At 44.2% G+C, this 72,089-nt stretch overlaps 2 protein-coding genes across 3 annotated transcripts; both read right to left on the bottom strand.

Annotated features, from left to right (window-relative positions):
• Window positions 1-28,767: 28,767 nt before the first annotated feature.
• LOC140064283 (uncharacterized) lies at window positions 28,768-32,316 on the bottom strand. Of its 2 annotated transcripts, XM_072111030.1 has the most exons (3): window positions 30,991-32,316; window positions 29,072-30,171; window positions 28,768-28,829 (listed from the first exon to the last, which is right to left on the bottom strand). In XM_072111030.1, exons 1-2 carry the CDS (start codon window positions 31,949-31,951, stop codon window positions 29,084-29,086), a joined length of 2,049 nt encoding a protein of 682 aa, XP_071967131.1. In that variant the 5' UTR covers window positions 31,952-32,316; the 3' UTR covers window positions 28,768-28,829; window positions 29,072-29,083. The 2 variants fall into 2 exon arrangements, with proteins under 2 accessions (XP_071967131.1, XP_071967122.1); XM_072111021.1 differs by lacking the exon at window positions 28,768-28,829 and having other exon boundaries at window positions 29,061-30,171.
• A 3,865-nt stretch (window positions 32,317-36,181) lies between these two features.
• On the bottom strand, window positions 36,182-53,662 carry BSG (basigin (Ok blood group)). The gene is made up of 9 exons (XM_072111009.1): window positions 53,522-53,662; window positions 43,445-43,792; window positions 42,538-42,694; window positions 41,327-41,415; window positions 40,608-40,747; window positions 39,166-39,442; window positions 38,680-38,704; window positions 38,530-38,591; window positions 36,182-36,719 (listed from the first exon to the last, which is right to left on the bottom strand). Exons 1-8 carry the CDS (start codon window positions 53,589-53,591, stop codon window positions 38,537-38,539), a joined length of 1,161 nt encoding a protein of 386 aa, XP_071967110.1. The 5' UTR covers window positions 53,592-53,662; the 3' UTR covers window positions 36,182-36,719; window positions 38,530-38,536.
• Window positions 53,663-72,089: the final 18,427 nt, after the last annotated feature.

Genomic DNA, 72,089 nt, shown 5'->3' with positions numbered 1-72,089 from the left:
GGGACTGCCTGTATACAGGCAGTTCCCGGGTTACCTTACAGCTGATTACAGACACCTTACAGCTGATTATTGCAATCTGGGACCAAGGCCGGTACTAGACAAAGTGAGGCCCCAAAATAAAACTATTTTATGACCAGTCACAGTCAGCAAGAGGCTCCCTTTAGTATGGTAAAACAAACTGTAATATGGGTGAATTTTATAGGAGTTAAATAGATGATAGGGAAATTGATGTGCAGCACGGTGGCTCAGTGGTTAGCACTACAGCCTTGCAGCGCTGGTCAAAATCTGCAAAAAGTTTGTATGTTCTCTCCATGTTTGCATGGGTTTCCTCTAGGTCCTCCAGTTTCCTCCCACTCTCCAAAAAATTACTGGTATGTTGAATAGATTGTGAGCCCCATTGGGACAGGGACTGACCTGGCAAGCTCTGTGCAGCGCTGTGTAATCTGTGTGCACTATATAAATAAAGGAATTATTATTATTATTATTATGATAGAAGATAAATATGAAATATGATAGAGATTTCTAGATGCAGAACTATAAAGTAGATGATATATACAGTAGAAAGATATGAGAGATAAATACAGTAAAAGAGAGATAGAAGATTGATTAGTAAATAGATAGAGAAAAAGCAACATATATAAATGGTCAGATTATAGGATATAGATAACTAGACAGATAGATGAGAAGCATCTTCACCCGGGAATTCAACCAAGGGGTATTAACCCTTTCACCACCAGGCATTTCTGTATATTTTGTCGCGTTATTCACCAGAACAATTTCTACAATTTTGACATTTAAAATTTAAATCGAAATAACAGCAAAAATAATTAAAGTAAACCCAACAAACCTATGCATATTTTCTGAAAGAAGACACTTGCCCCATTTTCAAAATTGCATTTAAGAGTTTATAGACCTAGGCGCCTTCATGCAATTTTTATTCAAACTGAAACATAACAAATATTTGCCTATCCATCTCCTAAATGTGTAGAGTTCACATAAACAAATTCACATAATATCACTAAAACTGTAATAACTAGATATCTGCTTTTCAGGTAGAAATTTTAAGACAGTCACAACCTGCAAAATATAGCAATAAAACAGAATAAAAAGTAAAGGCGCCATAAAACCTATAGAATTTTGAAAGCAACAACCAGGCGATGCATTTGGCAATTAACATTAAAATTTCCTCTAAAATATGTACAAATCCAGAATACTCATATAGAGAAAATATACTTTCCTAAAACAGGTGTGAGGAGAACAAAAAAAACAAAAACAAAAACAATGTGAGGAGATCATACAGACCTCACATGTGTATATTCACCAAAATATGCAGCAAAGGGAACCCGTCACCACTATTTTCACAAATACAGGTAGTGGCAGGTTCTTATAGAGCTCACACGTACCGCTAGGCGTCCATTCATAACGCGACACTAGGGGGGAGGTCCTTGGCCGATCGCATGCATTTCTCTGGAAACGCATGTGCGTTCGGTGCAAGGACTGCCCCCTGTGCGCTAGCATCGCGTTATGAACGGACGCCTAGTGGTACGTGTGACCGCGGCCTCAAAGTAGTTTCCCTCAGATCCCCATAAAAAATGAAATAAAAAATGAAATAAAAAATGATCAAAATGTCGCACAGACCTCAAAATGGTAGTAATGAAAACGTCGCCTCATTTCGCAAAAAATGACCCCTCACACATCTCCATGCGCCAAAGTATGAAAAAGTTATTAGCGTCAGAAGATGGCAAAAATTTTTTTTTCTTTTTTGTACACAATAAAACCTATATAAATTTGGTATCACCGCGATCGCACCGAACCAAAGAATAAAGTAGGCGTGTTATTTGGAGCGAAGAGTGAAAGTCGTAAAAACTGAGCCCACAAGAACGTGCGTTTTTTTTTAAATTTTTCCACATTTGGAATTTTTTTTCAGCTTCGCAGTACACGGCATGTTAAAACAAATAACATCACAGGAAAGTAAAATTTGTTACACACAAAATAAGCCCTCACACAGGTCTGTACACGTAAAAATGAAAAAGTTATGTTTTTTTGAAGTTGGAGAGCGAGAAATGAGCCGAAAAACCCAGTGTCCTTAAGGGGTTAATTACCAGGTAAAACTATAAAGTTCAATATATGGGAATCTCAGGGGAATAATTTTTAGCTACAAGCAGGGTGTCAGATAGTTTCTAGAGCTCTATAGGAACCTATCACTGCCTTTATTTGTGAAAATAGTGGTGACGGGTTCTCTTTAAATCCACAGGGGACACCAAACAATTTTTGAAGAAAATTGCACTGAGCATCACATAGATCTATCACTGAATCCTCCTTACACAATGGTAACCCAAATAATAACTATATATCCATAACCCAAGCTAATGAGATAATAAAAGTCACGTTTAGATGTGCGCCATTGTATTAGCCGCATAATAACAGATCCCTCCGCGCTTTATAGGAATCTGAGTGAGAGCGTCATAACATTGGTGGTGTGGTGAGGATGGTGTGATATAAAAACTTCTTACCGGAACATGTGTTTGTTTTTGGTGTTACATATAACTTTATGGACATGTTCTGGGTCGCGGTGTTAATGTATAATGGTGTCATTAGGCGAAGAAGATCGAATGTTCATCGTATCAGTCAATTTTCGCAAGAAAATTTTCACAAAATAAAAGGCAATAAGAGAGAAATTGTGTTCTTAGATAGTTCTGGATAGAGAAGTGTTAAAAACATGGATATTAATTGATACAATCCTTCATCAGAATGTAGTAACATATAGAGTGAATATTTCCATTATCTGTGAGGTACAGCAGCTCCTGTGTGCAGCAAACTCTCCCTGCAGCCTGATGGCTAAGAATCTGGAGGGGGGACACTTCAGGGGGCTGTATCTCTGGCTCAGTGACACATAGAACCCCACTTCCTGTTTCCTGTGAAAGAAGAGAGTCTCCTCTTTTATTTGAATCTAAACTTGTTTTTCTAAGTGTCAGGAAAACTGAGACATTAACTGTTAAACTGCCGTCGGGAGTGATTTTTTTTTTTTTAATATAAAAATGCCACCTGAAATTCTCACTTTAAACCTGAATATCTCTGGATCCCTGGCACCTAGAAACAAAATTCAAGATTTATTTGAAAGAAGAGATTCCCCCCTTTCAAGGGTCCCTGGGAAATTCCCCACTTTGCCTACCCATAGCGCCGGCCCTGTCTGGGACTATTGTAAAGCATTCAGAAAGCTTCACCAGAGGTCAGAGGGGTCTGTCTGTAACTATGGGTTGTCTGTAAGTCGGATGTCCTTAAGTAGGGGACCGCCTGTACATCTTTTTAGGGACAAATGGGTCTACTTAGCATGTAATTTTTTTAAGCAAGATTTTTTTATATATAAAGTAAATAAACATAATCTTACCTATTCTGTCACACTAGGGAAAGTAATAATAATAAATCTTTATTTATAAAATTCTATCATATTACATAGTGCTTTACAGATCACGGGGTACATATACAAAGAAAATAAGACATTACATAGTAGTAACATAGCCATATGAATAAATAGGAATGAAGGCCCTGTTTGCAGGAGCTTACCGCCAGTTGATATCTCTTGTACAAAGTGATTGTTTCCTTAACATCTTAATGGCTTGTGAGGTACCTGCAGTACAGACCAAAAGTTTGAATACACCTAATTCAAAGAGTTTTCTGTATTTTCTTGACTATAAACATTGTAGATTCACACTGAAGGAATTAAACTATTGTCAGGATCAGTGGATCCTCTGGACCACCGCGGGAGATGGAACTAGCCGACACCTGGGACCGTAATCCAAGTGGCACCTGGTTTACACCAAAGCCCGCCGCAAAGCAGGTTGGACTTGCTGCGGCAGGATACCACCAGGTCGTTCCCAGGCGTGACCAGCCCGCGGTGGCAGCCGAGGTCGAGGTACCTTAGCAGAAGACAGTCTCTTAGTCAGGTCCAGGATCGGGGTCAGGGTAGGCGGCAGAGTTGCGAGGTCAAATCCAAATCCGGGGTCAGCAACGGGAGGTCCAGGCAGGTGGGAACAGGAACACCAGCACACGGAACACAGCAACACGGTGGAACTCGGGAAACACAGGACTCGGGAGCAGAGACACACAGAAACGCAGGAATACACAGGAACGCAGGAATACACAGGAACGCAGGAATACACAGGAACGCAGGAATACACAGGATCTCTTAGGCTGTGAGGCACAAAGATCCGGCAGGGAACACAGGAAGAGGCAGGATTCTTAAAGGTGAGGTGTTCAGCCAGTGCACCAATTAGCGGTGCGCTGGCCCTTAAAATTTTCGGAAGGAGCCTAAGAGGTGGGGACGCGCGCGCACGGCAGTCCGGGCAAGAGCAGGAGCCGGGAGAGGTGAGTGAGACCGTGCAGCAGCGGGGGCACACGGAGGAGCACCCGTGACAGTACCCCCCCCCCCCCTTCGGCCTCCCTCTCTTCTTGGGCCCGAGAAAACATTGGAGCAGGCTCTTGTCCAGGATGTTATCCTCTGGCTCCCAAGATCTCTCTGCAGGACCAAATCCTTTCCAGTCTACCAGAAACAACCGCCTACCTCTCATTGTCTTAGTATCCAGGATCTCCTTCACCTCGAAGACATCGGTGGAATCAGATAGTGTGTCCAGAGGAGGAGTAATTTGTCGGTTGAAGCAGTTGAAGATGACTGGCTTAATGAGAGAAACGTGAAAAGAATTAGGAATGCGGATGCCGGGAGGCAGACGCAACTTGTAAGCCACCGGGTTGATGCGGCTGAGAATTTCAAATGGACCCAAGAACCGTGGTCCCAATTTGTAGCTCGGGACCTTCAGCCGAACATACTTGGCGGACAGCCAGACCCTGTCACCAGGAGCTAAAACAGGAAATGGTCGGCGTCTTTTGTCTGCTTGACGCTTGGTCTGAGCTGTAGCTTGGAGCAATGAGGTGTGGACTTGCTCCCAGATGGCTTTCAGATCACGTACCAGGTCCTCCACCGCAGGAACATCTGCAGACATGGGTAACGGAAGAGGAGGCCGAGGATGCAGTCCGTAGTAAATAAAAAAGGGAGCAGAACCGGCAGAAGTGGAGTCCAGGGAATTGTAAGAGAACTCCGCCCATGGTAGAAGAGAGGCCCAGTCGTCCTGACGGGCAGAGACGAATAGCAACCTAAAGTCTGATTCACCCTCTCCACTTGGCCGTTAGTCTGTGGGAGAATTCCAAGTTCACCTGCAACTGGATGCACAGAGATCTCCAGAATCTGGACACAAACTATCTCAATCCGAGACAATGTGCCGAGGGAGACCATGAAGCCGGAAAATATGCTGGAAGAAGAGGCTGGCGAGACGTGGTGCAGAAGGCAAACCTGGTAGAGGGACAAAGTGAGCCATCTTCGAAAAGCGGTCAGTCACCACCCAGATAACGGTGTGCCAGAAGATGGCGGCAGATCCGTAACAAAGTCCATAGCCACATGAGACCATGGGCTGGTAGGCACGGGTAATGGCAACAGAAGACCAGCAGGTTTTAGTCGTGAGGGCTTGCTGCGGACACAAGAGGCACAGGAACCCACAAAATCCTGAACGTCCTTGACCAAATCAGGCCACCAGTAGAATCGGGAAATTAAGGCCACAGAGCGCTGCACCCCAGGGTGCCCAGCCACACGAGAAGAATGTCCCCAGGTCAGGATCTTCTTTCGGAGACCATTTCGCACATAAGTCTTGCCGGGAGGCAGCTGCCGGAGGTCCACCGGCGCGGCAAGCGTCCTCCCCCATAACATCATAAGCACGGGACAAGGCGTCAGCCTTGATGTTTTTCTCTGCAGGACGAAAATGGATTCGGAAGTCAAAGCGAGAAAAGAAGAGGGACCACCGGGCTTGACGTGGATTCAAACGCTGAGCCGTCTGTAGATACTGAAGGTTTTTGTGGTCCGTGAAAATGCTGACTGGAAATCGGGCTCCCTCCAGCAGATGACGCCACTCCTCCAAAGCCAGCTTGATGGCTAGAAGCTCCCAATCTCCAATGAAATAATTTCTCTCCGCGGAGGAGAAGGTTTTGGAGAAGAAACCACAAGTGAGTGTTCGTCCCCTGGGACCCTTCTGGGTAAGGACTGCCCCAGCGCCTACGGAGGAGGCATCAACCTCCACCAGGAACGGCTTTTCAGTATCCGGTCAGGTAAGGACTGAAGCGGAGGAAAAGGCAGTTTTTAATTTCGTGAAGGCTTCTTCTGCCGGGGATTAGCACCCTTTTTCGTAAGCGTCACCATCGGCGCTACCAGAGATGAGAAATGTGGGATAAATTGTCTATAATAATTAGCAAAGCCCAGAAATCTTTGTATAGCTCGTAGTCCCACTGGGCGTGGCCACTGAAGAACCGCAGATAACTTGGTAGGATCCATCTGCAAACCTTTATCAGAAATTATGTAGCCGAGGAATGGAAGGCTCTTCTGATGAAACTGGCACTTCTCCAGCTTGGCATAGAGGTGGTTCATCCTGAGGCAACTGAGAACTTGCCGTACATGAGACTGGTGGGACTCCAAATCGGCAGAATACACAAGGATGTTATCCAGATAAACCACAACACAACTGTACAATAAGTCCCGGAAAATATCATTCACAAAGTCCTGAAAAACGGCTGGCGCATTACAAAGTCCAAAGGGCATAACTAGATATTCAAAATGCCCATCACGGGTGTTAAAGGCGGTCTTCCACTCGTCACCCTTCCTGATGCGGATGAGGTTGTAGGCCCCACGAAGATCCAATTCCATTCCAGAACAGGGGCATGATGCTGCAACCAGGGGAGACCCAGCAGGAGAGTGGAAGTGCACTGTGGCAGCACAAAAAAGAGAGTCTCTCTTTATGTAATGCACCAACTTGAAGGAGCAGGGGTTCAGTGCGAAACCAGATGGGCACGGAGAGAATCTGGCCACTGACTGAGGCAATGGACAAGGGCTTCTCAAGGCGAACCACCGGGAAGTGATGCAGGGCGACCAGTGCAGCATCTACAAAGTTCGCTGTGGAGCCCGAATCCAGGAAAGCGGAAACCTGGACCGGAGTACCGGTGCCAATGCTGAGGAGCACGGGGAGAATCAAGCGTGGAGAAGCTTTATTCACACCTAGGGACGCTTCTCCTGAGAAGCCTAGGTGCTGACGTTTCCCGGGCTTTGAGGACGTACAGGGCAAGTCCCGACGAAGTGCTGTGGGCTGGCACAATACATGCACAAGTTCTCCTGACGTCGTCTGGAACGCTCTTGTAGAGTGAGCCGGGTTCGGTCAACCTGCATGGGTTCCTCAGCAGAAGATTCAGGCGGGAGCTGGAGCGGCCTTTGGAAGACTGGTGCCAGACTCCTTAAAGGAAACCTACCACTTGTAGTGGCAGGTTTCCGATGGCAATACCGGGCACCAGCTCAGGGTGAGCTGGTGCCGGAGCTTATTTTAGTTAGTGTTTTAAACCGCGGTATCGCGGTTTAAAACACTTTTTAAACGTTATATCCGGCGCAGGCAGGTACGCGCTCGGCGCTTACCGTGCACGCGGCTCTCATTCACTTCCTATGTAGCCGTGTGCACGGTAAGCGCCGAGCGCGTACCTGCCTGCGCCGGCTATAAAGTTTAAAAAGTGTTTTAAACCGCGATACCGCGGTTTAAAACACTAACTAAAATAAGCTCCGGCACCAGCTCACCCTGAGCTGGTGCCCGGTATTTCCATCGGAAACCTGCCACTACAAGTGGTAGGTTTCCTTTAAACCGAACGTCAATTCGAGTAGCCAAGGTGATGAGGCCACTCAGGGTAGATGGAAGGTCCCGAGCTGCCAGTGCGTCCTTGACCTGCACAGAGAGCCCTTTCTTAAATGTAGCGATGAGGGCTGCATCGTTCCAAGCAAGTTCGGAAGCCAGGGTGCGGAACTGAACTGCGTACTCTCCCACAGATGAGTTGCCCTGACGCAGGTTCAACAATGCAGACTCCGCAGAGGAGGCTCGTGCTGGTTCCTCGAAGACTGACCGGAACTCTGACAGAAACGCGGTGAGGCTAGACATAACCGGGTCCTCTCTGTCCCAAAGCGGAGTAGCCCAGGCCAGGGCTTTCCCGGAAAGAAGGCTGAGGACAAATGCCACCTTGGACTGCTCTGTGGCAAATTGCGACGGCATGAGTTCTATGTGCAAGGAGCACTGGGTTATGAAGCCCCTGCACATCTTGGGATCTCGATCATACTTGCCGGGCAACGAGAGGCGTAGCCTGGGTTCAGCAGCAGGAAGATAAGCCGGGGTAGCAGGAGTCGCAGCGGCCGCTTCAGGAGACTGTTACTGATGCTGGGTAGCTAGTAGCTGTTGTAGCATGGCGGTGACTTGCTCTAGCTGGTTCCGCTGTGCTGCAATCTACCGGGACTGGTGGATCACGATGGTGGCGAGATCAGGCTGACTGGGAGGAGGAGCCTTGGCGGGATCCACGGCCGGATCTTACTGTCAGGATCAGTGGATCCTCTGGACCACCGCGGGAGATGGAACTAGCCGACACCTGGGACCGGAATCCAAGTGGCACCTGGTTTTCACCAGAGCCCGCCGCAAAGCAGGTTGGACTTGCTGCGGCAGGATACCACCAGGTCGTTCCCAGGCGTGACCAGCCCGCGGTGGCAGCCGAGGTCGAGGTACCTTAGCAGAAGACAGTCAGGTCCAGGTTCGGGGTCAGGGCAGGCGGCAGAGATGCGAGGTCAAATCCAAATCCGGGGTCAGCAGCGGGAGGTCCAGGCGGGTGCGAACGGGAACACAGGCACACGGAACACAGCAACACGGAGGAACTCGGGTAACACGGGAACACGTTTATCTCCTAGTGTAACCCCACCTGTCTGTCTTGTGTCGGTTTCTGTTACCAGTGTGAACACTGACCTATATCTGAATTCCAGTTACCTGTCCGCTCCACCGTCCAGCAGCTGCCAGACGAAGTAGGTTTTCCTGTCACTTGTAGGGTCGCTCAGGGACCGTCAGTTAGGTTCCTGATAGTGGGTTCGCCCTTATCAGGGCGGTTTATCTGCTTCAGGCAGGGCCTTAGCCTGCAGGGACGTCGCAGGGTGAGTTAGCCACCACTTACCTAGTCTAACAGCTAGCGCCAAGCCTGGTTGTGGTTGCGCGGTTGCTGGACAGGTACTTACAATGGTCCAACTAAGCGCAAACTGGATGGAATACTGCAGCAAGATGCTTTGGCAACCATGCTGGTTCAGTCCCGCGGCAGCATTTCCGTCAGATTTTCCGACTTCTCAGGGATCACACCACCAGGACAGTGATTTAGAAGGGCATTGTGTCGCACTCGGATTTTGGCACAATTGTGTGCCACAAATTGGGGGGGGGCGGTCTCTCGGACAATCCGACGGATTCGGACAAACGGCAGGATTTAACTTTAAAATTGTGTTGCAAGCCAAGCACTTACATGCACCAGGAAGAAGAACTCCAGCGGACCTGAGCGGGGGAGTAACACATGCAGGATATCGGGCGCAGGGTCCGACAGTGCATCATTGTCGGACATTGCTGTCGGGTCCGACAGTGCATCATTGTCGGACATTGCAGATCGCGACTCGGACGGGTAAGTAAATATGCCCCTATATGTCACATATAGGTTAAGTATGTATGTAGAGGGCTCTTTATGCAGCTAACCCCTTAAGGGGTCTTAACCTCTTAAGTGCCGTCACCATCTTTGATCAGGCCAGCTTCCCCTTGACATCATCAGAAGGCATCGACCGGTTGCTATGACAGCCAGGACCCTAACCGAGGGTTCCATTGATGTCATAGCAGAATCTGTAAAGGAGCATGTCATAAGCAGGCTCTTTTACAGATCAATTAATTTTACAATATACTGCAATAGCTAATGGAAACCTAAGGTTAATGTTCCCTAGGGGGTCTAGAAATATAGTAAAAAATTTAAATATATTTAAAAAAGTTTTAAACTACCTCCTTGTCTTCCTTACTGCCGGACGGGCTCCCCCTGCTGCCGGACGGGCTCCGGCGCTGGCATCGGAGCCAGAACAATCTGTAAACTGCCCTGCGGGCAGGAGGGGAGGCTCGGAGACACACACCGGATCGGGCGAGCACGTGGCACCTACCTCGGTAAGCCACGTGGGGAAGATGGCGGCCGCACAGGAGATTTCCAGCGGGGGCGGACACGAAGCGCCGGAGCGTGTGCCTGCACGTCCTGCTCTGCAGCAAGTGGTTGCGGAGGTACATGCTGCTCACGGAGGAGCACAGCGGGGATTGGAAGCTCCCATTATCCAGCCTGAAGCCGGTCCCATATGTGAAGAGGAGGTTGTGCCGGCCTCCCAACAGGTACTGTTACCTCTTCCCTCTGCCCCTGCAGATCCTGCAGCCGGGCATAGAGGGGATCAGAAGCTTCCTGCCTCCCTAGACCCACAGTGCAGAGATCCCTCTCTTAGCTCCCCGAAACCGGGCCCTTCCTGGGCTGATGAAGTGGAGACCCAGCAGCGGGGGTACGGGGAACCGGGGACCTGGCCCAGGGAGTACATGTTGGAATCTCCGAGCGGTGCTCAGGGGCAGGAGATGACATCAGCTCCCCAATCCCCCTTGTTGTGGCCTGAGAAAGGAGATAACTGGCCAGTCACACCAATGCATAATTCTCCAGCTCCGTATCCTATGACCCCGAGTCCCTCCCAGCCCCCAGAAATGGATTCTAGCCTTAATGTTCACAATGGGCGACAGTTATCCCATGCAGCTTTCTCTCCGGGGGGCACTCCTGCTTCTCAGCGTATGTTGCTTTCACAAGAACGGGGCGCTCTTGCTGAGCTGCGCGCTCTGATCTCTTATCTCCGCACTATACCTACTAGAGACGATATGGAGAGCTATATGGCTAGATTGGAGCAATCGTATACTATTGAACTTAATGGCGTGCGAGAAGAGGTCCGGCAGCTGGATGGCCGAATATCAGGGGCAGAAATGGCCCATCAGGTTGTCAACGAACGCCTGGATTCCCATGATGCCACCTTATCTGCCCATACTTACCAATTGCAATATCTGTCGGATCAGATGGATGATGCAGAGAACAGGGGGCGCCGTAACAACATCAGAGTTCGCGGCCTCCCGGAGACAGTGGAAAACTCTCAGCTTCACGAGACTCTGTGCCAAATCTTTAACTCCATACTAGAAGTTCCGGCTGATTCGCCTTTGGAATTGGACAGTGCTCATCGTTCGCTACAGGCACGGCCCCAACCTCTGGAACAACCTAGGGATGTAATCTGCAGGGTCCACCGTTATCAGCTAAAAGACGCCATTATGTCTTAAGCTCGATTGGCAGGCAACATCGTGTATGAAGGGACTCAATTACATCTTCTTCCTGACCTATCTCGCCTGACCCTTCTTTTTTTTTAAAAGTATTTATTTTTGCAATTTTGAAATTTTATACAATTAAAATAAACAAAATCGAACAAAATCGAAGAACAAGATTGTCTGTCACATATTTCTTTCCCCCCATTACAGGATTATTAAGCAACAGCCATGGTTCGTCTGACCCTTCTTAAGAGAAAAGCTCTTAAACCTTTGCTGAACGAGTTACAACGAAGGAATATTGTTTATTCATGGGGATTCCCATTTCGCCTGCAGATAAGGAGAGCAGATCAAAGATTTGTTATCCGCCATCCTAGTGAGATCCCAGCTGTGGCCGAGGCGCTGGAAATTCCTATTCCGGTCATAACGGAGTGGCCGGGCCTTCCTACAGTAGCACAGAGGGGAGCTCCTCCCCTCCCTGAGAGGGCACCCAGACGTCGCGCCCGAGGGGGTGTCGGACGTGGGAGAGCTCCTGCCAATCGGGGCCCGGATCCTCGGCCTCCCCCTCTAGAATAGGCTAAGCCGTATAATGCGTGCTAATTTTGCTGGTTCTTTTTTTTTTTGTGCTAAGATTAACGCCTCTACCTAAGTTTAATGAGCCTACTATATTATGCCCCTAGGGGCCTGTGATATAGATGCTGTTTAATTGCGGAGGCTTACACTATTCTTACACTGATCTTGCATTGGTGGACACAGAGCTCTGTGCATATGCTGGGGCATATATTCTCTCTCTTCTTCTTTCTCATCTTTTTCCTTCTTTTTCCTTCTTTTTCCCTATTTTTTCCTTCCTCCTCTTCCCTCTGACTCCTTCCTTTCTTTTCGCTGGATACCTTAAGAATTCTCTTTTTCGTGATGTGTAATTAACGGGTTTGGTGGGGTGGGTGGGGATCTGTTCCACAGCTAGTCTACTACCCACCGGGGAATCCGTGGCCAGCAGGCTGCTCACGGTATTGTTACTGTTGTTTCCCCAATATATATATATATATATATATATATATATATATATATATATATATATATATATATTTGTTTGTCGTCCTTTTTTGTTTAGTGTGGTCTACTGTTTGTTACCCCCTTGTCCTCGTTGACTTCTGTTTGTCAAAAAGAAAAGCTTTAGAGCGCCTAGAACCTTACTAGGTTGGTCCTAGTCCGTTGTCTACCCCCTAGTTGCCTTACCTCTTGTGTTTCCCCCTGGCCGGTGGTTTCTGAACCTCAATATGGACATTCTCAAGATAGGGTCCCTTAATGCGAGGGGAATAAATGTCCCACAGAAACAATCTCAGATTTTGTACGATATGCACAAGCAGAGGGTTAACATTCTCTTTTTGCAGGAGACACATTTCAAGTCTACCAACGTGCCAAGCATACGTGACCGATACTACACGCACTGGTTCCACAGCGCTAATCCAGAAGCAAAGTCAAAAGGGGTATCTATTGCCTTTCATAAATCGCTACCGCATGAAGTGATAGACTCATGCGAAGACAACGAAGGTCGGTATGTTTTTGTGAAGGTTAAAATATGGGGACAAATGCTCACTTTGGCTACCTGTTACCTCCCTAATAACAACCCAGTCCCTTGCTGCAGAGCGATACTAGAGTGGTTATCAGACCTTGCCGAAGGCCATTTAATAGTAGGAGGGGATTTTAACTTTACCCTAGACCCATCTGTAGACACCTCAATGGGACGTAGTAGCACTCCTCTTCACCATATCCGCGCGCTGAGAAAGGACATGCAGGCTATGCAATTGTTAGATGTATGGAGAGTCCTTCATCCCCAGGACCGCGACTACTCTTATTTTTCCCCTGCACACGGCTCATACAGCAGGATCGACTTTTTCCTGTTAAGCCTCGACGCGCTGTCATGGGAACCTACGGCCTCAATTGGAAATATAATTCACTCTGACCATGCTCCTATTTACCTGACTCTCACTCTTTCTCGGAGACCTTGCAATCCGTGGACCTGGAGACTGAATGACAACCTTCTTAGGGACTCCTTATGCACCGCAGACATTACAGAGCACATAACTTCCTACATACAGTCATTAGGGGCTGAGGATTCATCAGGTTTACCAGAGCGGTGGGAATCGCTTAAGGGCGACTTGCAAGGCATCTTTATCAGACATGGCGCCCGACTCAAGAGAGATAATTTAGCTCGGATAAATGATTTGACTACATGTATTCAGACGCTGGAGACGCGACATAAGTCCTCTTTAACCCCGACAGACCTGGCCGACTTATCAGTGGCTAGGGAGTCCCTGAGATCATTACTCGACCAGAAATACCTCCAACAGACACGCTTTCAGGGTTACCTATATGATCATGCCGATAAGTGTGGTAGACCCCTGTCTCGCCTCCTTCACCCACGGAGTCAGGCATCCTATATACCCAAAATTAGGGGACCAGGAGGGGCAGAAGTATATCACCCTGATGAGATGTGTAAGAGCTTCACTTCCTTCTATTCCTCATTATATGCAATAGATAGGCCCACTCAGCCTCGAGACATTCCCCCCCTCGCGGCCCAGATTGAATCTTACATAGCAGACACTCGCCTGCCGACTTTAGATGAGGAGGTAGCTAATAATATGGAAAAGGAGATTGAGGGAGATGAAGTTCTTAATGTCATAAAAAACACACCAACAGGGAAGAGCCCAGGTCCAGACGGCTTTACTCCTGCATTCTACAAGCAATTTAAAGACGCTCTCGCCCCGTTATTAGCCAGGATATTCAACGCTGTCTCCGTGGACTCTGGGTTTCCGGAATCCTCTCTGGAAGCACATATTAGTGTCCTGCCAAAGCCAGGGAAGGATTTGTCTCTCCCAGCCAGTTATAGGCCTATTTCCTTAATCAATATTGATGTCAAACTTTACTCTAAAATTCTGGCGGACAGGCTAGCCCCTCATCTGCCTTCGATAATACACACAGATCAAGTCGGTTTTGTCCAAGGCAGAGAGGCTCGTGACAACTTTAACAAAACACTTATTCTCATGTCTCACGCTCATGCCCGGTCGATTCCCTCTTGCTTGACCGGGTCCACTGGGGGTTTATGGAGGCAGCGTTGAAGCAAATTGGACTGGGCCCGAAGTTTCTGGGTAAAATAATGGCACTGTACTCCGCACCTACGGCTAGGGTGAGGGTCAATGGTCACCTGTCCGTGCCTTTCCCTATAAAGAACGGCACAAGACAGGGGTGCCCATTGTCTCCATTACTGTATGTGCTCGTAATGGAGCGGAGCACCAGGCGGTTGCTATTCGGAAAAATTCTAGCATTCACGGCATCCAGATAGGTTCTCGTCATTGTAAGACAGCACTATATGCAGATGACTTACTGCTATACGTGTCTCAGCCCAGGATCACTTTCCCTTCCATTATCCAGGAATTTAAAAGGTACAGTGTAGTTAGCAACTTTAAAATTAATTATTCCAAATCTGAGGCCCTTAATATCTCACTCCCTCAGGACGAGGTGCAAGGTATCAGAGACAACTTCCCGTTCCAATGGCAACCAACCTCTATAAGGTACTTGGGGGTCTCAATACCACACGACTTGTCTAAACTGTATACGCTGAACTATACACCACTCATGGATCGTACCGTGAGTGACCTGCAATCGTATGACAAGCGGAAACTGTCCTGGTTCGGTAGAATCAATGTCTTAAAGATGGATGTACTCCCTAGGTTTCTGTATATGTTCCAGGGTGTGCCAATAACTCCACCAGCGAGTTTTTTCCGCACCCTGCGCAGCGCTATGATGCGTTTCATTTGGGGGACGTCTCGTCCTAGAGTGGCGTGGAAAGTGCTGATTAGATCAAAAGCTATGGGGGGAGCGGGTCTTCCGGATCTTAAACTGTATCATCAAGCAACAATCCTTTTGCGTATTATAGACTGGAAACATCATACTGTAGATAAGCAGTGGGTTGCACTGGAACAGGCCCTATCTCCGGTCCTCCTCAAAATATTGCCATGGATCCCTATAGGATTGGACATTCATATCCCCCCTCAGGCAACTCTGTTAAAAGAGGCACTACGGCTTTGGAGGAGTCTGATCTCTAGAAGTATCCTGTCCCGCCAGTTTAGCCCGCTTATCCCGATATTTAGGAATCCAGCCTTCCCCCCAGGTATGGCGAGACTGTCTTTTCTGGGCTGGAAACTCCAAGATGACCCGTGTATGTACGACATTCTTAAGGGTCATCCTCTACCGCCACTGGGGGACTTTCATCCAGGGCAGGACAATGTTGCTGTCTCTTGGTTTGAATACTCTCAGTTAAGGTCTTTCATACTCAGCGCGGGTTCTAATGCGACATATGCAGACTCTTTGACGTCATTTGAGGGACTTCTCTATTCTAAGACAGCTCCAACACACACTATCTCGCAAATATATTCGCTTCTCTCGCAGAGATCAGATGTTTCAGGGATCCCATTTGTTAGGAGTTGGAACAGAGAACTAGAGACCCCATTGGACCAAGACGAATGGGAACGCTCCTTTCTCTATACACACAAGATGTCCTCGGCATGCGCAGCGCAGGAGAAGGGGTATAAAGTAGTTTCCAGGTGGTACCGGGTGCCGACAGTGATGCATAGGGCCTTTCCTTCCGTACCAGATTCTTGTTGGCGTCGTGGAACGGGTGTGGGCAACATGCTGCATATATGGTGGACTTGCACGAAACTTAAACCATTTTGGGATCGAGTATTCGAGGCATACAAACAAATGTCCGGAAAGCAAGTTAATCCCTCTCCTGAAATTGCGCTTCTCTCAGCCCTTCCTGGGCCGATAGGTACTCAAAAAAAGGATATTCTAAGATTCTGTTTGGTGGCTGCCAGAGCGGTGATACCGCGCCATTGGCGCTCCTCCGTTTGTCCATCCTCCTCAGAATGGGCCCGAGAAATGTCTCATCTTTTTCGCATGGAGGAGCTGGCGGCGGTGTCTCCGGATGCACATGAGCGATTTTTGAAGGTATGGGAGCCCTGGATACGCTTTAGGGAATCCGGGGAATTTAAGACCCTCTTTGGGGACTAGCTCCACTGACCGCCCCCCCCCCTCTCATTCTCCATTGTTTCCCATTGTCTTCCACTATGGCCTCTTTTGCCCCTTCTGCTCCTCCTGCCCACTCTTCTCCTGCTTCCCTTCCCCCCTCCCCCCCTGTTGTGTGACCCCATGTGATGTGTGATATGTTCGCGGAATATTCCGTATATCGTTCTGGTCTGTGTTATTGCAAGTTGGCATGAGGTTTAAAGAACAGACATCAGAATACAGCCAATGGAGTTTTGCATCCCCTTTGGGGTTGCCTTTCTAACTGGGGCGGAAGCAGGGTGCGAGATTATCAAATATGCTATGAGTAATGTGCGCCTAGTTCTTTGTTTCTTTGTTCACCTCTCTCTCTATTGTTCATTCTCCATGTTGCGCATGTTAAACGTACCTCAATTTGTGGACTACCCTGCATATATTTATCTAGGCTTTGTACTGCATACCGATACCTTGCCATTTGTTTTGTTTTGTCTTACCTTAACATACTGTTCATTGTACAACTCATCTTGGAATTATGTTAAATTCCCGGTATGCTGCAATATTTTGTATTGTATCATATATAGTATCATAATTTGTGTCTTTCCTTTCCTATGTTCTTGTTTTGTACTGTTTATATTGTTTACTATTTGTTGTACACTTTTGTCTCTTGACAATAACGAGATTCAACATAATCAACCTACTGATGCCGTTTGAGAGAATTGAGGTGACTAGGACAGACACCTTCTCACTGTTTGAAGGGATCTGGAGCCCGTGGATCGCTTCACAAGGCCCCCACACCCTTGAGAGAGCTCTATCCCTGTCACCCTAACAGTCCAGCAGTGGCGTGACAACTCCCATAGCAGTCAAAGCAGCTCCTAAGGGGCCCGGGCGGCACAGGGACCTGGGATGAGCAGCCGAGACAAAATTTATAAATGCTATTTTCTCATGCCAATCCCTCCCTACGTACTGGGGCGATGGGACCGCCCTTGTACAGTAATACCGGCCCCTGTGCCGTCCCTCTGTGTCTTTCCGCACACCTCATCTGTGGCCGCCCGACACGGCTTCATCATTTGTGGCCACGCAGCCCGCCCACTTCATTTGGCATTGACTGCCCTGACTGCTCCAAGAATATGATGTATGTATGCTATATGTATGTATGATAAAGGTATGTATGTAACTTTGATGCATTTATACTGTATGTACATTCAGTATGAGTTTGTATATACTGTAGAAACCTGCTATGGGGCACTGAATCTCCTAGTTACGCCAGCACCTCTCCACATGTAGTCTTGGTCTATCCATATTCTACACTACACTATGTTTCAAGAAAATTCTGTTTTCATTACTAATCCCCATGCATCGGGTCCATGTTGCGTCACCTATTGTAAGACATTTTCCGATGTTTTTTCAAACTATAAAACCTTGTTGAAACTAAAAAAAAGTTTGAAAACATTTTTTAAAAATGAAAAAACCTGAATGTCACCAACACTTTACCTAGAACATAAATTATAACAATATAATGAACATTTTATTGAATTATGAGGAAAATCCCCATATACTGCCATAAAAGTATAGTCTTGTCTTGTATTACCTTCAAATTCTTGAGAAAGATTTATTCAACCTTCTCTAGTTGCTCAGGTAGGTAACTGGTTGTTCCTCATCATTTACCCCATGAGACAGGACAGCTCCCAGCCCTACATCTGACGCATCCATATGCACAATAAAGTCAGTCTGAAGTTTGGCGTAATGAGGACGGGAGATCCACACAAAGCAGACTTCAATACCTGAAAAGCGCCTTCCGCTTGCACCATGACAGATCTTTTACCCTTCAGCAAGTCTGTCAGGGGAGCGGATAATGTGGCAAAGTTGAGTATAAACCATCTTTAATACTCAACAATGCCTAGGAATGCCCTGACTGTTTTGGTACTTAAATCCCATTAACCGCATTGCTGAAGTTGTCACGGGTTACCTCCAAATCTGACAACTGCGGTCCAGTCACTACCTCCTCAGCTTCTTCTGCCATCACATCTAGGGGAAATATTAAACTACTATCTTCTTCTATGGTGGTCATTCCGTACAGCAGGAACCCCAGAGTCTGAGTCATTGGCCTCAGGTTCTGAGACCTGACCAGGCGATACAGGAATTACTTGTGGAGATGACCTCTGGATCACCAGCGCTTGCTATCATTGCCATAGAGTCCAAAACATGGGGAAATCCTGTTCCAAGATCAGATCATGGGGCAAGTTCAAGGCAACCCCTACCTTATGTAGTGTTTCTAAGCAAGAGGTCTGGAAGTTAACAATTTTGGTAGTGTAATATTTAATGTCCTCATGCATGCACAGGACTCCCATTGTGCGCCCTGTGACAGTCTTGGGGTCTATGAGGAACCAAGGTGACATGACTGCCAGAGTCCAGCACACCCTCCTACAATCACCTTGCATAGATGGTGCTCATTGCCAGAATAGGGGCTAGTTCCCATGTAAGCCAGGGCAACATAGAGCGACACCCTGCAGTCCATGGGCTCTGAAAAATGGGACCAATGGGCCACAATGTAACCTAACTCTGGGCAGATCCAACAGGTGGAAGACTCCCCCTCCTCCTGCCCTGGGGTACCTCCCTGATATGGGGAGTTGTAATGGGCTGGGGTTGATGTATCCAGTTGGAGCCATTTGTGGTCCAGTTGGACAAGTTGATGCATCTGTGCCATTGGTCGTACTGCCTCCTTGTAACTCCATCTATGCACTCTTTGAGCGCGTAGATGCAGATCCAATTGTAGTTGTGCCAAGATCTCTGCCTTTACGATGGAGAAGTACCAGGCAACCTGCTAGCTCTGGTTGAAGTATGCCTGCTGGGATTCAGCGACGAGGAAGGATGCCAACACCTCAAGTATCCCATCAAGTATCATGCAGATGAGAATGCTTTTGAAGAAACAAGTGGGAGCTGATACACTTCTAGATTTTGTGTACAGATAGTCTGAAACATAGTAACAGATATAAACACAAGCCAATAGTCTACGTAAATTCTGAAAGGGTGGTATTGTACTGAAGGGATCAGCTATACAGTATATATGTTTTTTTATTTAGCCGAGATGATAGTTGTCCTAAATATCACTTTCTGGTGTGATGTTTAACAAATGAAAATTAGCACATTGTGTGCTTATGCAAAACGCGTTTCATAGATAGAAGAGACAGAAAAATCTGTTTTGTCTTAGCTTTTTTTATTTCTTAAATGTATTTACGGTACATATTTACAGATAACCTGTTATATTAGCCAATAGATTTTGGCTAAATGTGAGCTCTTCACTAATGATAGTCAACAAGTAGCATGCATACCAAAAGGACAGTATTAAATAAATTCCAGCATACACCACCTGTCTCTAAAGCAGTAGTTCTCAACCTTTCTAATGCTGTGACCCCGCAATACAGTCCCTCATGTTGTGGTGACCCCAAACCCTGAGATTCCCAGTTAAAATGTAATAAAATTGCGGCTCTGATGGCTTTAGGCGACCCCCGGTTTTGGTCGCTCGACCCCTGCTGGGGTCACGACCCACAGGTTGAGAACCACTGCTCTAAAGCATTATGGACCATTATTACTTTAATTTGCTACACCAATTTCTAGAGTTCTTATTAACAGTCTATATGCTTTCTACTTGTACAGATTCTTATACCGGCCTGTCTGGACAACAAACCAGGTACATGTATTGTTTCCTCTCCTGGCTCCAACCTATCAGATATGCCAAAATGCCAAATTCTGCTAACACAGAGTAAATAGTGGACAGAGAGTGCACAGCCGTACCTAAAGGGTGGTGGAAACTACGGCATGTGCCCATGGTAATGACTGTCGGGATGTGGGAAAGTCTAACACTGCTGGGGTACACAGTGGATTACAGTGGCAATTTAGTGCCTTTAGTACTGCAGTTCCCTATTACAGAACAAACAACCTTTAAATGTCCTCTCTACCTTTTACCTTCTGCTGTGGCTGAACTTTAATCTACTTTCCAGGAGACTTATGCTGCCCTCTTCTGTCTGCAACGGGTAAAACTAGTAGTTTAGAGAAATTGTTTGCTCAAATAAATCTGTGCACCACACTGTGCCCTGCAAAAAATTCCTAGCTGATTACTGTATATTCACTTTTTGAGACCATCCACTTGTAGCTATCTGCCTGTTGAAATCCACAAATGGTACAGTGACATCATCATGCAATATTTAAGGCACCTAGGGGAAGATTTATCATACACTGTTGCTCCTTGGCGTAGTTTTGCGTAAAAGCTAGGAAATAAAATCTGGCAGGTTTTTCAAAACCGCCACACCACTCCCTTAATAGCAAATCCTTGCAATGCACAACAATTAGCATTTCTTTCACTGCTAAGCAGTGATAAATCTCCCCCCTAGTTGATGGCAATCAGCAGCAATGTGGTGGCGCCCATGTGAATCTGCTGTTTAATCCCTTAAGGATGCAGCCATTTTGTAGCTTAAGGCTCAGCCCGATTTTTTGGATTCTGACATGCGTCGCTTTATATGGTTATAACTTTTGAACACTGTTACTTATCAAGGCAAGACTGTTTTTCCCCCACATGTTGTACCTCATTTTAGTGGAAATTTTTAGCTGATAAGTTTTGTGTTAATTTACAAAAAAAAGAAGAAATGTAGAATTTTTTGAAAAATTAGCTATTTTCGAAATTCCAAATCATTGTGTTTTACCACCTAAATAAGTTGCTGAATAACATTTCCCATATGTCTACTTTACATTTTCATAATTTTTGAAATGTCTGGATAATTTATTTAGATGTCGCGCGGCTTACAAATTGAATATCGGTTTTCCGGATTTTCAGAATTGACTATTTTGGGGATAAATACTGTTTTGAATGAAATTATACATATTTAGCATCAAAACCCCCCTATATAACCAACCCATTTTCAAATCTACACCCCTCAAACTATCAGAAACAGCTTTTAGGAAGATTGTTAACTCCTTGAGATCTTCATAGTAATTGAATCAAAATGGAGGTGAAATTTAGAATGGTCAGATTGTGCCGGTTATACGTTCATTTAGCCCTAAAATTGACACATTTCCAAAAGATAAAAAGAGAAAACCCACCATACAATTTGTTCTGCAATTTCTCCCGAGTACAGAGACCCCCCACATGTGGCCCTGACTTGTTTTATGGGCGCACAGCGAGGTGCAGAAGGGAAGGAGGGCCCTGCAGCTGCCAGGATTTTAGTTTTCCCATTGGCCCCTTTTGTAGGCTATAAAAGTTTAGCTTTTCCGTTATTTGGGCCATGTGACCAGGGGTGTACCAAGCCTGTCTGCTGCCTGAGGCGAGCCATAGACAGACGCCCCCCCCCCCCCCATATATATAATATATCAGGGAATGTCAGGACCAGATCCATCATATTGGTTTGATGTAAAATTAAAGAAATGCAAAATGCATACAGTGTGCCACCGTGTAGAATAAGATAGATACAGCGTACCACCAAGTAATATAAAATGCATACAGCGAACCACCATGTAGTATAAAATGCATACAGTGTGCCGCCATGTAGTATAAAATGCATACAGCATGCCACCATGTAGAATAAAATGCATACAGCATATCGCCATGTAGTATAAAATGCATACAGCGTATCGCCATGTAGTATAAAATGCATACAGCGTACCACCATGTAGTATAAAATGCATACAGCGTATCGCCATGTAGTATAAAATGCATACAGCGTATCGCCATGTAGTATAAAATGCATACAGAATACCGTCATGTAGTATAAAATGCATACAGCGTATCGCCATGTAGTATAAAATGCATACAGCGTATCGCCATGTAGTATAAAATGCATACAGCGTATCGCCATGTAGTATAAAATGCATACAGCGTATCGCCATGTAGTATAAAATGCATACAGCCTGCCGCCATGTAGAATAAGATAGATGCAGCGAACCACCAAGTAGTATAAAATGCATACAGCGTGCCACCATGAAGTATAAAATGCATACAGCACGCCGCCATGTAGAATAAAATGCATACAGAGTACCACCATGTTGAATAAAATGCATACAGCGTGCTGCCATGTAGAATAAGATAGATACAGCATACCGTCATGTAGTATAAAATGCATACAGTGCCCCCACCATTTAGTATAAAATGCATACAATGTGCTGCCATGTAGTGCAAAATATAAGTTCTATAAATATTACAAACACAGCATATACATATAGCATATATACACATATACAGTCGATACAGCAAATACACACACTGCACATACATATAGCAAATATACACACATATTCATATATGCACACACACGCATATACATATATACACACTCACTCGCATACACACAGACAAGCATATATACATATATCCACACAAGCATATTCACATATACACACACATATATACACATATATACATATACACACATATATACATATACACACACATATATATATAATACATTTACCTTTCTTTTATGGTCTTGGTAAGTTCTGCCTTGTCCTGCGGCGGCGGTGGATGGTTTCAGGCCGGGAGCGAGGATAGGAAGGAGGGAGAGTCGGGACCGCGGGAGCGAAGGGGAAGGGGGGTCGGAGCCAGGAGCCAGCAGCCCAGCAGCGAGGGTTTGGGAAGGGGGGTTTGAGAGTCGGGACCGCGGGAGAAGGGTCGAAGCCGGGAGCTTAGTTTGGGGGGAGTGGAGCTGGGACCGCGGGAGCGGGGTCGGGAGCTTGGGCTGGGGGAGTGCAGCCAGGACCGCGGGGTCAGAGCCGGGAGCTTTCGTTGGGGGGACCGCGGGAGCGGAGTCGGGGTCCGGAGCTTGGGCTGGGGGGAGGGTAGCAGGGACTGTGGGAGTGAGAGCAGTGGGGGTAGCGGCGAAGTGTGGAGGGCGGAAGCGGAGGCATGCTGGGAGCAGAGGTATGCGGGGGCAGGTGTGTGGGCCAGCGGCCGGAAGCACGGAGCTGGAGAGAGCACTGGAGTGCCGGAACCACGGCGCACAGTGCCAGCGGGGAGCATGGTCCCGGACGGAGGGCAGCAACGCGGTCCTGTACGGCGACAGCGGGGGTCAGGGACACGGTACCAGCGGCGGCGGGGAACTCGATGCCGGCTGACGGGGAGTGGAAGCACGGTGCCGCCCCCTCGTCGGGCAGGAGGCGCGCCGCCTGAGGCGAGATGCTCAACTCGCCTCATGGCAGGTGCGCCCCTGCATGTGACGGCATTTTTTTTGCGGGATGAGATGCTTTTTCCAGTGTTACCATTTTGGGGTTGGTATCCCCTATTGTTGGTATCCCCTATTTAGGAACTTTGTTTTGAGGGCAGGAGTAGAAAAGCATCAATTCTGTACTGAATTTTTGACTTTTCTTTTTTGGTGTTCACCATATAGCCTAATAATCATGTTATCTTTATTCTATGGGTTGATACGATTACCAGACATGAATATTTTTTCTTACATTTTACTAAATTTGTCAAATAAAACCATAATGTGGGGAAAAAATCTATCATTTTTGCATTGCCGTCTTCCAAGTAGAATAACATTGTTATTTTTTTGGCTACGGAGCTGGTTGATGGCTTGTTTTTTTTGCGGGAGATGTTGTACTCTGCACCAGTATTATTCTGGAGTACATATGTTTTTTGATCACTTTTTATAGCATTTTTTATGGGATTGAATAGGTAAAAATCATAATTTTTGGAGTTTTTTATGGTGTATATCGTGCGGGTTCAATAATTATTTACTGTTATTCTACGGGTTGTTACGGACGCGGTGATACTATATATGTGGGGTTTGTTTTATAATTTAGACTTTTTTTTGCGTTATATGTCTCTTTATATGTTTTAGGGCTTTTGGGCATTTTTATTGATTTTTTCTTTCTTTTTTTTTTTTTACTTTTCCACTTTTTCTAGCATGGGACAAATGTATTGCAGGATATTAGCAGTGTCAGCCTATACAGTAAGATGACGTCATAGACGCCATCTTGCCGGCAGTTCTTGCAGGCAACACTGGGGTCCAGATCGGACCCCAGTGATGCCACAGCAATGATCGGCGCCCCCCGAAAACCAATTTGTGGGAGAAAGAACCCCCCCTCCCCCAGCGGTATTTAACGGGTTAAGCTCCTCCGATCACGGGTGTTACACTGGGGTATATATCGGACACAGAGCAGGAAGGGGTTAAGCAGTATGGCTGGCTTTGACCACTGCACCTAACAGGTTAACTGCTGCATTTGCTGCAAGTACCAATCACAGAAGTTAGTGGGAGATGTGGCAGAGCACAGCTTATGTGCCTTCACCATATAGCCTTTAAGGGGTTGTTCACTTTAAACACATTCCAGCAAATAATTGATATTGTTTGTGTAATGAAGTATGAATTATACAATTTTCCAATTTACTTTCTCTATCACTTCTTTACAGTTTTTCTAAATCTTTGCTTGCTCTCATGCAACTAGAAGCTTCATTCTTTACTTCCTAGATAATCACCGGTCCAAGGTCATGTGATGATACATAGGTGCATGCCTCGTTATATTACAGAATGTAATCAAAGATTGTTTGACGCTAACGACCCTTGCGCCGGTGTGACATCACATGACCATGGACCAGTGTTTATCTACAGGATGTAAACAATAAAGTTTCCTGTTGCATGACAGCAAGCAGAGATCTAGAAAACTGTAAAGATTTGATACAGAAAGTATATTGGAAATTTGTCTAACTTTTCTTTAGAAAAAAATAACAATTATTTGCTAGAATAAAGGGACAACCCCTTTAACCTCGTTAGGACTTAAATGTACTATGGGGATTCCTCAAATGGTTAAAGTTGTGGCCCTCCTTGCCTAATTGCCTTTTGCAGCTATTAGCTTAAACTATGTTTTATCACCCATTGAGAAGCAGCTCATAAATGAACCAGGAGCCAGTCAGCTAGTGCGATCGATCCTCCGAATAAGACCTAATAAAAGGAGGGCTGTATGATAGTGTGCATTTATAGTTAGTTGATTGTGCCGTAATGCAGATCAGAATTGATCACTACAAGTAGCCCAGCTATTCGAAGACAAGTAAGGCCCTGTGAAAAATCAGATTGGCACTGTCCACTGAGTATAGTGGACATACGTTCATACCCTCTATTGGGGGACTCATTAGCTGCATAATACAGTATATAAAGATTTTGGTGGCTGGGATTTTATACTATATGTTATGGAGTGATCCGACTTCCCTGTAGGAAAAAGAGTTCTGACCCATATTTGACCTTCGCAAATTTCAAAACCGTATCCCTTTTCCCACTGATAGCACTGTCCTTAAATGTTCATAGTGGAAGTTCAGTGGAGGCCGGGGATGGATGCCATACATCCCCCATAGAGTTTTATGGCCCTCACTAAGCATATATATCAGTGGTGGCGAACCTATGGCCCGGGTGCCAGAGGTGGCACTCAAAGCCCTTTCTGTGGGCACTAAGGCCATCACCAGAGAGGACTCCAGGTATCTTCTTGCAGTCACAGACAGCCCAGGACTTGCCGTGCACAGAGATATTTTAAAGTGGGACTATCATTGTAGCCCCTGCTCTGGCCCTGACAATTCTTCCTGTTTATGGGACACCGGAGAGAAGCTACAATGATCATCCAAATTTCTTCTATTTTCTGCTTTATTGGTGTCCTCAGGGTGCTGTTATGAATGAAAGCTGTGACAAAGCGGGAGTATAAATCACAAATAAAATTTCTGTGTTGGCACTTTGTGATAAATAAGTGGGTCTTGGTTGTAGTGTGGGAACTCGATCTCTAGTGTTCGCCATCACTGATATATATGCTGCTTGCTGCTTCTTTACATCCAGTGTTTCCTGCTGGTTGGTTCATACACTGCAAAAAGTTTGCCTCCATCTGCTGCATTCTTATAATGAATCTATCTAAAATATTAGATTTGAATGTCGCCTAGGCCTGCTAGCACCAGTGATAGGCTGCAGTAGTCACATGCCACTGACATGAGGTCACCACTTTAAATACTGTGTACAAATAGTGAAATCCCTTTAATACTACAAACAGATGTTTTTGAATAAATTTGAAACATATAACTGGATGGGACAACGTTTTAAGAAGCATATTACAGTACAGTCTTGTCTTGTATTACTGTCAAATTCTTGAGAAAGATTTATTCAACCTTCTCTAGTTAAAGGGGTATTCTCGTCTGGGCATTCACATTCAGTTTCACTAATCTTCCATATATAAACATTTCTTCAATTGGATGTTATTAAAAAAAATGTTCCTGTGTGAAGATAATTTCCCATAAACATAGCCATGTTGTTACTTAGAAATGAGATAGCTTCCTCGGATACGACCGCCTCACACTCTGGCAGTAATGGCCAGACATGAGCTACTGAGTCCTGCCTGACCTCCTGGATTCAGCGATCATTACTACAGGACGGCTGTGGGACCTGCAGTAACTCCGGGACATTTCATATATAAAAACTTTTTGTTTATTTGTGCAATCACTCCAGCAGAGGTGGCCGTATCCATGGAAGCCATCTCGTTTCTAATGGACCATATGACATTTATGAGAAATTATCTTCACACAGGAACATTTTTTTTTAATAACATCTAATTGAAGAAATGTTCATATATGGCAGATTTATCAAACTGAATGTGAGTGCCCAGACGAGAATACCCCTTTAATGAATATTCTGGCTCTATTGTTTCTTGTGACACAAATGTTAATCATCTTCTAGACGCTAGTATATGCCTGGTGTAAACTGATCAGGCAATAGTTTTTTTGCATTCAGGAGTGAAGCCATGTCCAAGCAGCATGTAGCCACTGTCTTTGTTTTGTACCAACATTTTGTTTTTTAATAAACATATGCAAATGAGTAGCTAAACCCGTCTCCCACCGTGCATGAAAGAAAAGCTCTACAGTAAAGGGCACGTAAAGGCCACTGGCAGAGTCGCTTCTTAGAAGCTTTGCAGCCATTTATGTAATTAGAAACTGTTTCCAACCCAATTTAGATAGAAAAAACAAGAGTGACATTGACTAAAAATAGTAAAATCACTGAATATTATTTATTGCCTCCACTGTGGACCTCTGCCTTCTTTTCAAGGATGCCAGTCCTGACCAAATCAAAGAATATAAAGAACTCCGATGTCCAAGGATGACTGCATCCCCAATGCGCGTTTCGGCTCATGCTGAGCCTACGTCTGGGGGCGAAGGCTCAGCATGAGCCGAAACACGTGTCGGGGACCCAGTCACCCCCAGACATAGGAGTTCTTTATATTCTTTGATTTGGTCAGGACTGGCATACCCGGACATCGGAGTTCTTTATATTCTCTGATTTGGTAAGGACTGGCATTTTATCACATGGGCTTCCCTGCAACTCTTTATGTGGCACAAGCTTTTGCTGTGCTGAAACGTACTGCTAGTCCATTGCAGTTTGTGGGTTTGATGTTTGTTCCCAAACCAGTCCTTTTACATATCGATTACTGCATATCTCCTTCCATGTCCGGGCATGACTGCCTTTTGTCTCTATACCACCGCTGTAACTCTGCATCAATTTAATGTTTCTTAACTATGTACCTATCTTGTAATTTGTGGTAAAGGTTTGTACTATATCAGTGATGGGCAACCTTTTGAGCTTAGTGTGTCAAAATTCGCCAAAAAACCGAGCAAAACTCGGGTGCTGTGTCACCTTTAGAAAAAAAACTAATTTTGTAATAACATGTCCAGCAGCGGCCTCCCCTTATTAATAACATGTCCAGCAGCGGCCTCCCTTTACTATTAAAATGGCCCTAGCGGCCTTCCTTCCCTAATAAAATGCCCCAGCGGCCTCCCTTTACTACTAAATTACCCCTAATGGCCTCCCTTTACTAAAATACCCCTAGCCGCCTCCTTTTACTACTAAAATACCCCTAGTGGCCTCCCTTTACTACAAAAAATACCCCTAGCCGCCTCCCTTTAAATATAATTTAATAATAAACTTATATACTTACCCAGTGATGTCTTCTTCCCTGAAGCTTTACTGCAGACGGCTCCGCACCTCCAGGTTGCACCACGCGCCTCAGGTCACGTGACTGAAGTGACCTGACGTCAGGTCGCCTCAGTCACCTGACGAGCAGCGCACATTGCAGCCTGGAGGAGTTGCAGACGGTGGGCGGACCAACGCGGCGCCGGACAGGTAAGCAGGGGGCAGAAACACAGGGACGGGGCATTTACACAGTGACAGCACATTACACAGGGAGGGGGGGCAGACCGCGGGCACTGGGCGGCCCCGTGTCACCAAAAATGGCTATGCGTGTCATAGGTTCGCCATCACTGTACTATATCTTACTTTATTTGGACCTCTAAGTCTTGCCTTTCTTCTCTTTATAAGAAGTACAATAGGTTGCTCAACTATGGCGCCAGCGCACCCAGTGTATTGTGTCATGTGGCCAATGGGATCGGTCCCGCCCACCGATCTCTGCGATTGGACATTCAAATCTGACTGGCCAATGCAATGTTTTGGGGCAGAAATATGGAATTAGACTTACCGGTAATTCGGTTTCCACTAGTGACCATGACGGCCCCCACCTGGAGGATGCTCCTATATCCTGTAGGGACAGGAAGCGCAAGAGATTAAAAGCTCCTCCCTAGCACCCAACACCAGTGTCTACCAAAGTACCACCCGGAAGGATGCAAGTGCAAGGAATTTCACATAGAACCATCTCCAAGAAGGAAGAAAGGGAGGGAAATAATGGGGGGCCGTCATGGTCACTAGTGGAAACCGAATTACCGGTAAGTCTAATTCCATATTTCCACCACGTTCCATGACGGCTCCCACCTGGAGACTTACCAGATTACCCCATTATTTGGGAGGGACCACCGCCTGCAGGATTTTCCTGCCGAATGCCAGGTCCTCCTGGGAGGCAATATCCAACCGATAGTGCTTTGCAAATGTCGAGGAACTTGACCACGTTGCTGCTCGGCATATTTGGTCCAGAGATGCACCCCTTTTTTCGGCCCAGGATGTCGCCATGGCCCTAGTGGAATGGGCTTTAATATCCCCCGGAAGGGAAGTGTTTGTGGTCTTGTAGCAGAGAGATATAGTGGATTTTATCCATCTGGCTAAGGTTGCCTTTGAGGCTTTCAACCCTCTATTCTTTCCCCCAAAGTTAACTAGTAAACTGGAATCTTTACACCACTCTTTTGTTGCTTCTAAGTAAAAGAGAACACATCTCCTAACATCTAAGGTTTGCCACTTCCTTTCCCGTTCAGATTTAGGATTAGCACAGAAGGAGGGAAGAATAATTTCCTGTTTACGGTGGAATTCGGACACAACTTTAGGAAGGAAGAGGGGATCTAGTTTGAGAATTATTTTGTCATCTAAGATATTTAAAAAGGGTTCTCTGCGAGAGAGGGCCTGGATTTCACCCAATCTACGTGCTGTGGTAATTGCTATCAGGAAGATAGTTTTAAATGTGAGGATTTTTATGTTTGCAGAATCCAGAGGCTCAAAGGGGGGCTCTGTGAGAATATTCAGGACCAGAGAGAGATCCCAAGAAGGGACTGGGTTGTGTATACGTGGTTTAATACGGGAACAGCCCTTAATGAATCTCCTGATCCATCTGTGATCTGCTAAGGGAAAGTCAAAATATATACTTAAAGCCGAAATCTGGACCTTAAGGGTGCTTGGTTTAAGACCTAGAGAAAACCCAGCCTGTAAGAAATCTAAAATTTGGCCTAAGTTTGGATTTTCTGGAGAAGGAGGATAATCCCCACACCAAGTACAGAATTTTTTCCAGATCTTGGCATAAATAGCGTTAGTCACTGGTTTCCTGCTTGCTTGAATAGTGTCGATCACTCCGGTAGAAAGGCCTTTGGTCATTAGGTATGCCCTCTCAGGATCCAGGCCGTAAGCTTTAGATGTCGCACGTCCTGATGAAACAGTGGACCCTGTAGAAGAAGATCCTGACGATAAGGAAGATGAACAGGATTATCTATAGCTAGTTCCTGAATAACCGGGAACCAACTTCTTTTTGGCCAGAATGGAGCAATAAGGATTAATAATGCCCGTTCTGATCTTAGTTTCTGCAGGATTTTGGGAATTAGGGGTATGGGAGGGAAGGCATAGACTAACCCCGACCCCCATGTATGACTGAAGGCATCTAACCCCGTAGGAGAGCCCCTATGGTCTAAAGAAAAGTATTTAGGGGATTTATTATTTAGATAGGTTGCGAAAAGATCTAAGGTTGGGGTCCCCCAGATATGACAGATTTCCCCGAAAGTTTGTGGGTTTAAAGACCATTCATGAGGATCTAATGTAACCCGGCTTAAGAAGTCTGCTTCTATATTTTCTGTACCTTTGAGATGGATAGCTGAGAGGGATAGAAAGTGTGTTTCTGCCCACCTAAAAATTTGATGTGATAACTCAGACAAAGATTTAGACTTTGTGCCCCCTTGCCTGCGCAAATAAGCTACTGTAGTAGTGTTATCAGAGAGGATTCTTATGTGTTGATTTTTTATATGCAAGTGGCCCTTTTTGAATGTTTCTAGGACTGCCTTTAACTCCCGAAAGTTTGAGGACCTAGAACAAGTCTGGCTGTCCCACTGACCCTGAAAATAGTGGCCTGCCAACGCAGCTCCCCAACCTGACAGGCTTGCGTCTGTTTGAATTGTTAAGATTGGGTTTGGATTCCACCAAACTCCCTTCTTTAAGTTTATGGGACTCTTCCACCAGGATAGTGAATGTTTGACTAAAAGGGGAATCTTTACCTTGTGGTCTAGATGTAGAGGGTTTTTGTCCCACACCCGGATAGTCCAAGCCTGCATAGTCCTTGTGTGGTTTTGAGCCCAAGACACGCACTGGATACAGGACGTCAGAAGGCCCAGAAGACTCAGAGCTGCTCGAATGCTGCACGACTCTTTCCTCTGGAAGAGACTTATGTTTTCCTTTATTTTTTGGATCTTTTCTAACGGTAGAAAAGAACTCTGCTTCACGGAATCTAGTTTTACCCCTAGAAATTTTTTCACCATCTCTGGTTTTAAATCTGATTTTTTCCTGTTTATGACCCAACCTAAGTCCTGGAGGAGACCTATGACTAACTGAAGGTGGGTCTTTAGGTCTGATTTGGTCTTTGCAACTAGAAGAAGGTCGTCTAGGTAAGGAACTATAATTATGCCCTTCAATCTTAGGTGGGCCACTACCTCTGCCATAATTTTTGTAAAGATACGGGGTGCCGAAGAGATCCCGAATGGTAGGGCTTTGAACTGAAAATGAAGTATTTTTCCCCCCGGGGAACGAACTGTGAATCTTAGGTATTTTTGGTGATCCTGGCAAATAGGGACGTGATAGTACGCGTCTTTTAGATCGATCGTACAAAGAAAATAATTTTTTCCTATCAAGGGGGTCGCTGACTTTATCGACTCCATCTTGAAGTGTTTGTACTTTATAAATTTGTTTAGTTTTTTTAGATTTATAATTAGACGGTAAGACCCATTGGGTTTTTTTATCAAAAAAAGAGGGGAATAAAATCCTTCCCCTTTTTCTATCTCCTGGACTGGAACAATCACATCCATCTGAAGCAATTGTTGGATGTTGGTCCAGAGATGGAGAGTTTGACTTTCTGGCAGATTTGGGTTCTGAAAATGTTGTGGGGGAATATGGAGAAATTCTACCCTGTAACCTGACTGGATGGTCTGGAGAATCCAAGGGTTTTGGCAGATTTTTTCCCATTCGGGCCTGAAATGGGAAAGTCTCCCCCCCACCTGTTCGTCATTGTTTCCTCTGCTTGTGGTCGGGGTTAGAGAAAAACCCTCGACCTGCGCCTCCTTTTGTGTAGCTCCATCTACCTGTCTTTCCTTTGCCCCTAAAGGGAGGTTTCTCTTCCCTGGAGGAACGAAAGGGAAAGGGAAAGGAAGGTTTTTTAGGGGGAATTCTATTAATCGGAAACCCCTTTTTTCTGTCTGCAGCATTTTCTAGTATAGAGTCTAATTCGCTGCCAAACAAAAATTCACCTTGGAATGGGATACCGCAGAGCATAGACTTAGATTTCGTATCCCCACCCCACTGTTTTAGCCAGAGAGATCTCCGGACAGAATTGGTCAAGGCCGCCTCTTTGGCCGAAAACCTTAAAGCCTCAGCAGAAGCATCTGCTAAAAAGGCTGTGGCAGATTTGAGGAGGGGTAAAGACTCTATAATGGAATCCCTAGAGGTTTTATTTACCAGGTGTGATTCCAATTCTGACAACCAGAAATATAAAGTCCTGGCGACAGAAGTGGAGGCAATGTTGGTCTTAATATTTAAAGAAGACGTCTCCCAAGCCCTTTTAAGTAAAGCATCAGATTTACGGTCAAGGGGGTCTTTTAATTGGGCACTATCTTCAAATGGGAGATCCGTCTTTTTTACTACTTTAGCCACCTGAATGTCGACTTTAGGTATTTCCTCCCATAAAGTATTGTCCTCAAATTGTAATCTATTTCGGAATTCTTTGGGGATAGAAATTCTTTTTTCTGGCTCCTTCCATTCTGATAACACTAAGTCTTTTAGTGTGTCAATTACAGGAAAGAAACTTTTCTTTCTGTATTTGAGTCCCCCAAAGAGATCACTCTGTACAGAGGTTGGTTCAGACACATCCTCTATTTCTAGTGTGTTTCTCAAGGCTTTTAATAAGCTGTCTAGATCCTCGGACGCAAACAAATACTTTGTGTGCCCCTGATCTTTTGAATGTCCCCCCTCTAGACTTTCTTCCGGTCTATCATCTAAAGAACAGGAAGGGAAATCTGAGTCTTGATCAGAAGAGGAAGACTGAACGTATCTAGGTTTTTTCCTAGGTGGTTCGGGTAAATGAGCAGCAATAGAGGAAGAAACTTCTTCCTTTATTGCGGACCTTATTTCGTCCATTAATGACGACCTTTCCTCTTTTAAAATTTTGGTCAGACAATCTGAACACAGGCTTTTCCTATAGTCCTCTGGTAATTTAGAACTACATAAGCCACATCTTTTAGAGGGTTTTTTAAGGGGTTTATCTCTCTCTCTCTGTTCTTTCTCTTTAGGTTCTTTCTGCTCTTTCCCCTAAGAGAAGCATACATGATAACAGTTAATAACAGGTATGAAATGTATGGTGAGAGAGAAGAGGACAGCCCAGGGCTTGTACTTACGGGTACCAGGACCTGGAACAGGTTGGATGCGTCATCAGCCATTTTGCTGGAAGCACCAGAGCCACCGACTAGGTTTTACCTCCAGGAACGCTTAAATTTGATTTTTTCCCGCGTTCTGGAGAGGCTCGTCCCTCCTCCCCCTTCCGGTTCAAACCGGAAGCGATCGGGCTCCTGGACTGCGCATGCGTCCACGGAGCCGACTTTCGGGTCCGCCCCTAATGACGCGACCCTGTCGCTCTGACGTGTACACCGGAAGTCGCGTCTGCGGCCGACTTCCGGTACGCGGCCATTCCGGACCACGCACACCAGCAGCACGTGCGCGCGCGCACGAAAACACCTACCGGAGCCGGAATCCCTCACCGCCGAGGACCGATGCCCCTCACACACCGGTCCTCCAGCAGAGAAAAGGGCCCCGGCACAGGTACCGCTGCATGTCCCCCCCGCAACCACCCAGCATTGGTCTCCCGGGACCGTTGGTTGGGCTGGCAGAACGGGGGGCGGGGAGGAGGTATATTTTGGCGTTCCCCCCACTCGGTTGTGAGGCGGAACCCATTAAAGTAAAAAAGTAAAAAAGTAAAAGTAAAAAGAAACTCGTGTCTCCCTAGGGAGACTCTCTTGCATCCTATATCCCGAAGGGACAGGAAGACACTGGTGTTGGGTGCTAGGGAGGAGCTTTTAATCTCTTGCGCTTCCTGTCCCTACAGGATATAGGAGCATCCTCCAGGTGGGGGCCGTCATGGAACGTGGTGGAAAAACAAGTTTTTAGCTCCTTCCTCCGGTGGCACAATTTTGGTTTGGTATCGCTGGAGAGAGGAGCTGAGCATTACGGTCACACCAAAAAGCACTATACACTATCTGATCACTCCTGCATCCTGTATATTCCCTGTGTGATCACCTTGCGTGATCAAACTTGTCCTCCATTTTTCCCATCTCCTGTCTGTCCCTTGTGATACCAAATGCACTTTTCAGTGCGCTGTGTGAATAGCGCTGCACAGTATCTTTAGCGCTAGTAAGGGAGTCTTCGGGAAAGCTAGGTGTATTTGTAGATCCTTTTGCGTGGTGCACATGGGTTTTTTTTGTGTCTAGTATTTTTTTCCAGCACACCCATAGGTGTACCCACAGTTTGATCCATCTGTGTGGCTTACCGTGTAGTTTGGTGTGCATTCTCCCTTTTTTTTTCTGTGTGCCGGCTGTGCGGTTTATCTGTGTAGTTGGGTGCAGTAATTATTCTGGTGTACAATGTCTCAGAAGACATACACCATGTTGGAGGCATACAACATGCTGCCTTCTCTTCCTTATCTTCCAGTGACCTGGAACAACGGAGAAGGTGCCATAGGGTTTATGCTGGAGAAGTGTCTGGCGCTTCCACTGACCCCACATGGGTAGCCTCAGATCATTATACCCCTCAGGTCCCAGACGGTTTGGGCCAACCTGTAATTAAACTTGACACGACAGGGTTCTGAGCTGTCGACTAAGTATTTTTATTGATGAGGAGCTATTGAATAGAGATTTGTCTGGACTACAATTACAAACTGCACAGCATATTGCCCAAAACCCCAATTCATTTTATGCACAACCCCAAAGGTGGACACTTGTCACTGCAGCAGAGATTAAGTATTGGGGTATAATAGTTCCTATTGGGATTGTAAAGAAACCATCAATCAGGGACTTCGCATGTTGAGGAGCAGGATGCGCTTTGAAGCCATACATAAGTTTTTGCGTTACACTGACAAAACACAGTGCCCACCCAGAGATGACCCTGGTTATGATTGTTTATTTAAGGTAAGGCCCATATTAGACCATTTTAGTGCCAAGTTCGCCCAGCCATATAGGCCCGTGAAACATGGTTATAGACGAGTCCCTGGTACATTTTAAAGGGAGACTTCAATTCCACCAGTAACTGCCCAGTAAGAGGGCAAGGTATGACGTGAAGATGTATAAGCTGTGCGAAAGTACATCAGGATAGACCTACAAGTTCAGGGTATATGAAGGGAGGGACTCCACTATAGTGCCCCCAGAATGTCCCCCCCTTCCTGGGTGTTACAGGGAAGATAGTGTGGGATTTGGTGCACCTGAACAATTGAGGCACTTGAACAGGTTAGTGCTGGTGTCACTTCCAGAAATACTGCAGCATTGTATGCATACATTCATATAGCACTATATAATTCCTGTGTTATATTGATGTGCAGGCCAGAGGGAAACTTTACTGGAATTTCAAGAGGTGGTTATAAAGTATTTTCTTTTTGGAGACCAGGAAAGAGGGGTTGGGGAGGAGAACAGGACCTGGGCACAAAAAGACATGATGGATATTTTTTTACTATGCACTATCCATTAAGATTGTTATTTGGGGTCCACCTGTGGAGTTAAAATACTAACTTTACCACTAGATTAGTTCATGGAGGGGTGTAGTTTCCAAAATAGGGTCGTTCTTTCTACTGGACTGGTCCCTATTGGCATCTATAAATGCTTAATTATGCCAAATATATTGTATTACATTTGGGCCAGCGTTGCAGAGGTTAAAATGCTCACACAACCCTAGATACATTCTTTAAGGGGTGCCCTTTCCAAAATGGTCACTTCATATCCAGACATTTGTTAGGTTATGTGGCCAACATCTTCATAGTCTGTGAAAGGTCCCAGGACAAGTTCTTGGCCCGCCCACCGCGTGGGGTGGAGGATATGGCCCGCCAAAAGTGGAGGATAAAGCCAGCATGCCGCCACCCCCTTCCCCCTGTGTGGAGTATATAGCCAGCCAGCATGTTTATCCTACTAAGAAACCTATGGGTAATACCAATTAAAGAACATATTAAAAGGTGGGACATCTTTATTGGTGTGGTTTCACTTCAGACACAATTTACAATCCAGTGTCAAACTTTGAAAAACACAGATACATCAGGCTGTGGACCACATGATACCATTTTCTTCATTCTCCTTTCCCATGTAAATGGAAAAATAAAGTCCTTCCAACAGACAAGCACATTTACAAAAAGTATAAAGCACAGAAGAAAATCATAGGTCAGGATAAAATAAACATACAATTGGAATTGATAAGGCTTATCCTACTGAATCTGACATATACTGGCTGCTCATAGTACAGCAGCTGCATCTCTAAAACAAGTGGCTCCAATCAGCAGAACTAGAACCACATGTACATCCCGCAAAAAATATGGTTTCTGTTTAAAGCAAAAAAAAAAAAAAAACCCACACATTTCTACACGTTATATTAAAAAATTATAAGAATCAGGATTGGTTGTTGTGGTGTAGAATATAGAAGAGACAGGGAATTCTTCATTCTGAGTGTGAAATACCAGAACTTGTTCAATATAGTTTTATCTTCCATCCATCTACAAAGAACAAAACAAAATTCACGCTAGTGAAAACAGTCATTGACACGTATACAGAGTTATGTTAACCACTTCCAGCAGAGCTCCCAACATCATAGCAGTATGAATTCACCAAACATTTATACATATTAAAGTCATTTTTGAACCAATTGCAGGTTTTTAAATTGTATTAACCCCTCAACAACTTTGGCCTTTTGTTGTAGCACGTTTATTTTTCACTGCACAAATTAAAAATGTAACTATTTTTCCACGTACAGAGCTTTGTGTGGCATGGTTTTCTGTTTCACAAATTGTACTTTGCAATTAATATTCCATGTTCTGGGAAGTGGAAAAGTAATTCCAAATGAAATAGGTGAAAAAAACAACATTTTGTAGTGGGCTTTGTTTTTTGCAACTTTCACTGGTGGATAATAAAAGAGGTGTCCTTTATTGTTTGGGTTGGTGCGCTCACAAGGATATCTAATTTGTAAAGGTTTCATTGTGTCTTAATACATTTTAAAACCTTCTGTATGAAAATAAATTTTAGTTTTGCTTTCTGACACTTCAGTGTACAGAGCTGTGGAAGGAGAGATGAGATTACTTTTTCACTGCAAACATTTTGGGGACTATATGACCTTTGATACTGTTACAGATATTACTCAATGACAGGTCCTGGAATCTTTTTAAAGCAACGGATCATCACGGCAACTGAAAAGGAACCCGTCACCAGGGACCTCATTTTCAATAAAGACATGTTGCAGAAGCCCACGACACCTGCAGTGCAAAAATGACTGCCTTTTCTAAGCATTTGCATTGCAGTATAATTGTGTGTTCTAACTAACCTTGCACCCTGATAAAATCCTGGGGTAGTCACAGGGGTTGGGCTTTGGTTTGGATGCATTTCAAAAAACAACGTGACTTGTCTGTTACCCACTCCTCATATCTTAGCCCCCACATTTGTGCTCATGTACAGCTCCTCCTGCCCCCACTGATGTCAGCTCACCAGGCTGTGACCTCTGAAGGAGCAGGAGGGAGGAGCCTTACAAAAGCACAAAGGTGTGGGCCAAGATCTGAGGCATGAGTAACAGACAAGTCAAATTTTTTTTTTTTTTTTTAATGAAACACCTGTGACTACCCCAGGATTTGTGCAAGGTAAGTTAGAAGACTATTTTGTAATGCAAATGCTTATAGAAGGCAGAGTCGCATTTTTGCACTGCAGCTGTGATGGGCTTCTGCAACCCGTCTTAAGTGAAAATTAGGTCCCTGGTGACAGGTTCCCTTGAAGCACCGATGAAGTCATGGAAAGCGACGACAAGAGCCAATATGTCAGCACCTATGAGTTTTAACTGCCACTAGTAGCTTTGTCAGCGGCAAAGTATTTACACCTGCAATCGGTGCCACGTATTACCGTGAGAGTTAGCTGTAATATACACAGCTTGAATGGAGATGGATCAGCTTGTGAGCCCTCTTCATTCTCCCTTAATATACTTGGACGCACCAATATGTCACTAGTTGTTACGGGGTTAGGTTGTTGTGTTATGCCACAGGATCTCCTTATTCATATCACAATAGGCAATACTGTATTGGGGCATTTCATTAACAATTGTTGTTTTAACTCAGCATTGCCTAGCGGGCACAGGTGCCACAGCCATCATGAGAACTAATCACTGTCTAAGGACTACATTTGTCATGGCATGCAAAGGGGGGGGAAGAGGATGCACCCAATCCCTAGTTGCAGATGTGTGGCTGTATCATAATGTAGGTGGTGGACAAAGTCTATGACAGTTTTAAATTGTGCACATCTTCCTGCAGTCATTGTAAGAAACCTTACCTATGGCTCAGCTTGAATTTCTTTGCCGCACAGTCTCATGGTTTGCTGCAGCATTGCTTTTCCTAAAAAAAAGAGGCCATTAGAAACTAACAAAAGAAACAAAACAACCTCTTCATGCTTTAACAAACATGCATAGAGCAAAGTACTTACAGAGGTGCAGATCCACCATCTTCATCTGTTGGAAGAAAATACATTTTGTAAATAAATATTGTAAATCCTTTAACAAGACCAACGTCTTTATGATGCTACAGATGCTACAAAAGAGGGCAGAAACTAGTATGGCATAGTATCCCATAGTCTTGTTCTAGATGCAAAAAGCAAAGCCAAGCAACAAAATCCATTAATTCTTACAAAACGAATTTCCCCTTCCTGTTGCTCAGGAGTAGGAGGGAAGAATTGCTATAAGGATGCAGTGTCAAAAACCTTCCAAACTCAAATTCTTTATCACGTACAAACCCCAACATCTAAGTAAACAACACTGCAAGTCTACTAACATGAATCTGGTCTTTCATTTTAAGAAAGGGAGAGGGGGTGTATTACACAATGCAATAAAAAAATGCATTGTTGGCTGTAGCTGCATTTAAGCAGATGCATAGCGCAAGCCATTGCCCAAGAATGGATGTTTATTAGCCTTACCTTCAGGTGCCTCATCAGGCTTTCTCCTCTTCTCATAGATAAAGATTATTGTGACCAGAATGATCACCTCAGCCACAATACCAAGGAATGGCCAAAGTGCAGCAAGGCGGCTGCGCACACGAAGGGCGACTGTAGCACCTGTGGTGCCCAGCACGTTGGATCCATTGCAGATATATTCACCCTGATCCTTCTCAATGTCTAGTTGGTGAATGCGAAGTTCCGTTTTATTTCCAGTGGATTTAATGTAATAACGCTCATCTGTTCCATTCACCAAAGGCTAGAATGGAAGGGGGGGGGGGGGGGGAGAAAATTAGTAAAAATATATACAACATAAGATATCTGCATAGATTAATACCCTCCTGGAAACCAATTCAGGAACCAAAATATCATAGCACCAGGTTACTTGCCTATTGCGCTTCAAAAATTAGCTTGCTGGCAATAATAAAGCCTCCAGCAGCTGAGTGTTTATTCTCTACGAGTAGAGAGGCAGCCAGCACCCAGTCACCTGAAACGCGCTTTTAAATCCAAGAACAATAGGGTGGGGACCTCCTTTTCTCAGCTCCATCCTGTCTATGGGGTTTCTAGGTGGGGAAGTTCCAAGCACAGCAGAGAGAAGAAACTGGACCAAGAGCAACACTTCATCAAGCAGCCAAAAGAATCTTGACAAAGGCTAACTGATACATGAAGGAACTTCCTACTGAGCACCAAAACACGCCCTAAACACAGCCTAACAACTTTCCACTGCAATACAGAAATAGACAGAGGCTGTACAAACAAGAAACATTGATGGAATTTTTCTGTCCACTAGCAGGTTGGAAAATTGAGGCCTAAATACGAAAACACTACACATAGAATTTATCTTTGTTACCAGGGTCAAAGTGCAAGCCATATTTGGGGACACTTTGTTAATGGGAGAAGATTGCAGATTAAAGGTTTAATCCTTGCCACACATTAGGACTTCACCCTCAACCAACAGTTATGAACAAGTGCGAATTCAAAAGTGTATCAAGGCTGCAGCAGATGACCATTTTAAGTGTTTGATCAGAAGTGTAATAACATTGGTCAGGACTGAATATCGAAAGCTCCACTAGGAACACTGATTTCTTATAGTAGCTGTACATTTAGACCAGCGGTAACCCTGCAAGCATCAGAACCCAGCCGAAATCCGTGCAGTTTTGCTGCAGCTGGGGGATTGCAAAGCAAAGAGATTCCTGCATCATTATCTGTGCATAAATCCCATACACTACAAAGCTACTGTACTACACTGCAGAAATTCCACATGTTACATGTGCAGTTTTCCCAAGGAGTTTTTGCTCTTAGGTTTTATTTATTGTTTGTCTGGTTTATTTAAAAATATAAAGGCACAAAACCGATAAATATCTGAAACCCTTCTACTGTATATAAAAACTTACTAGAAAAAAAATAAAAAATAATGTTCAAACCTGGATACTGCCATCCTCAGATGACCTGTACCACATCCATTGTTCCACGAAAGGGTAGGAGTTGCTCTTGCAGGTCATAACGCCTGTGTCTCCCTCATTGCCATGCTCTGTCTTCTTGTAAGCCAAAACACTGGGTGGAACTAAAAAAAATTCACAATGTGTTGATTAGTTAAAAGATTAAACTAGTAAGGTGATTTAGGAGTTTACTTTAAGTCTCAGCTTAAAAACCAACATCTTACTAGGAACTGTAGCTAAAGTGCAGTCACTGATCAAAGCTTTGGTGAAATGGAGTAGAGCCATAAAACAAACTAAACAGTCAAGGAACAAGATCTCCAGAAAATAAAGTAACTACTGCTGATAGTGGCTATACTGCATACAAGTCTCTGACTAGAGCACTGCAATCAGAAGTCATTTAATACACATTCATTATGCAGGTTGCCTTGCCCCGGCAGGAACATGTCAGATAACGCTGGATAATCAATGTATACAAGTTTTGCCAATTAAAGGAAAACCCTATAGTGGAATAATCATTTACAAACCAAAAACCAAAAACAACAACTGCCTCCCAAGTGTAAGAACATGACTTTATCATATCATACCTTTACCCTTCACCGTTTGTGGGAACTTTACAACAAGCCATGTTCACTGCCATAACATGTAGCCATTTATGCTTTAATTATACCCAGAATAAAACTATAGAGGAATATATAATACTGTACCTGTGACATTAATCACTCCAATAAGGTCAGGAACAGTCAGGAACTTGCAAGTATATTGTCCAGAGCTCTCAACATTCACTTCAGTAATGCTAAAACAGATAGGCCATTATTAAAACTGCTGTGCAAGAGGGATGGAAGACAAAACACTGATTGTTTTATTCTGCTCATGCAGGACATACAGGAATTCAGGTCACAGGAAAGAATTCTAATGCAGTTTATCCATGGATAGTTGAGTGGCACGTCTGCTCCCGGGAAAGTGAAGCAGCCACCACCTCTGAAAGTGAAGTTGATGCAAGCAGTTGCTGACTGCACAGATACAAAGACAGCAACATCCTCGTATAACTTTCGGTTAAAGGAAATCTACCATGAAAATCCATCGGGAAAACCCAGGGACAACTACTTATAGATCCAGGCACGGTGACAGTGCTAATCATCTTATATTATCCACGGCCTCCTTCCTTCTAAAACCATAATTTTAAGATGACTAATGAGCCTGAAGGGCTACTGTAGGTGTTATTAGAGTGGTAGCTTCACTGGCCGTTACACTGTGCAGGAGAACTTCCCTCACCAACAACCCTCCCTAGTGTGCCAAAACTTCCTCTGCTGCTGTAAGATGACATCAGACAGAGGGGGAAGTTCTGTGTAGACAGGGAAGGGTGAGACATTAAAACTGAAGCATCAGCTAAGTGGGGCTCAGGTAATGCCACCCAGAGCCGTTCACGGTCTGGGTGGCCAAGCACACAGACATACTGGTGTGTGCCGCTTTAGCAGGATCAGCTCTTTTAGCTTCTTATGCCCTGGTTTTTACGAAAAAAGGCTTTTAAAATTATGCAAATGAGCCCGAGGTGCTCCAGGCTCCTTTTACTTCTGTGGTGCCTGGAGCCCCTCAGGCTCATTTACATAATTTTAAAAGCCTTTTTTTGTAAAAAAAAACCAGGGCATAAGCTGCTAAAAGAAGAGCAGATCCTGCCAGAGGGGGCACACACACCAGTATGTCTGTGTGCTTGGTTTACAATCCTTGGTCTGGTGATAGATGTCCTTTCATGCTGTGGATCCAGGGTTTTTGATGCTTGCAGAATGGATGCAGAATTCCCACTGATGAATCCTGAAGCCATTCGGCTACACTTGCAGTTACCCTTAGGCCCTTTCACAGATGCTGTGCCCACATGACAAGCATTTCAGAGGAAGCATTGCATACATCAGATGCTTACTTGTATGTTGTAATATGAGAGCCATCTTTGTCTTCATGCACAAGTTTGTGCCCCTTAAACCACTGGTGACCAGCAATTTGAAAAGAATGATCTGTCAAATTGCACTTCAGTATTTCTCCATCGGGTCCATCAGGGGAGCTTGTTATAATGCGGGGATCTGTGGACAAAAATCATTACATTATGTATGTCACATGGAAGTATGTGCTGCCAATGTTGGTTCCCAGGCAGGAATAATTGTATTGTTCTAAGGTATAAAAATAAAGTTGAATTTGCCAGAACGTCTACAGTTGAACAAAAATGCAGCTTGTCTACAAAAGACCCCCACAGAGATGCTCAACTCTTAAATCTCAAAACCAATTCAGCAGCATTAAAAACACCACTTTGAGGAACTGGGAAGAAAAGCAGGAAGCAGGATAAGGTTGTGCTCCAAAGCCAGAACAAATCCGGGACAAAATACTATCTAGGGAGAAAGCATAGCAGCATCGAAGGTCAGGTTTCAATAAGTGGGATATCTGGTAGGATTGCCGACAGGATCATACGGATGTTTCCAGATTACGGGAAGATGGCAGGGGTTTTTGCGGTGTTTAATACTCTGGATTAGCCCTCTTAATCTGGCATAACTACCAATTCTCCCCATACATATAAAAAAAGTTGTCTTTTAAGGGGAAGGATTCAGGTCCAGTAGAGGAATTTCAACTGTACAGGTCCAGCTAAGCCTGGAATGGGAGGAATAGGACGGGAAGAACCTCACATTGTGTGAGTAGCGCCTAGGAGCAGAGGATTGGGGAAACCAGACATTTCAAGGAGTCATCTAATTCAGGACTACAACACCAAGTGGAATTATTTGGCTAGGAGGGAGTGGGTCTTCAAAACATCACAGGGATTCTTAATCCGATTTCCAACTCACGGTCAAGGACAATAACATTGGCCTGTGTTCGAATCCACTTGATGCGAGGACTCTTTGTCAAATGATTACGGTCTGGATCGTTGCTGGCACGGCACTCATACGTCCCAGAATCTTCTGGGTTGAGGTTGAAGAGATAGAGTGTACTCGCAGCATGGAAGACGTATGTTGCATTCATCTGTACACGGTCTTCTCGTGCCCCATCCCACAGCTGAGAGAAGCTTTCATTGCTATAGTCTGCCTCAAACCACCACTGTATCTCTGGCATTGGGCGGCCGATGGCCTCACAGTGTAGTGCCACCGAATCTCCTGTCAGTCTGATTTCCGAGAGTGGAGACTTAATAAACCCAGCTGTGGGGTAGGAGTAAAAAGGTTAACCACAACAACTAAACCAAATATGCAAATACAGCACAGCCACATTTGCATAGAAAAAAGAACATAATAGTACTTCATAGCCAGAAAATCCTGCTAAATAGTTGACAGAGAAATAAACCCAGCTAATATTACTGAGATTATTGTTCTTATGAGCAATGATCTTCATAAACTGTGTAGATGTGGCTTAAAACGCACAATATAAAAGTGATTCTACAGTGCGAAATTGGTCCTACTTGTTTTAGGATTGCAGGGAAAAAAAGAAAAAAAAAACGCTTCACCTCAAGCTCTGGAGACCGCTGCTTTGCAAAGTTATTTTACATGACTCAGCAATACTACATTGGCTATATCTAACACTTACAACCAGCAATTTAGAAAAGTAATGATGCATTAACATGCAGAAAATCTCTGCATCTAAATTCTAGCTGTGAGGTGCCGGCTCTTGCTGCGATTACAAAGACACAAAATGGATTGTGCTCTTAGTACATAACCTATAACCTCCAAGAACAAGTTTAATGGCACTGCCAGGCTATCACCATCCACCAAACTTATAACACCGATGGATGTGGTATACTTCCAGATGATAAACTGAATATATTTTTATTCTACAATGAGCTGCAAATTTCAGAGCCGGTCCAAATCCTGCCTGTGTTTGTGGCTTGGATAGTCTTTTCTACTGTCATAAATGCGAGTGGAGCTCACACATACACCACAATGCCATCATGTAGGTTTATGCGGAAGCGGCTGTAGAACTAAATATACAGCATAACAGATGCAGCAGAGCTCAGTATCACTGCCCTTTACCACCATCTGGCTGACATTTGGGTAAGTTATGTGCAAATGAAGGTGGTACAGACAGCAGTCAGCTGTTGACCTTTGACAGGTACAATATATAGATCACACAAATACACTGAACCTAGAGACAATTTTGAATAAAAGGGCAATCAACACAATTTGCAAGAAAATGACGACAAAAAAAAAAAATTTATATATAAGTAAAGACCTGAAAAAGGTCTCATCTAAAAAGGAGCTTTCACCAGCTCACAATGAACACTGTATTCTGTAAGGACTGCTTCCAAGATTCATGGACACCGAGTTTTCTTTCTATCCCCCAAGGTTGCAAAGATATCAGTCCAGGTATCTGACCATTGTAATTCCCTCTGCACTGCTCTGGCACCACCTCTGACAGTAGTGTGTAATGATAATCTCCTCTGACTGTCCAATCAGCAGCAGACAGTGTCAGAAAATTGCAAGGGGAGATCGCGCTATGCTCAGTGTACACATATACAAATAATGTAAACTAGGTGTATACACAAGTTAACACAAAGTAAATAGAGCCAGAGAAATCTCCCATCTCCAATCAGTGGCACTCAGCATATAGCAGCGGTGGCGAAACTATGGCACGCGTGCCAGAGAGGGCACGCAGAGCCCTCACTGCTGGCACGCGCCCCATCCTCCCAACCACTGCCAGGTGCGGACAACCACTGTCCACAACTGGTTGTCATGGCTGTTAGCAGTATCGGAGCTGCACTCCGATACTGCTAACAGCCATTACAGAGCAGGGCGCTGACACTGCCTACTCTGTCACTCTGATCACAGCAGCGCACAGGACGGTAAGCGTCCCAGCGTAATGTCATTACGCTGCCAGCGCTGGGCACCTTACTCCGTGTGCGCTGCAGTGATCAGCCAGAGGAACATGGAGTCTGAGGGGAGTTTATTTTTTTAATTAGGGGCATCCACGAGGCATAATAGATCAGCAGGAAGGTGGATTTCCTGCCGCTCCCATAAAACGCCGCCTGCAACCTCCCCAAAACTTGCGGCACAAACTGTGCCCGCTACCACAAGCCCCCCACCCCCCCGAATACCAGCCCGTTCTGTGCGCTATCGCACCCCCCCCCCCTGCGAACTCTGCCCACTACTGCAATTCTCCCGCCCGAACTCCGGCCATCCTCACTACCCTACACCCCCCCCCCCCCGCTCACCTCCGGTCACTGACCCCATCACCCCATTCCCTAGAACTCCTGCCTCATAACCCCACTGCCTCGAACTCCAGATGCTGCATTACACACCCCCCCAGCCTTAACTCTGCCCATCTACCCTATTTTTTTGCTTAACGAGCCGTTTTCATTGCTAGCATTTTGAGTGACCTTTTGTTAACTTTTTATTACTCTTTTATGTGATGTAAAATGGTGTAAAAGTGGCGTTTCAGTGTGTATAGGACTGCTGGAATCCGAGCTCAGACAGTCCTGTGTAAACTGATTCTAAACTAAACCGTCAGTTTTCTGGTTAAATTGCCGTACTGGCACTTTGCGATAAGTAATTAGGTTTTGGGATGCAGTTTGGGCATTGTCTCTAAAAGGTTTGCCATCACTGGCATATAGTGTTAACTCTCTGGATGCAGTCACACAAGCCCAATCACCACTAAAGCCATGGGAAATATGCTGCGACCCTTTTCTAGTGGTAACCTCTGAACACTTCAGTTATGTGCTCTTCAAGGCAGACGCTGCTTTATATAAACTATAACCACACAGAACAGTATAATGAGTATGTGCTGAACCAGGATAATGACAAACCTCTATTCTGACCGTAAGTAAAGAAACTGCAAGAAAACAGGAGGGATCACAAACCTCTCCCTACTACAAGCACAGTAATTATAGCTAGCACCTTTTACACACAAAAAACTGCTAACACCATGTTCCTATTGTGATTGGATGCAACAGTCACACGACTCATCTCAAAGTCACCTTCACCCTGCACTGAGCAGCTACTACCCAGCAAGTTAATCTGTGTCATCACCACCTCCAGTACTGAGGCACAGTACCAGTGCTGTACAATACACCCAAATCCTATTCCATATAGACACCACCACACAGGCTGCAGGAGTACTGCATTTAACCCTCCAAGTCACTGAATTAAAACACCATGAGCTTCTGACAGGCACAAGGAGTGGGGAGGGTCAGAAAATTAAGCAGAGATCTACCAACAGCACGTGTAAAGAAGCAGTCAAAACCAGAAATTCAGGCTATCAACAGGTGAAATAACTGAATATTCCAAGTAGAGACTCTGATCCATACTCCTATTAGGACATCTGGAAATGACGTGCTCGTTCAAGGGAACATTCTAAGGAAGACTATGGGCTACAATTAATATGTGCTCTTGATCCTAGAACAGCCTTCGATTCTCATTATCAGGAATATCTTACACTGACTTGCTGGCTCTTTAAAACCACATCAGTTATAAGGCATTGATATAATTGCATGTCAAGAACGTTAAGCATTTAGCAAATCAATAATGCAAGCGCTAATATCCGGTCACTCTTGGGGCCTGATAAGATTATGCTCCATTATTCACACATTAACAAAAGTCCAAGTTTTTGTAGATAAAGCATACCAAGGCCTTCACAGCAAACACGTTATACTGCAAAATAAGGCAACTTAAATATCCCTTTAATCCCTTTAAATGGGACAGTACAGATTGTTGTCCCCAACCATTAGGTTTTGATAATTGTAAAATGTAAAGACCAACATGGGAAAACTGTAGAGGATAAAAAGTGAGATGAGGTGTATTCCCATGTAGCACAGATTTCATACTAAAGCCACCTCCTTGACCACGGCTAGATAAAAGAATAGTGGTTTATCTATAACAAACCTAACCCAGTCGCCCTAATAGGGCGGACAGAAAATCAACATTTTACTGATTAATGCCTCAGTTCAATTTGACAGCCCATTTAACGCATCATGTACTAAAGCTCTAATGACCTTTAAACTCATTTTTACTGGCACTTACACTACCCAGTTAATACTTCACCAGACCTCATAGGTCATCATTTTGCTTAAGTCTTTGTAGCATCTATTGGCAAGCACTTGGAGGGTGGACAAAAAGTAAAATAAACCCCCCTGCTTGGCATTGCCAGTTACACACCAAGTAAACAAGTTTAGGCTGTTTGTGACTCTCCATTCTCTGCCTAAAGCTGAATTTGATTCTTTGCCATTAGAAGGTTAGTCACAAAAACAGGCAGTCAGAGGATTTTACTAAGGGTTATGCCACACATCCTTTTTTGGACTGTTTTAAAGCATGTGTTGTCAGTCAGTTTATAAAACGCATCAGTTTTTGACTGTTTGAAATGCGTTTCCTGCTTAGTACCCGTTTATCTTAATAGATCAACAAGTTCAAAGCAGCCAAATGCATGGTAAACAGTAAAAAATTATGACTGAAAATGCATGCTTTAAAATAGACCAAAAACTGGACGTGCGGCATCACCCTTGGAGGGCAACAGCATGAAACCACCATGGAAAACAAAGAAAGTCTCCTATAGACTCAGCATCGATATCTGTAATTAGGTTTACAGTAGAACGGTCAAAGGACTTGCATTGCAAGAGGTTACCTATTCCCAGTGGGAAATTCCTGTAAAGACACATATTAGGCCAGGATTACAAAATTTCAGATCACACAGACCAGTGATGGCAATGCTTACTGGTATAGGAGGTCGGCTTGTGTTGAGCATACAAGACAAGTCCTCATTAATACTGGCATCTCCTGCCAGGAAAGCAAGAGAGGGCCTGAGGGGTGAAGACGTGTACTTACTGCTCAGCAACTCCCATGCCCCAAACGCCTTTACATAGAGCCAGCACAGTGCAGCAAGAAGTAGTAGCAGTACTGTGGTCTTTAGTGCGTCTAGGGTGCTGGTTACTAGTGCGGCCTCAGTGACATTTAGCAGTACGACAATGCACCCCTTTAGACAAATAAGCTTGTATTAATGAATGCTAAGGTCCTGGACAATTAGAGATAACATGACCCTCCATCTGTGGCCATTTTATGCACAGAAAATGGCAGCTGATGAGGTCAAATGCATTTCTCAAGCAGGGGCTTTACTTCACGCATGCAGCTATGCAGAAATTAAAATATGTTTATTGGTAAATTACCCAATACCCCCCCAAATTACAGAAATATTGAAATGGCAATACCATTACAAACAGCACATTGAAGGCATCTAGAAAGGCTGATGTGGGCCTTTGTGAATACAAGTTTGACACCCCTGGTGTTCAGTTACAAGGCCAACAGCTGGGCATCAGTTCGGAGAATCCATAAGGATGATGCCACACCTGGCTTTTTGGTCCATTTTTAAGCCTGCGTTTAAGCAACATTTACCACGCATTTGGCTATTTACAACCTGTTTATCAAGATAATTAGGAAAAACTGACAAAAATCCTCAAAAACTGATGTGTTAAAACGGACTAAAAATGCATGCTTAAAAAACAGACCAAACAAACCATGTATGGCATCACCCTAAGTTCTGAGATGAACCCTGATCAAATGATCTAAACTAAAGCGCTGTAGCCAGAAAATCAGAACACTGGTAATAAAATTACACTGGAAACACTTTGTACTCAAGACATTCATTACGCAAGAGGACCTACAAAAAACACTCTTGTTACTGGGCAGGGAAAAAAGGGAGGAACACCAGAATTGGGACATTGTTCTCTGCATACACCTGTAGCAAATATGCTCAGGATATTTATACAACACACAGAAACCCCCCCCCAGGCTGCGGTTTGTAAACAAACGGAAGAATATAGCTATAAAAAAATGCACTGGAAAACAAAAGCAACATCTGCATAGTACCATTAGTGTTTTGTACATTATGCTTAACCCCTTAAGGACACAGGGTTTTTCAGCTCATTTCTCGCTCTCCAACTTCAAGAATCCATAACTTTTTCATTTTTACGTGTACAGACCTGTGTGAGGGCTTATTTTGCGCGTAACAAATTTTACTTTCCCGTAATGTTATTTATTTTAACATGCCGTGTACTGCGAAGCTGAAAAAAAATTCCAAATGTGGAAAAATTGAAAAAATTTCTTGTGGGCTCAGTTTTTTCGACTGACTGTGCACTCAAAATAACACCTGTACTTTATTCTTTGGTTCGGTGCGATCGCGGTGATACCAAATTTATATAGGTTTTATTGTGTTTTAATACATTTTCAAAAATTAAACGAATGTGTACAAAAAAGAAAAAATATTTTTTGCCATCTTCTGACGCTAATAACTTTTTCATACTTTGGTGCACGGAGATGTGTGAGGTGTCATTTTTTGCGAAATGAGGCGACGTTTTCATTGCTACCATTTTGAGGTCTGTGCGACATTTTGATCATTTTTTATGTTATGTAAAAAGGTGTAAAAGTCGCATTTCGGACATTTGGGCGCCATTTCCCGTCTTGGAGGTCACCGCCGGCCGTAACCGTTTTTATATTTTGATAGATCGGGCATTTTTGGACGCGGCGATACCTAATATATTTGTGATTTTTACTGTTTATTATGTTTTATATCCATTCTAGGGAAAGGGGGGTGATTTGAATTTTTAATATTTTTTAACTTTTTTTCACCATTTTTTAGACCATCTAGGGTACATTAACCCTAGATAGTCAGATCGCTCCTACCATATACTGCAATACTTCTGTATTGCAATATATGGCATTTTTGCAGCACATTCATTACAATGAGCCACTGGCGGGAGGCGTCGATCGGCTACCATGGTAGCCTCGGGTCTTCGTTTGACCCGAGGCTGAATGGCTTCTGCTTATTCATTACAATGATAGGGTCCGTAGGTTTGTTAAGTTGAATTTGTACAGGCGCCTCTGATAACTGCTATAGCTGTTTATTGTACAGCAACATCCAGAGGTCCTTTTGTAACTAGGGGTCGTATGCAAGTCAGGTGTTCTTAAGTAGGGGACCGCCCGTACATGGTAGGAACGATCTGACCATCTAGGGTCAATGTACTCTAGATGGTCTAAGAAATCGTGAAAAAAAAAAGTTAAAAAATTAGGCATCGCCGCGTGCCAAAATGCCTGATCTATCAAAATATAAAACGGTTATGGCCGGCGGTGACCTCCGAGACGGGAAATGGTGCCCAAATGTCCGAAATGCGACTTACACCTTTTTACATGACATAAAAAATGTAATGAAAAGTGATCGAAATGTCGCATAGTCCTTAAAATGGTAGCAATGAAAAAGTCGGCCCATTTTGCAAAAAATTACACGACCCACAGCTGCGTACCCCAAAGTCTGAAAAAGTTATTAGAAGATGGCAAATTTTTTTTTCTTTTTGTACACATTCGTTTAATTTTTTAAAATGTATTAAAACGCAATTAAACATATATAAACGCACACGCGTTTTTTCTAAATTTTTCCACATTTGGAATTTTATTTCCGGCTTCCCACTACATGGCAGGGAATAATAACTAACATCACAGGAAAGTATTTACATAATTTTTAAAACTTTTTTTTCTCAAAAACTAGGACATAAGCCAAGAGAACAGCACATCCTGCCAGAGGGGGCACACATCAGAATGTCAGTGTGCTTTGTTCACAATCCTTGATCTGGTGATGGATGTCCTTTAACTTTATGTTAAGGTGTTTTTTTTCATAACACTAAAAAACTGAAAGCTTTTTCATTAAAATGCGAATTTATCGGGTGTCAACCAAAAGAAGGTGACCATATACACACTGTACAGCAAATTTGGTCTGATTAAGGAGAAGATCTAATATGTGACAGTAGATCTGCAACATACCACTAGCAGATTTGGAGAGTTGGCCACTACGGCATACACCACCAGGGTGATTCTTGGGCATCAGTCCAATCACGGATTCCCTGTTTTTTTATGCTGTATATTGTGAGACCATTAAACAAGGAAAAAAGTTGTAAGGGTTTCACAACCCAAAGGGGTGGTCATATTTACCAGGATTGGTATGGGGGTTTCAGTACTGTTAGCATTCTATAGAAACATGGATTGTTTTTTAGAATTGAACATCCTAAGAAAAAGTCTCATATTGACAACCCCTTCCCACCCATATAAAGGGATTTGAACACACCTGTTATTGGTGGCAGTAGTGGTGACACGTTAGTAATAACCCTAGAACTACACAGATAAACAGCTGTGGAGGCTAGAAATGCTTGGAAGCAGCCCATACCACAGAACATTTATCAGCAGGGTTAATAAAGGGTGCAGAGCCGCTGAAGAATGTCCACTATTGAAGAGATTCTGAGCTGGAGTCACATGCCATGTCCCAGGGCAGCCAAACATTTTAAGAGGATTATTTACAGCCCAATAGGCTTACTGTACTCCAAACCTCCTTTCCTAAGAGTACGAGTTAAATTCATTAGAATGACTGTAGTGAGCAACAGTCTTCTAGAAATGCATAATCACGCTATTATAAAAGTAAACGGCAGTGATCTTATAATGTTAATAACATCACATTATACACACTGTATAATCAGACAGTTGTCTATCAGGTACTGTACAGACTGGTTTACAAAAGATTTGCAAGACAGACCACAGAACAACCAATAAGTACTTCTAAAAGCCATTTACACCACAAAGTGGAGACAGTGCTGCCCATCCAGACTTCTGTTTACACCCAACAAGGAATAGCCACTGCCTTGTGGTGGGTGTAAAGCATCTTCCCTGATGAAGCACCATTATCTCTCAGGGCCAATGGTTTTGTATCACAGCAGGTGGCTCCTGAGTCTTGGCTTTGTGTAAACAAGCCTTTAGGGACATGTACACTTTTGGTGACAAAAGTGGAGATAGAAGAAATTAATAGGCACAGAAATCCATATTCTATTACCTGGACCCATATTTAATGAATTAAATAGTTGCTGGTGCTCCATAAACTGAAAAAGGAAAAAATTCCATTAACATTAGACTTGCCTTTAATATTGTTTGGGCAACAATGATTGAGGTTTTTCAAGAAGAAAGCAGAGTTATGCTGTCAGAAAAGTCTGTAGTCAACCACCTTAAATCCTTTTTCATAGGATCACGGATTAAAGCACCAAAACCTGGCAATTTTATTAATCTTATTCATGGTCTCCAACTCCTACTGTCAAAACCTAGTGAACCAACCTAGTGGGGAAAGAGTCAGTTGATAACATTTTTTGCTCAGTATCATATGTTTTGTGCTGTTTGGTTCGAAAACAAATTTATCCGCAGGGATAAAGGAAGTTTCCCACGTAATGTAAATAAAGTCTATTCTTCCCCCCAGGAACGTAGATGGTGATCCCCTAAAAACTTGATTCAGACAGCATTAGAGCTAAATGGCTAAACTTTGGACTACCGTACTTTAAGCTTACTTTCTGTAGCTGGACATCTTAGAATAACACAATAACTGAACCATACAGTCCTGAAAGTGATGACCAACAGCGGAAAGCAGGTCCATGTAGGCCACAGGTTATTCTTTTGTACTGTGTGTCCCAGTGAAGTAAATAGACAATGGGTGTAGAAACATAGCAGAGAAACGCTTGTCACAGGTGAAGTTCTGCTACAATTGCATGCTGTGTGAACACCTGAAAGGGCTCTCTGGAAACCAGATGGAAACGTCTATTCAACACAGATGGATTGTAGTAACCGGTCAATATAAAACTACAGCCTGAAGCCTTAGCTCTGCTTTTCATTCACTGACAATACGGGAGAAAGGGGGATAAGCTTTAGTTACATTGGTGTTAACCCTTTGTACATGGGAGCTGAGGACGCCATGATGAGAAAGTAGACTACTTAAGCCGTGACGTCACCATACCCGGCTCAATGACGTATACAGAGAGGGGTCTGTATACGCCGTACCCCGGTATGGCACTCAGCCACCAGTACCCCGGGGTACGAAGCGCCGCTCCAGTAGCTTAGTCCCCAGACACAGGTCACCCAATGCCCAATGTTTACCTGAACACTCGGCCTGTCTCCCGCTCAGCACCAGCAGCACAGCTGCCACTATGAGCCCGCGCCCGTTCATGTTACAGTGTGCACCGGCAGCCCAGGTCACCGGCGTCTTCTCTCCTCACCGAATGGCAGCCAATGGAGCCGAGCAGCGGGTCACCTGCTTACTTATGTCCGGGGGCGGGGGCTGCGCTACGCACTTCCGCCTCTCTCAGTCTTCTTTCCCTCACGTAGTCCCGTGTAGTGTCGCTTCTGTGACCTCTAATGTGTACATGCACTTAGACGTGAGGATTGTTCCTTTAGGTGGCGCTGCGGCTCTTGTGAAATGGGCCTGGTATTAGCTGCGTGTCTAGAGGAATAACCTCAGTGGTTGTCGGGGTACAGTCAGACCAGGGATAAATAATATCGCCATATAACATACTGGTCTACCCGGTTTACGGAGTAAACAATGTGGTGACTGGTGACTAATGTTGTTTCCTTGAGGTCCAGTGTTCCGGTCTAACCAAGGACAATGGGAGAACATCATGTCTGAAGAAGAGAACTAGTATTCTCGAAAGCTCACCATCAAATATACTCAGTTAGCCTCAAAAAGGTATTGCCTGATTTCTTCACTCTTCTTCTGCTCTCCATGGCTAACACGGTACAAATCTACACTACTAGCAAGGACAATGGGGACATTGATCGAGGCTTGTATGCCAGTTTGTTTTTCAATGCATCCAAAACACAAGTGTTAGGGCACGTTCACATGTTGCGTTTTCATTGCGTTTGAAACGCATTACAGCAGCTCATGAGAGGTAATTTCCCTAATTACATTACTATTTACGTTTGTTAACGTTAACAAAACGCATCGTGTTTACAATGCGTTTTGTAAACGGAAATGTTAACAGTGATGTAATTAGGCAAATCACCTCTTCTCAGCTTTTGTAATGCGTTTCAAATGCAATGAAAACACAGGTCAAAACGCAACGTGTGAACGCGCCCTCAGGGGTCTTGGCCAAAACACATATATGTTTCCAATGAAACCAAACATATGTGTTTTGGGCAAAACCCCTCCCACTTGTATTCTTGCTGCATTTTGTGGTGCGTTTTTTCATTGCGCTTTGTATATTGGGTTTTTGAATGGATTTTGGATAAACTTTCCTAACTTTGTGTTTTCTCCCCTACGTTTTTTTGTGTCTGCGTTTTTGAGGTGCGTTTTTCGATGCGGTAGCGTTTTTGAAAACGCAGGCATTTGTGGTCTGCGTTTTGGAACACATGTGATGACATGCACAAACAAGTTCACTGCGTGAACTTTTAACAAATTCGAAGAGATGCAAATGCCTGCAATTACCGTACATCAAGCACTGTGTTTTTGAAAACACAAACAAACATTGGAAAAACGCATGCATTTTTAATGCGTTCATAATCATATCAAAAATTCCACGTCCTATCAAGGAGCTTAACTGCAAAATTCACAACAGTTATTTAACCCATGAATCACGTTCTAGATGGAATGCATGGATACTGGCCACACCATCACACAGATTTCCTCATCTTGCATGAACCAAGGAGCATCTACACTGGACAAGAGACCAGTGGGCAGAAATGATGGCAACCAAGCATGTTGAAAAATAGCACTATGCATCAGACACTGTTGTCATCAGAAGAGCCTTTAGTGATGATGTGTGGGTCTATTCGTCAATACTGAAGTGCCCTATTGGTACCGCAACAAGCCCATATTACATAGGCTTACATCATTAAAGGGGTTATCCGGGTTTAAAAAATTACCTAGGGCCGGGCTGGGGAGGGCTAGTTAGGCCCCTTCCACACTAGCGTTGTGTTTCACGTCAGGGTGCATTGCGTGAAAAACTGACGTTTTTGGCTGCGTTTTTGTTCCATTTTTCCTTGGAGTAATTAGCGTTTTTGCGTTTTTCACGCGCGTGTTGTTAGCGTTTTTTTTTGCGTTTTCGGCGCATTTTTCACGCGCGAGTCAATGGGAGACTCGAGCATTTTTCAAAGGGACCATGGTTTGGGATTAAAATGTGTTATTTAATTGAAAAATAATGTCTTCTGATAAGTTGCAAACATCTGCGATCTATTCTTCACTGTTCCCCGTGTATATTATCTCCCGACAAGTTAGCAGATGTGAAGAACAGTGAAGAATAGAATAAAAACAGTGAACACAGGATCATTTAAGAGAAAAACACAGTGCAGAACACAGTGCAGAATAGATTACAGATGTTCGGCACATCTGCTTACTTGTCGGGAGATACGCGCGGAACGGTGCGCCCAAAATACCATGTGAAGAACAATATATATGTGTGTGAAGAACAAATTGCAGATGTTTAAATACATCTGCAATGTGTTCTTCACACATATATATTGTTCTTCACATGCTATTTTGTGCGCACCGCTCCGCGCGTATCTCCCGACAAGTAAGCAGATGTGCCGAACATCTGTAATCTATTCTGCACTGTGTTCTGCACTGTGTTTTTCTCTTAAATGATCCTGTGTTCACTGTTTTTATTCTATTCTTCACTGTTCTTCATTGTGTTTTTTTAATTAAATGATCGTTCGCGAGCAGGGGAAATACTGTTATTCTGGTCACCTAGCAACCCTTACGTTTAAAACGCATTGCACTCGCATTGCACTTGCAATGATTGCGAGTGCAATGCGTTCTTGATGCATCTCCGTAGACTTGAATGGGGCGTGAAAAACGCGCGTGACTCGCAAAAGTAGAGCATGCTGCGATTTTGACGCGCGTGAAAACGAACGCAAGCACGCGCGTGAAAAACAACGCTAATGAAGAAAGACCCATTGAATACAATGGGACAGAGTGCAATGCAAGTTCTGCGCGTCAAATGCATGCGCAGAACTCGCGCGTGAAAAACGCCAGTGTGGAAGGGGCTTCAAACATAATAAACATGGACTTACCTCCTCCGGCGCCCCTGATGTCCCGCGCCACGGTCCCTTCGATCCATGCCCCTGTTTGTTTACAGGGGCACGGAAGCCGCGCACAGGGAACTTCCGGTCCGCGATGTGGACGGCTCCTCCCATCCGTCCCTATCTCTCAGCGTTGTAAGCGCTGGGAGATGGTGCGCATGGGAGCATCCGGCCGGCCGGAAGCTCTCTGCGCACTTGTAATGAAACCGGCGCACAGAGAAGACCGGCTGCGGTGCGGGACATCGGCAGCACCAGAGGAGGTAAGTACATGTTTATTGTGTTTAAATAGCCCTCCCCAGCCCGGCCATAAGAAATTTTTTAAACCGGATAACCCCTTTAATGCAGTCATTTTGCCTCTGCATGAACAACATGGGCCTAATTTAATCTCAAAGGTTTATTACAAATAACACATTCTCAAAATATACAGCATTTCACAGATATAAGTCCAACCTGTCTCTATCAGTCCTGGTGTACACAATTTTATTTGACCCTGGGGAGGACTTTTAACCCTTTACCAGCAGGTATTACTACTGCTGTAAGGGGTAAACTTTTGGGGACAGGTCTTCTTTAAATGCCCGACTTTAATGATATAATTTCACTTCAGGATTAACTTTTGACGTTCAAATTTTGCCCACATATCCAAATATATCTCATAACCGATCCGGTTATGTTCGCCCCAGCTCCAGAGGCTATGTTGTGGAACAGGACACCTTATGTGGGTAGGTCTGCCCTGGATTGAGCTAAGTGATTGGTCACTTCTTTGTGACCACTTCTTAGGATACACAGGTACAGAGCTCCCCCAGCACCACAGCCTAGTTTTATATATGGATTTATTTTAACACAGTCAAAATAAGATTCAAATAATATTCAAATATTCACTTGTTTGGATATTTTATTTAGAATTTTTAATAAAAATAAATCCATATACAACTAGGCTTTGGCGTAGGGGTTCTTTTTGTACAATTTTAATTTGGTCACTTTTCCGTTTGACACTGAGACATATCCCACTGCACAGTTTCCACAAACCTCTTACATTGAAAGATCGGTGTGCTTCTTCACAAATTCCCATAAACAGTTTCATTACAGTTGCCTAAATGCTGAGAAATCCTGCCTACCCTGCAGCTGACACCCCAAGTAATCTTTGCCCTGGTTCATGAAAGCCAACATCTGGTGTGTGCAGTATAGTCACATGATTCACAAAGATCGTGCACCCGATATCCTGCATGTGTCGCTTCCCCGCTCAGGTCCGCCGGAGTTCACCTTCTTCCTGATGCATGTACGTGCTTGTCTTGAGACACAAATTGAAAGTTAAATCCTGCCCTCAGTCCGAATCAGTCGTATCGTCCGACAGCCCGCCCTGATTTCTGTCGCATGAAAGCCAGCGCAGCTGCACCACAAAGCGATCGCGTGCAACAAAATCCCCAGTTAAATACCTGTCAAAGTGGTGCAAATCCCGTAAACTGCAAAAAATCCAACGAAAGTGCGATCCGCTGACCATTAGTAAATAAGCCCCACTGTGAGATAAGGAACTCCTGTATAGTAATTTGCAACCTGCTATTTGCTGACAGCAAGGGTGTACAGGTAGTCCCCGGGTTACATACAAGATAGGGTTGAATTTGTATGTAAGTCGGAACTGTATATTTTATCATTGTAATCCCAGCCAGAATTTTTTTAGTCTCTGTGACAATTGGATTTTAAAAATGTTGGGTTGTCATAAGAATCAATATTAACACTAAAGCTTCATTACAGACACCTGTGATAACTGTTACAGCTGATCATTGTAGCCTAGGACTGAAGTACAATAAATTACAAATATCCAGAGGTCCGTTTGTAACTAGGGGTCGTATGTAAGTCGAGTGTTCTTAAGAAGGGGACCGCCTGTATAAGCTTTTCAAGGACACTGGATTTCCTCTATGAACTCTGTAGCAGTACCATATAGAAAGTTATTCACACTGAAAGAGTGGGGAAGGGAGACTTCACCCAGTCCATGAATCACAGAACTACTAGAGACAGGAATAGAAGATAAAATGACCCCCAACAGGGGAGTGGAACCCAACCATCTGCTGACAAAATTAAGGCATTGATTGTGTGTTGCCAGGCAGCCCTTACTGCAAAGATTGATAACATACAGATGGAAATAACTGCCTCTGACATGATTGACAAAATGAGATAACACAGCTAAGGGGTAGAATGCAGATTAAGCAATGTACAGTATTGACACAGCATGTGAGCGCTAACACTATGCAGGGAGTGCAGCAGTTCTTTAAAGGGAACCTACCACCCTGATTCTACCTATAAAGGTAGAAGGCGAGGTAGGTGGATGGATGGGATGTGAGGATAGCCCTTTTTTGGGCTAATCCTCACGTCCCGGGTGTCTTTTAGAAAACTTTATTGCATGTATATGCAAATTTTTTATGCGGCTACTGGGGCGTGGAGTAGCCGGACATGAGGCTACTAGTCGCGGCTACTCCACGCCCCAGTAGCCACGTTACTCCGCCTACCAGGTAATCTTCGGCGCGCAGCTCCTGGTAGCTGCGCGGCCACGGCTCCGGGGGACGGAGCTACTGTGCATGCGCAGAAGGCCAAAGATGCCGAGGGAATCGGACGAGGGTACCTGCGCGCCGAAGATTACCTGGTAGGCGGAGTAACGTGGCTACTGGGGCGTGGAGTAGCCGCGACTAGTAGCCTCATGTCTGGCTACTCCACACCCCAGTAGCCGCATAAACATGCAATAAAGTTTTCTAAAAGACACCCGGGACGTGAGGATTAGCCCAAAAAAGGGCTATCCTCACGTCCCATTCATCCACCTACCACCCCTTCTACCTTTATAGGTAGAATCGGGGTGATAGGTGCCCTTTAAAACACTACAAGCTAGGACAGAGGATGCTAACAACATAGGCAGGATGATATTAATAATGATAAATTATAATTATATTATTATAATATTTGCAGCTTAGGGGTTCCCAGAGGACTGATGGTGCCACACCTGGATTCTTTTACATCACAATTTAATAAAGAAGTTGAGAAGAAGAGAGAGTATTTCAAGGCCAGAACCTCTTTGATAGGAACTTGTTCTGAAATGTGGTGCTGTATCCAACAAGGCTCAGGGTTCAATATACAAAGACAACAAGATTCTTTAAAACAGCAAAAGTGGATTCTAAATGGTCTGGATCTTTGGCTACCTCGCAACAGACTTTGTGTGCTGTTGACTGCATATTATTACTGTTTCTGGAGTCCACTATTAATGCTGTTTAACAAATAGTTTGCAATGATTTGTGGATGTATTACTCAAGCACATTAAATAATTAAAACATTAAAAAATAAACAGATTTGGTATTTTTGGGATAAAACCACTGTACATACTCGCGTATAAGCCAAGGCACCTAATTTTGACACAAAAAATTGGGAAAACCTATTGACTCGAGTATAAGTCTAGGATGGTAAATGCATTGGTTGCAGACTCTCCAGTATATAGCCAGCCAGCACATGCCCTCCAGAAAATAGCCAGCACCTGCCCCCAGTATATAGCCAGCAGCCCTTAGTGTATAACCTGCCCCCAGTATATAGCCAATAGTCCACCTGTATATAGCCAGTGCCTGCCCCCTTGTATCTAGCCAGCAGCCCCCTTGTATGTAGCCAGTGTCTGCCCACTTTTACATAGCCAGCAGCCCCCTGCCCCCAGTATATAGCCAGCAGCCCCCTTGTATGTATCAAGGGGCCGCCTATCCCCAGTTTAAAGCCAGAACTCCCCTTGAATATAGTCAGTGCCTAACCACAGTATATAGCCAGTCCCTGCCCCCAGTATATAGCCAGCAGCCCTCTGCCTAGCCCAAAAATTCCCCCAAAATTCTGTACTCACCTTTCGACGCCCCCATAGGTCCTCTTCTGTCTTCGGCTCCATGCGCGGTCCCTTCGCATACACCATGATGGCAACAGCTTGCTGACACTATAGTGTGTGCCAATGAAGCTGAAGACAGAAGAGGGCCTGCATCAAAAGCATCAAAAAGGTGAGTACAGAGGGTTCCCCCCCCCCATAGACTCATTTATAAGTCGAGTTAGTTTTTTTTTTTAAGTCAGCTTATACTTGAGTAAATACAGTAATTGGGATATATCATTACACAGTAAAAGCCATAAAAACATCCAATAAAGAAATGGCCCAACTAACTAATTTTTTGTCAATTACACCAGATTTTACATTTTTTTCCAACTTTCCAACATTAAATGGTGTTACTTAAAGTACACTTTCTCCCTCCACAAGCCCACATATGGTGGTTTAAACTGAAGTATAAGTAGTTATGGCTTCAACGTTAAGGGGTTAAAGTTAGTCGCTTATTATTTCTAATGAGCTACTGCACAAATAAGTAAGAGATCTTAGTAATTGTATGTACCTTGTGTGGCAAGATAACAGAACTGGGTGTACACATGTTCATTATAGATAGGGAGGGGCAAATTTAAGGCTGACAATAAACACAACCAACACAGCAGGGAAGGTTAAGTGTTTTCCTGAAAACCCAAATCATATATTCCCCTCGTCACCCAAAGGTTTATGCATAGTACATGGTGCAAGCTTAAAGGCCACAGCGCAGGTCACTCTGTCCTGCTGCTTTTAGTCCCGCAATGGAGATGGGATTTGTTAAACAGTTTTCCACTTTACTGCAAATCACAATGGATTTGTCAACAAGAAATTTGGCACCAGGGTATCCCCTGCCTTAGGCCCTACGCACACAAATATTGTTTGTGGATGTGTGCTAATTGCTAACAGCTAGCACACATCCTCATTTTGTTATAATAATAATCTTTATATAGTGCCATCATAGTCCGTAGTTCTTTAAAAATTATAGGGGACATATACAAATATAATATTACATTACAGAGTACAAGCATAGTCATATGAAACAATAGGCTTGAGGGCCCTGCTTGCAAGAGTTTACAGTCTATGAGGATGAAAAGAGCATATATAATGGTCCACAGGGGCATAACTAGGAGAGGCAGAGTCCCAAAGCAAACTACTGAATGGGGCCCCATTGCCGCTTAAAAATATACATATTATAGAAAAAATAGCAGCACAGTCTCTTGAAAAAATTGGTCTATGGGTGCTATCCTGCACTCTCACCATGCAGAGTCCATGAAATATAGAAATGAAAAACGGCAGCATTCCATATAGTAAAAAATAAATGTGGTTTTTATTCCACCTCGTGCATGAGGTGGAATAAAAACCATGTTTATTTTTCACTACTGTATATGGAGTGCTGCCGTTTTTCATTTATATATATATATTTATTTATTTATATACACACACATTTATATACCTATGTACATAAACATACAGTTCTTCACTCACACATACATACACACACATTTATACACTCGCACATATATAGAGCATATACATATCACATATACACACACATACAGTGCAATATACAGATATACAGCATATATACACACATACAGTATATACACACATGTACATCATATATAAAGATGAAAATTACACTTACTGGTAATTGGATTTCCCCATAAGCCTCCACAGCGGCCCACAAGGAGTGCTCCTCCCAGGACAGGAAACATATCTGAAGAACGCCCTTTAAATCCAGGACCCTCCTCTTACCTTCTGTTTTAATAACCAAGTACCTTCTAGGATGAAAACAAACCATAATTTATTTACAGAAAACATAATCATACAATGTTCATACTTTATCAACCACCAATTCATAATGAATGCATCTTAATGGTAGATATAGCTACGGTGGCAGAAAGGCTGTCTCGAAACTAAGGAATCGGAGAGAAACCTGAGAAAGAGGTTCGAATGGGGTGCTAACTAGCATTGACAACACTATTAAGGTCCCAAGGAGGAACAAAAGACTGAACTGGAGGGCGGATTCTATAGGCCCCCTTGATGAACCAAGTGGACAGTTTACTAACATAAATTCCAAAAAAGCACTAAGTTGTCAAGTCTGTTCTGTAAAAAATCCAATAACAAAGCAATATCTGGCATGGAAGCTTATCCTAGCTATCTTCTGAAAATTTAGAGAATACATTCCAAATCCTATTATATATCTTAGTGGTTGCAACTTTAAAACTTGAGGGTAGCAATTACCTTCTCTGAGTCCTTTGCTCTTTAACATGCCAAATTCAGTCTCCATGCTCCCAGACAAAGTTGATGGACTGCAGGATGGAGGAGCAGACCCTGGAGTAGACGGTCTTGGCACACTCCATGTAGTCCCCAGAAACCAGGATCTCCTTGGTCAGAATGGAGCCACCAGGATCACCTGAGGTTGGGACTCCTTTATCCCCAAGATCACCCTGGAGAGGACAGAAAAAGTGGTAAAGGCATACAAAAGGCTGTGAGGCCACAGCTGACCCAAAGTATCTACCCCTCATGAGGAGTTTACTCGGGATAGAGAGAAAAAAGAAGGCACTTTATGATTTTCCTCTGAGGCAAAAAGGGGTACCCCATCTTGCCACTATAGTTTGAAAAATATCTTTTTTCAAACCCCACTCTGCTTCGCTTAGGGACTTTCTGTCAAAAACATCGGCCACCAAATTGTCTTTTCCCTTCAGGTGTACTGTTGAAATAGAAGATAGCTTTTTATTGGGCAGAGAAGAATTTGCTTTAAGGTCTTGCTTCTTGTACCACCCTGCTTGTTCATATACATGTCTGCTGCTGTATTTTCTGAAAGCATCTTTATATGGCTGCCTTTTATGATAGATTCTAGGGCTATCAGGCCTTGGAATATTGCATAGAAATCTCTAGCATTTGACTGGGAAGAACTCCAGAATTGATCCCATACCTCCTAGACCAGCTTCCTCTCTGAATGCTCCCCTCAGCCATACCAGTTGGCATCTGTTGTGATGGTTATCTGAGGCGCTGGTCTCCAAGATACTCCAACTTGGATATTTTTGTGGGTTCTCCACCAAGACAGCGAAGCTTTCACTCCTTGGGGTATGACGACTATCTTGTACAAGGACCGGCTTGACATGTCCCAGTAGGACAGCAGGAACTCCTGAAGCGTTCAGGAGTGAGCCTTTTCCAATTGGACCGCCACATAGTAGAGGTTAGTACACCCATTAACTTCAATACTTCGTTGTATGAGGCAGAAGTTCTGTAAACGAAAGCTGAGACATATTCCGTAATTGAAATGACCTTTTCCTGCCGTAAAAATGATTTCGTTTGGATGGTGTCTAATAGAACGCCCATCTGGCATGGCGCTAGACTGGATTTCTCGATATTGCTGATCCATTCCAGCTCCGCCCATGTACCCGATATCTGCTGGATATGAGATAAAAGTTGGTTCTCTGAAAAAGCAGGAACTAGAAAATTGGCCAAATATGGCACCATTTGGATATCATTTAAATGGAAAGATGCAGAAACTTTGTCCATAATTTTCGTGAATATTCTGGGGACTGATGACAAGCCAAACTGTAGCTCCTGAAATTGGAAGTATTTTATACAGCCATCTATAACTACAGGCAGTCCCCGGGTTACGTACAAGATAGGGTCTGGAGGTTTGTTCTTAAGTTGAATTTGTATGTAAGTCGAAACTGTATATTTTATAATTGTAGTTCCAGACAAAAAAAAATTTGGCCCCAGTGACAATTGGAGTTTAAACATTTTTTGCTGTAATGGCACCAAGGATTATCAATAAAGCTTCATTACAGACACCTTACAGCTGATCATTGCAGCCTGGGACTATAGTAAAGCATTCAGAAAGCTTCACAAGAGGTCAGAGTGGTCTGTCTGTAACTATGGGTTGTCTGTAAGTCGGGTGTCCTTAAGTAGGGGACCGCCTGTACTGCTATTCTTAAGTACCTCTTGCAACTTCTGTGGATTGGCACATGATAGTATGCGTCGCTGAGATCCAGAGTCGCTAAATAGTGGTTTTCTTGGAGAACATTCACTTCAGTCCAATTAATCTCCCTATTGAATCTCTTGTACCTTAAAAAAAATACAAATCTTTTAAATAGAATATGGCTCTGAATGCTCCGTTTGTTTTTTTTAGGAGAAATACTCAGGAGTAGAAGCCTTTCACTTGCTGGGCTGATGGAACTGGTAACAATACCTCCTTCTCTACTAGCTTCAGTATTTCTTCTTTCAGGGCCAGTTGGTTCACCAGTTTTGAATCACAAAGTAACGCTTTGGTGGTACGTCTTATAACGCCAGTCTATATCCAGACTGGACCAGATTTAGTACCCGCAGAGAAGAGGGCAGATTTTCCCAGGCCTGATTAAACTATCATAGCCTCCCCCCACTGGGAGCCTGGCCTCATATGATTTTTTACGCTTATCTTTGGAGAAATTTGGGTTAAACAGGAATATTCCTTATCTTCTTCTGAAGCCTGGCCGGAACTTCCTCTGGGACCAAAAAGACTGGCGGCTATAAAAAAAAAAAACTCTGCACCTGAGGAAATCCTTTATTTTTATCCGAAGCCTTGTCCAGTATATTGTCTGATGCAGAGCCAAACAATCTGTCTCCTTCACATGGTAGAGAACACAATCTGGTTTATGATCCGGCGTCCCCACTGTAAGCCTTTAACCAGGTACTTCTTCATGTCGCGTTTGAAAGGGCCGATAGTCTAGCTGCCATTTTCACTAGGTCCGCAGAAGCTTCTGCCACGAAATGAGCTGCCTGTTTAAGCAATGGAAGAGTCTAGTATAGTTTCTCGGGGAGTGCCGGAAACCAGATGATATCCAACCAAACTTTTAGACCTCTTGCTGTGGAAGTCGTAGTGATACTCAGATGCAACATTTAATTATCCCATGCTTTTTTGAACTAGCCTACCGCCTTCTTATCCTTCAGCATTCCCAGGTCGTCAAAAGGTAACAAAGATTTTTTAGACATTTTTCCAATGGGCACATGTAACCTCTATGTGTTCTGTGAGAGCAAGCATGACCAGACTGACATAGCAGGTACTACTGCACTAAATGACAGACAGAACTGAGCTTAAATTTTAGAATTTGGCACCAAAACCGACACACTTCTGCCCTCAGCCGAGCTCTCCAATAGCAGTCCCTCCATGTGACCGGAACAACCCGATGCCCTCTCTCCCATAGAGCTCCGGGAAGGAAGGGGATGCCTTACCCTACAGGGCAATCCCTAGCGGTCACGTGCGCCAGATGCTAGACCTGTGGCTCACTTGCAGCTGCGGGGAAGCATCCAGTGAACCACTAATGTTAGGACTTACACCAGAGCTTGGGACGGATGACCTACCCCTGCGTGCCCATGCCTTCTTGATCCCTGGATGGCCACTACGAAGGTGGATCCTCCAGCCATGCGACACAATACACCAGTGATACGCAGGCAGCGTTCTTCAGTGTCCCCCAAAGACAGGAAACAAAAACTGTGCAGGGGGCGCCAGATTCATAAAGAAATTATACCACAATTCAAGAATCTGGCGCTCCCTGCACACTTCACAGGCAAACTGCACATAGTGTTTTTGAGAAATGTGGGCCAAGAACTTCAGTCTTAGAATGAGTAAGGCCCTGATTTATTAAAGCATTTGCACTGGCTATCTGTCTGACTTTGGATTGAATAGAACATGCAAAGTGTCTGTGCCAGTTTTGTGTCAAGGCTGCACTGTGTCCGACAAGACAAAAAATTCTGCACCATAAAGGGCGTGTTTGTGCTTAGAGTTTGCACCACATTTACTACTGCCACAATTCTGCAGACTTAACAAAGTGTGCTGAAAGAAAAAATAATGCTGCACATCAGATTACACCAGATTAATGAAAATTGTGCACTAGTTTTGATTAATCTGAGGCACTCTGCACACTCCATATGTAAACTGTGGAGAATGATAAATGTGGGCCTAAGTTTCAAGAAGGGAGAGGACATGATGTTAGAGACAGCAGAGAGAAGTAAGGCAGAGGTGATGTTTCAGCACAGGAAGATGGGGGGGGGGCAACTGAGTGGGCCCCCAACCAAATGTTTTTAACTGCAAAGACACAAACTACTATTTGAGTGCAGTTGGCCAGTCGGCAGGTCCTTGGCTGAAGCAGAAGAATGCTGTGTCTGCTGTGAATTCTTCCCTTTTCACAGCATCATTGTTTCACAATCTGTGTCTCCTGCTAACCTGGAGCTCCCAGAGCACACAGCGTTCTTCTACTTCAGCCCAGGACCTGCCGCCTGGCCAACTGCACTCAAATAGTATATTGAAACCCCAGCACATGCCCCCACTATTTATATGTAGCCCCAGATATCTCTCTTTATAGCATCACATTATTAATTATTATTATTTAGTATATAACACAGTTAAATTAAATTAATAACAATGTATCAGACTTCAAAAGAGGTAATTCAAATTGGCGTTTCTACTGCCCATCTGCAAAAAATGTGGATGTGATATCTGTGATCAGTCCATATTGTATCAGTTTTTTTTTCATGTCGGAACACAATCCGTTTTTTTTGACATATGCAAAAAAACCGAATGGGTTTGTAATCTACTTCTTGCACTACCCAATTGGTTGCAACATTTGAGAAATAACACTCTGCATACGGATGTCATGCATGTGCGGTCCATTTTTTTTTTGCAGATCCATTGAATTCTATGGATGTATGCGGTCCGCATTCTAGACAAAATAACGCATGTTGCAATTTTTTTTCACTCTGCACATCCGTGAAAAAAATGGATATGTGAACAGACCCATAGGAAACAATGGCTTTATTTGCCATCCGCAAAAATAGGTTAGCATATGGCCATCAAAAACACCTGTCTAATTGAGCCCTAAATTATGCTATTTAGTATACTATTTTATATTAACATTGCCAGGGCAACCTTTACAATACATATACTACACTGTATATGTATGGCAGAACACATAGCTGACCTTTACCGATCGCATGTGTTTCAAAGGAAATGACTATGCGATCAGGCTGAGCCTCGCCCCCAGACATTTGCACTGCATTTCTAAACGTAATGTAAATTGAAAGTATCTAATCGGTATAGAGTATCGTAAAACTTTTCTGTGTATCATATCGCACTCAAAATATTGGTATCGGTGCAACCCTACTCGTGGCCACATCTCCGTCCACAGCAACCTGGTCGTGCCGGGTGTTGGCGCCGTAAAGCAGCATTCCATGCACAGAAGAACGCTGGCCACCGCTTCTTCACTGTGCGGCTGCTGGAAGGAGGAGGAAGACGGTGAGGGGAAACCCTGACCTGAGCGGAGGACTGAGCTGAGTATTCCATTAACCAGTTTGTTGGGTGTTAAGTGGGGGTCACATATAATGAATAGGAGTGTGGAGGGGGCCATATATAATGAATTGGGTGGAGGAGGGGGGCCATATATAATGAATAGGGGTGAGGAGGGGGCCATATATATTATAAACAGGGGTGAAGAAATGGCCGCTTATAATGAATAGGGGTGAGGAGGCGGGTGCATATAATGCATGGGGGGTGAGGAGCGGGCTGCATATAAAGCATGGGCTGTAAGGAGGGGGCTGCATATAATCCATGGGGGTAGGGGGGCTGCATATAATGGGCAGTGAGGGAGATGCATATAATCCATGTGAGGGGGGGCTGCATAAAATTAATCTATGGGTGGTGAGGAGGCTGTATATAATGAATCCATGTTGCTACGTGAGTTTACTGCAAAAGGGCCCACTGAGGCTCTGTCCCCGAAGGGCCCACTGAAACCTGGAGCTGGCCTTGCCCCTGTCCCTGTGTACAGGAATATTACTATTATAATACTGCCCTATTTACAAGAATATAACTACTATAATATTGCCATCAATGTACAAAAATATAACTACTATAATACTGCCCCTTATGTACAAGAATATAACCCCTATTACACTGCCCCCCATTGTACAAGAATATAACTACTATAATACTGCTTCTATGTACAAGAATATAACTACTATAATACTATCCCCTATGTACAAGAATATAACTACTAAAATACTGCCCCTATGTTCATGAATATAACTACTATAATACTGCCCCTTATGTACAAGAATATAACTCCTATTATACTGCCCCCCATGTACAAGAATATAACTACTATAATACTGCCCCCTATGTACAAGAATATAACTACTATAATACTGCCCCATGTACAAAAATATAACAACTATAATACTGTCCCCCATGTACAAGAATATAACTACTATATTACTGCCCACAATGTACAAGAATATAACTACTATAATACTGTCCCCTATGTACAAGAATATAACTACTATAATACTGCTCCCTATGTACAAGAATATAACTACGATAATACTGCTTCTATGTACAAGAATATAACTACGATAATACTGCTTCTATGTACAAGAATATAACTACTATAATACTGTCCCCTATGTACAAGAATATAACTACTATAATACTGCCCATTATGTACAAGAATATAACTACTATAATACTGTCCCCTATGTACAAGAATATAACTACTATAATACTGCCCACTATGTACAGGAATATAACTACTATAATACTGCCCCTATGTTCATGAATATAACTACTATAATACTGCTCCCTTTGTACAAGAATATAACTACAATAATACTGCTTCTATGTAAAAGAATATAACTACTATAATACTGCCCCTATGTTCATGAATATAACTACTATAATACTGCTCCCTATGTACAAGAATATAACTACAATAATACTGCTTCTATGTAAAATAATATAACTACTATAATACTGCCCCTATGTTCATGAATATAACTACTATAATACTGCCCCCTATGTTCATGAATATAGCTACTATAATACTGCCCCCTATGTACAGGGATATAACTACTATTAACTACTACTATGCCATATAACACCACCAGTCAGTCCCTTGTATATAGCCAGACAGCCCCCACCAGTATATAGCCAGCTGGTCCCAACCTTATACAGCTAGCCATCCCCCCCTCCAGCATACAGCCAGCCTCTGTATATAGCCAGCCCCCCAGTATATAGCCAGCTACCCCAGTATATCTTCAGTCAGTGCCTTGTATATAGCCAGCCAGCCCCACCAGCATATAGCCAGCCCCCTTGTATATAGCCAGCCAGGCAGCCCCCCAGTATATAGCCAGCTAGCCCAACCAGTATATAGCCAACCAGTCCCCCAGAATATAGTCAGCCAGTCTCCCCAGTATACAGCCAGTCCCCTCAATATATAACCAGCCAGCTCCCAGTATATAGCCAGCCTGCCCACTATATACAGCCAGCCCTTGTATATAGCCAACCACCCCCCAGCATATAGCCACTCAGTCCCCCCTGTATACAGCCAGTTGCCCCAGTTTATAGCCAGCCAGTCCCCCTGTATAGTCTGCCCTCCCCCTGTATATAGCCAACCTGCCCCCCCTCTATATAGCCAGTCAGTTAACCCAGTATACAGCCAGCTCCCCCTGCATATAGCCAGCCAGCCCCCCAGCATATAGCCAGCCCCACAGTATAGAGCCTGCCACCCTGTATATAGTCAGCTAGTCCCCCCAGTATAAAGCCAACCACCCCAGTATATACCCAGCTAGTCCACCTCAGTACATAGCCAGCAAGCCTCCCCAGTATATAGCAGCCCCCCAGTAGATAGCTGGCCACCCTGTATATAGCCCAACTTTCCCCCCAGTATACAGCTAGCTCCCCCTGTATATAGACAGCCAACCCTCCCAGTATACAGCCAGCTCCCCCAGTATATAGGCAGCCAGTGCCCCCACTATACAGCCAGCCAGTCCCTCCTAATATACAACCACCCCCATGGATACAGCCAGTCCCCTGCCCAGCACATAAAAATAACAAACCATGTACTCCCCTTACCGACTCTCCCCCGCAGCTTCACTACGTTGGCCCCCAGGTAGCCCCCCACGTGCCCCTTCAGTATATAGCAGCCCCTACACATGCCCTAGCAGTATGTAGTAGCCCCCACACATGCCCAGCAGCATAAGCCCTCCACACATGCCCAGCAGTATACTGTAGATCCAAAAACATGCACCAGCACCAACAATACTACTCCCCCGTCTGCAGCCTGCTCCTCCGTGCTCCCAGGATCTTCTGCTCCAGGATCGAACCTCATTGCTTAGGCGACGGCGTCTGTGTCATCGCCTTAGCAATGGCATAGGCGACTGGGCTGGAGAATGGACGCAGGCAGCGTCCAGTGATCAGCCGTGTGCGCCTAAAGGCTGGGAGCCCTGGAAGCCCGATGGGCCGGTAGCTACACCACTGTGCAGAAGTATATAGTTTGGTATCATCAGCAGAGATGATACTGTAAACCAAATCTGCTGATTGTTTTTCCAATGGGGGCAGTAGAGGGAGAAGAGAAGAGGACCTAGGACTGAGCCCTGAGGAACCCCGACAGTAAGAGGAAAACAGAGAGAAATCAGAAGTCAGAAATCTAGGAAGAGAACAAAGAGAGTACAGGGTCCTTCAGGACAATGGAGCGCAGCTTTCGGGGAGGAGCTGGTGGTCCACAGTATCAAGTGCTGCAAGAGATTCAGAAGAAGAGGAGAGAATAGTCACCTTTGGATTTAGTGGTGAGGAGATCACTGACTTTAGTAAGAGAAGTGTCAGTGAAGTGCAGAGAGTGAAAACCAGATTGTAGGGTGTCAGGGAGGGAGTTTGCAGAGAGATAACGGGTCAATCGAGAATAGACCAGGCATTCCAGGAGTTTAGAGATCGGTCATTAGTTAACAGCACTGGACGGGTAATGGGATAACAACTGCATGCTTGAAAGAAGAGGGAAAGACACTAGAAGAGAGAGAGAGGTTGAAGATGTTATTATGAAGCCAGTTCTAATCCTGCCCACAAACTCAGGCAGTCCTTCTCTACTCTTTGACACAATGCACACAACGTATGTGAAGTGGAGTAAGGTAGCTTTCTATACTCCTACTCCTCCCCTTCATAGTGTGGCCTATTGTCCTGCATCCCCTCATATTGTGACCTCCTGTGCTCCATCCCCCTCATACTGTAGCCACAAGTCATCTCCCTCATATTGTGGCCTTTCTCCTCCACAACCCTCATATTGTGGCCTCTGTCCTCCATCCCACTCATATTGTGGCATCTTGTCCTCCATCCCCCTCATATTGTGGCCAGGCAATGACCTGCTCTGAAAAACACAAGGATGGAAGTGACAAAGTGAACCAGGTGTCTGGTGCTGTAACATAGAAATTGGGCTATTCACTTTAACTTAGAGGCACGAAGGCCATCCTATGTTTGTTTTTAGAAAAGAAGGCTACTTCGCTTTTCACATCATGAATGTTGATACCACATAAACATAATTCCGAATGCCACACCAAGTGGTTGTGCATTAAGTTTCATTTTTAAGATTGTATGGCTGAAAGGGAACATGGGCAAGTTACTGCAGACTGTTTACCATATCAATTACATATACTTCAGTCACTGGCAAAGTTGAGAAAAGGACAGAAGTCACATTCCGCAAAGAAAAGGTCACCCTTATGAGAACAGGTCTCTAGTTAGGAGGTTCTTCCTGAGACAACAAGAACAAATACATAGAGCAGGGAGATCCATAAGCTAACGTTACTGTATAGACATGTGGGGGGTGGGATTTATCCGGTGTGCCGGAGGTAAAATGGCTCTAGTTGCCCATGGAAACCAATCAGAGCTCCGCTTTAATTTTATAAACCACTGTGGGGAAAAGAAAACTGAGCTCCGATTGGTTGCCCTGGGCAATTAGAACAATTTTGCTCTGTCGCTTCTGATAA

Source organism: Engystomops pustulosus, chromosome 1 (genome assembly GCF_040894005.1).
Source record: "Engystomops pustulosus chromosome 1, aEngPut4.maternal, whole genome shotgun sequence".
NCBI classification, from domain to species: domain Eukaryota; kingdom Metazoa; phylum Chordata; class Amphibia; order Anura; family Leptodactylidae; genus Engystomops; species Engystomops pustulosus.
This window is presented reverse-complemented; position numbering and strand designations above follow the sequence as displayed.

Coding starts and splice junctions, on each gene's coding strand:
- LOC140064283 (XM_072111030.1), bottom strand. CDS start 31,951: ATGGGAAAAAATCTGCCAAAACCCTTGGATTCTCCAGACCATCCAGTC. Junction 30,172..30,990: donor CTCTACATCTAGACCACAAG/GTAAAGATTCCC, acceptor CTTCTTCTACAG/GGTCCACTGTTTCATCAGGA.
- BSG (XM_072111009.1), bottom strand. CDS start 53,591: ATGAACGGGCGCGGGCTCATAGTGGCAGCTGTGCTGCTGGTGCTGAGC. Junction 43,793..53,521: donor GAGACAGGCCGAGTGTTCAG/GTAAACATTGGG, acceptor CCTACCCCACAG/CTGGGTTTATTAAGTCTCCA. Junction 41,416..42,537: donor TCTCATATTACAACATACAA/GTAAGCATCTGA, acceptor TATCTGTTTTAG/CATTACTGAAGTGAATGTTG.